Source organism: Vespula vulgaris, chromosome 8, assembly GCF_905475345.1.
Source record: "Vespula vulgaris chromosome 8, iyVesVulg1.1, whole genome shotgun sequence".
NCBI lineage: Eukaryota > Metazoa > Arthropoda > Insecta > Hymenoptera > Vespidae > Vespula > Vespula vulgaris.
Window position 1 is genome coordinate 7,368,663 of NC_066593.1, and position 72,089 is coordinate 7,440,751.

The window sequence follows — 72,089 nt, forward strand, 5'->3', positions numbered from 1 at the left end:
CTGTTTTTCTTCCATATATCATATTTCTTTTCGTTTTCGTTAGATTTTCATGAATAAACCGAGCAACAATAAATTCGTCTAAAGATGAATCGAAATAATCAAGTACTCGAACGGATTTGCATACAACACACGGCTCGACCGTGTCTCGCTGGATAGTTGAGTCCTTTGAAAGGACTCCTGATTGCGTGTACCCAACCTACAGTCCTCTCGAACAACGCGTTCGCTTTCGCGATCGTTAATAGACATTCGTATAGTATAGGATCACGAAGAACGAAAAGGCCATCGGAAAGGGATTCAGTCGGGAAGGTTACAAGACGAGGAAGTGGAAGTCGGTTAAAGAGTAACCTTCGTCATCGCCATTAAAGCTTTCAACGAATTTACTTCCACAGCGGATTACAAGTGGATTTGTTCCCTCTAATTCGATGATCGTATTGATCATCTCTTACGAGTTCGTACCGACGTCTAACTTACACAATTTCTACTCCATTTTTGCTCTATCCTCTTCAACCGATATTTCTCCTTTCTACTCCTTTCTACTTCTCCAGGCTTATATGTCGATCTTATTTACGAGCTTGATATATCTATAGATAATCATATGTAGGTACTTGTTTGCCCTGATAGTAATCACTAAAACTGGATTCTCCAAAGTCGATACTATCTATTTTAGTCTCTTTCTTATACCTATATTAATCTAAGTGCCCTACATACGATGATATGGAAGCTATAACCATCGATGTACGCGAATGTGTATGTGCTTACGTAGTTTGTTGATCTCGATTGAACTACTTTTTGTAAGACAATATATATCTGCTGCTCCATTCAGTAGACACTTTGAGAAAAAATTTATACGGGACTCGCGTTCGAGACACCTTGAAATCGTATTATTTTCCGTGAGAAAACGTGAGTAGATTTTTCTCCCGACACCAACCACTGTGTTTTCTTCGCGGCCATTCTTCTTATCTCTAAGATTTATTTTAATTCGTTCCTTGGTTCTTGCGCCTCATGAAGTCCGAGCACGCAGCTGTGGGATAATTGCGGATAGTGGACAAAGAGATTTTCGTGTGACTGTTCTAATCGTACCAACGCTTCTCATGATTTTTTCGTTCTCTTTCTTTTCGTTTATTGTACCAAAAATGTCACGTAAGAAAAAGACAAGAAAAATTCAACTACATATGCTGAAGGCTAAGCTCTTGTGTCCTAAAAAACCGAGCTAAAAATTTCACGTAATTACGTCTATTCTGCGAAAAAGAAGAAGCATTTCTTTCCCTATTTAATTTATAATATCGAGGAAGGATACGAGAGGAGACAATAGGAAAGGAGACGTCTGTTGATATCAAGGAGGAAGAAGCAAGAGAGAATATTGTCATTCCAATGGCGTCGTATTGCGCGTGTAATTGTCACGCAACTTCGAAAACGTATAGGATAGAAACGAGCGTGATATAAATCGAGCTGGAGAGATAGGCAGGAAAAATAAGAAGGAAGAGAGACGGAGAGAGAGAAAGAAAGAGAGAGAGGGAATGAATAAAATAAGGGAGGACTGGTGGAAGAAATCAAGAGACAGAAAAATAGACACCACCGACAGTGTGGAGTGGCGTGGATAGAGTGACTGAGGGAGAGAAGGCACTAAGATAGCGGAAAGGAAAGAGGCGGGGAGAAAAGAGGGCGAGGCTGGGACGAGAAGAAAGTATTTTCATTAAAGTACCGACGGTAACGGAAGGCGTATAAATAGCCCTTGACAAATATGCTTCGATGCTGGTAGTATGGAAGAAAGTTTCTCTCTCTCTCTCTCTTTCTCTCTTTCTCCTCTCCTCCTTCTTCTTCTTTCTATCCCTCTCCTCTACTTCCTCCAACCGGAAACTCGCGAAGTACCCGCTCGTAAATATTTGCCATTACATTAGCGCGAGAAAAGTGAATCCAGCATCGACTCCCGTAATTACATCCGTGTGGTACGATAGCTTAAGCGAGTTAAAAATTGATTTTTCCAAGTGTTACATTTTTATAGATTTTAATGTTGCTACGAATTAGAACGGAAACATCGAGGAATTGATGTACCATATCTATTATCGGAAAATGTAAATATATAAAACTACAAATAAGAAGTTTCTTGAACGTTTATGTGTATCTGTCTCGTATAAATCAATGCCGAGCATCGCATTGAAAAAACGACACAACAGAGAAAACAAACTTAGACTAAAGACATCGTTATACGTTTTAGATACATAGCCAATGTTTTGTGTCACGAAAGCCAATTAAGGCGAAGAATTAATGCCGTTTCCAAAATGCCAACAAACGCGGTCCTCTGGAAACTCTCCAGAGTTATGCAAGCTCTGCCAAATGCGTTAAACTTCATTGATCTATAAATTATAATGCGAACACATTTAATCTTTATGGCGCTGACAAAAAATTTGAGAAAATATATGGCCGCTAATAGGTTGCCATGCCGTGATCACTACTGTAACGAATTTTTGTTTATCGCTAAACATCCGTATATTTTATATGTTTTTCCATACTTTATTTCTCTTTTTATTAATACGAATAATGAATATTAATAACATAACGATCATAACTCGTTCGTGTCATAAATTTTTATTTAAAAAAGACTTTTCATTACGGCACGTAATCGCTATTTATCAACGATCAATTAAAATATAAATTTCGATGAAATCAGTATTTATCGTTTATCGAATCGTTTTCCTCGTTCCATTATAATTCTTTGTCATGCGATATAATCTGAACAATATTTTATTGTGCTTAATCATGGAACAAATTCTTTGGTAAACGTAATTTAATATCTCTGATTATTTTTATCCGGATTAGTCCGCACATTTTTACTATGTCTTCACACGTTTATCACGAAACATTGAAAAACGATTTGCGATATAAAATGAATGATTTATATAAAAACATGTACACACGGATAGAATTACATTACGTGTATATTAGGTGCTGTAAACAAAGTAAAAATGTTTAAAACAAGTAATCTTTTGAATATAAAATAACATGGTTAAAATAATGAATTTATTGTTCAATACCCCATAATAAAATGTCTTATTGCCCTTTCCTATTTTAAATATCACATTGAACAAATTCATTCTAAAAGGTATATTTAATCGTTACAAGAAAATGAATAACATATTTGTGAGAATTATAACCATCGTTAATCATAAATATCACAATAATAAATAACAAGATAATAATAGTACATTGTTGGAGTAAGCAACAGAATGAAGGGATAGTAAAGATAGAAAAAGGCACAAAGGAACGATTAATGGAATATCTCGTTTGAAATTACGTCGGTGTGACTATGCGAGTTTAAGCCACTGTAAAATCTTAATAGAGAAAGGGAGAGAAAGAAACAATGAAAGAGAAAAAGAGAGGAACGTTAATCGGACGTTTATAACGCACTGCCACAGCTGTCCGTATCGTGAGGTCTCATTTGAGACACCTGCATGAAGCTTGCAAGCTCACCGCACTTTGGACGTCTCGTGACACTCACATATATGTTTGAATATGTGTAAGAGAGAAAGAGATGTAACGGTTGCGCGACCATCACACTAGGCGATTACAGCACGCACAAGCGGGCACAAAGCCGAGGACGCGAGCTTTTCATCGTCGTTTCTGCTCCGCGGATTATGTTATCTCTCGAGCATGTGATATATCGCACACGGAAGCGTTCGGTGCAAACATAATAAACCGACGAACTGTACCGCTATTTATAGCAATGTAAAGCCGCGTGCAAGTAAACGTTTGGAGAAATCAAACTAAAATAGATATAATTCTTACATGAGTACAAAGTTAAAAATTATATTTACTATGTAATATACTATAAAGTCTTTCAATGATAATGAGAAAAGTTCTAATAAGAAAACTGTCTCCATTATATCGAACAAATTGTATTCTACTATGATAATTTTTTTTTCAACGCAGCAACGATCGTACTAATTTAATTTTCAGATGAGTTGACCGAGAATTTATTTATGAAACATTTATCAAAAGAAAAATCAAAAGAGAGTACTAAAGAAATTAACGTTCTTTCTCGTTTGTTTCTCTCTTTCCCATTATATTTTCCAAAAAGAAAAGCCGATGAATCTTCTCGTTATAGAAGATAACGATATAATTAAAAAACTTTAATAGAGATTTTACCAAGAGATAAAGAACAAACGTTTAAGAAACATTTTATTTTTTTTGTGACTTATTATTTACTTAGATCGATGTAATTGCTAAATGAAAAATTGGAATATTCTGTAAGATTCGATATCCGTAAAACGTGTTGGTTGAATATGAACAATCTAAAAACAATTTAAGTGTGACGTTGAACGCGTCTGTCACGTCTATACAATTCCGAGAATAGGAGCAAATTGATGTAATGGACTTTGCTGTTGCGGTTCGTACATCTCCAAACCCAATTTCAGTAGGCGAGGTGTTTTCGTATTTTTTTTCTTTCTCTATTTCTCTCTTCCATTTTATCTACTATTTCATCAGCTCTCGGCTCTTTTTCGTCCTTCGTGTTCCTGAATGTTTACACGAATAAATGTATGTATTTACTTTTTTTTTTTTGACATTATATAAACATCTCATCTTATTCGTTTGGAAAATTTTGTTTCCGTATAACATTAGGTATATATAAAATTATTAATACAAAAATATTACATAGATACATACATACACAGATATGCGAAATCATATTTATGCCAAATATATATCAAATCATTAATCTTATTTTCTATTTCGAGTTAAAATTACTAGTAAATATTAATAATAGTAATGATTATTTTTATTACATATATTTACATTGAAATGTTTAAATTCTAATACAAATTTGTATTATAAATACAATAAATAAAAACGAAGTAATAATAACGATTGCTTTCAAACGGTACTGATAAAAATCGTGTCATACGACGAAAAGAAGATCCTGAAAATAAAAAGTCGTTCTCTATATAAATAACGACAACCTTGATTACCTCAAAAAAATATATTCACTGATGCAACTTGAAAGCGAATGGTCGGAATATGGCAAAGAGCTTAACATATCTAGTAGAACGGTAAAAAGAAAATGAAAGAAAGGGAGAAAAGGAAACTGGAAAAATATGATAGTAAAAACGAGAGAAAGAGAAGAAAACGGGTAAGAAGCTGGAACGAACAGAAATGTGTCACTATGTAATAATTTCGACGAATTTCATGATTACACACGTCCATTCGTATGTACCTATTCGATGCGAGGGAGGAAATGGCGTCTCCGAAAGCGTTGTCGCCATATACGAGTAATCAGACGCGTATATCTTTCATGTCGTCCTTGGAATTATTCTCAAAAGAATTTTTCAAAGCGTCGCAAAAGAGAACGAATAACGAATAAAACTATAAGAAAAAGTTCGAAAGAAGATAAAAAGAAAGCAAACGTAGAAAACAAAGTAAAGAAGATAATTGAAAAAGCAAAAGGACTGATTTACGATTTTTAATTAAAGTAATCGAAATGCTACGAAAGAAAATCGTAAAATTACCGTTGCCATTATCAAAGAGAATTTAAATTTTCAGAATTGTTGTCGGGGCTAGTCGCTCGTAAAAGGGTTGAAATTATCTGCTGACAAGAAAATTACCTGCGCTTCAGTAGAGATTGGCCGGACGAACTTCAGCCATCTGCAGCTGGTATGCAACAATCGGGCTGACTGCGTAGAACAACGTGAAACGGCAACATTCGTAAGAATGTTCCAAGACTATTCGTATTCTCCGAATTCACGCTCTCTCTAACTTCTTCTTCTAAAACTTCTTGCGCCTCTTTTCTAAAACTGCCTTGTATTTACGTGCACGGCTTGGATCGTCCTTGTCGTCTTTCGGAAAGAAAAGAATGAGGAAAAAGGAATAAAAGATAGAGGAAGATAGTAGGAAAGAAGAAAGGAAATAATAGAACAGAAGAAAAAGATAGCTAAGAGAGGTAGGTAGGTAGAAAGAGAAAAAGAGATCCATGTAGGAAAACGGAAACAGTCTTCGAGCACGAACCATAAGACAGCGAAATCCAATTCCATCGCCGGTTAGTGCGTTGTCCGTTGCACCTGGAGACACGTCCGACGAATCAACGAGGTTTATATCTTCGACGAAGTACAGGAAGAGAAAGAAAGAAAAAGATGGAAAGAAAATCGTAAGAGTAAGGTAGAACATTTATTCTTTTTTCTCGAAGCACGCTTTCTTGTTTCTGGAAAAAGCAACATGTTACTCGGATAAACCAAAGATTTCAGCCGAACTTGTTATAAAATAAATAAATAAGTAAGTAAATATACCGTTTAAAATAATCGATTAGTTAATAAAATTGATAGAGCTCGGAAGAAAAGATATGTTTACGATTCTTGCTAATAAAAATTTTTCACTTGGAAGCTCCTTGAAATATAAAGAACGGAAAATGGCACGGTCTCGCAAAACGATGCACCGTCAGACGATATTTGAGAATTCTCTTTGCGCTCTATCTTGAGCGCTGCTCGTTGAGATACCGACCGAGAGTTAATTCGTTGATTTCATTACGCGGCTAATTTGACTGAAACTTGGACCGGTTTGAAGAGACCAAATTAAAGGTCCTCGACGTTCTTCAGTTTTAAGTGACGCTTAAAGTATGATTTTCATTAGTTATTTAACCTCAGTAAGTAATGTAATATTTGCTTTAAATGTTATCAAACTTTCATGAAGGTTCTTTAAAGATGTTATAAGTCAAGAACTATATAGATTTTTTTTATTTAAATAGATACGATGATATACGAGCAAATTCCATTCGAATGTTCGTTAATTGAAGTCCAGTTTTAAATAGAAGAATTTCTCTTCACCACTTCAATTCTATCTCGCAATTTCTCTACATGCATGATCACGAAATGTGGACCGAAAGAGAGAGGTATCCAGCTGATGGTAGATAAGGGCGGATGTCTCAACTCAAACTATTTCAATTCGGCAAACAATTCCCAATGTTAGACGGGAATTACTAGACGCGAACGCGTGTTCCTAGAAATGCACCGACGAACGCTTCGCACCGTGGGATTGGAATTATGCAGATTAAGCGCCTTAACAACGGCTTCTCAGATGCATCGTGATCCTTACTTCGTCCATTAAACTTCCATCGATGTATGTTTTTTTGTTTACAAGAGAAGTAATATTTGTAGATAAAAATTAATATCATATGTATTTGTAAGAAGATAAAATCTATTTTAGGAACGTCGGAATCGTAAGTAATAGGTTGAACTTTGTTAAAAATATAGTCAAAATATTAAATCGAATTGAAACGCTTACTAATTATATTAGATAAAACGGACGAGTCCTTTTGGTTTTCTACTTTTTGACGAGAGCTTTTGGTATTCTACTTTTTGACAAAGGCTAATATAATTTGGCTTTGAAGTTACTACATGTCTTTTAATATCTTTTCAATAGTTTTTAATAATATAAAGTAACAAAGATAAAAAGAGATCTCGCGAAAAGTCTCGTTTACGAAGAAGATATTTTTATCAACGCTTGACTATTCTATTGGTGAATATACTATATTTTAATTAAAGTAAAAATGTTAAGTTTCTGTAGATTTCTTAACAAGTTTAAATTATGAGCAAACAAAATTTAATAATCTTATTTCAAATAAAAGAATTGAGAATGTCTTTGTACGAGAGAACAAATTATTTCTACATTTACAATCATTTCTACATATAACATCGTAGATTTTCGAATCAATACTATACTATTCTTGTGTGTTTCAATAATTGATACGAATGAGATATCTATTTGTAGATAATTAATATAATGCGAGTAAAATATAAATCATGATAAAAAATGTACATTCTTATATAATACTTCAATTCTTATAAAAATTAAGTTTAGATATATCAAAGATACATAATCAACATCATAGCGAATACTTACTTCAAAATTCATAGACGATACAATATATCTCCTCGTAGTTACACACACGTTTCCTTCATAAGACTACCTGATGCAGGGGTTAGTAGGTATTAAATGCGTTTCCACTGTATGTCGAATCAAAATCAAATCGAGTTTGATACGTGGTCGGATGGCTGCACCAAAGCAGCTAAGGCAGCTAAGGCGACGAGAGAATCCTCCAACCGAAACGACATCGCACTCTCCTAACTCACCTCGAAGTTTCTCAACTGTAATTCCGACTCGATAGTTGCCACGGTATTACGGAACTGCGCGTAGCTCTTCTAACTCCATTAATCATTACAGTTTCAAGATCGGCAGAAGGTTATTTTGAAAAACATATAAGTAAGAGAGGAAAGATTGGTAGGATGTGGTTTGTAAACAAAGAGAGAGAGAGAGAGAACGAAAGAGAGAGACACACAGCAATCGTGAGTTGTTGATGACTCACTATTTACTATATCTATCTTTTCTCTGAAGATCTTATGAATTTTGAATACCTTTGTATGATCATACATCAACAAAAAATGTCATCCAAGTTATATGCCCAACGTTTTTATTTGACCTCGTGAAAATATACTCTTCAGCGTCTAGAATGAGACGTTGTCACACTGTTATATTGACCTAGATGATTTCTTAGAAATCTGTTGAAGGATAAAGGACTCGCCTCAACGTGGTGTTAATGAATTCCATATCGCAGCTTATCCTTTATCCTATCTGAATAGCGCTGACTCTTACATACATGAATTTTTAGTTCGAAGAGACGCCGTTGGTAGCTCGAATAAAGCACAAAAAAGATGTTTTACCGTCACGACGTTAAGTCTCCCGTATACGGGCATCTCTGTCCTATATAAATTCTCTGAACTGTTCTCGGCCACGGCAGCAGTTAGAAAATAGGTCAGTGCTGTCGTTTAAAGAAGATGGATCGATATCCTCTATCTTTTGAAGCGCGTATTTTGCAACGAACAGTTATAGACAGAGAACTACTTGTTGAATTTCATGCAACATTGAGTATCTTTGTATGTAAATCTAAAATAATATACGCCTTTTACTAAAATAATACTTAATGCTGTAGTAATGATTTCATACTTATTATAAACATGTCATATAACTGACAATTAAAAATCGCATTTAACGTATTTATCAAGCTTTAGTTCGTGTTTCGTAAAGAGAATTCTTTTCCTTTAGCTACAGATACGTCAGAAACAATCTCCGTATGTTACACGGTACGTTCGATTCACACCATTCTCATACTCTTGCTTCTATAAATCCAAAATAGTTGACGAAATAAAAAATGAAAAGAACCGATACATAGGTAAGTACGTAGATAGGTATACTCGCAGAATTTACCCCGACGTCATTAATTTGCGTTTAAACTGCGTCTGAAGGTGGCCAGGAAGCGTTAGCCTGCCTCCTGAGCGAGTACGCGCACACACATCGTACGAAGGGTAAGGGTATTGTAATAAATCGTTGGCTTTAATGGATTTTAGTTAAGACCAAAGTAAAGACGACGTACACACTAGAGCACAGCGCGTACAGAATTTATCTCTAGTTGCACCGATGATGCATGCGAGCAACCCCCCTCGAACAACCCTCTCGTAAACACGCCCGTAGAGCCCCACTATTGCGGGCACTTCGCATTACCCCGATGTATTTCGCTCACGGCACAACAATTCCACTTTATCTTCGAGCCAAGAGAGCGCCGAAATATCCTTTTGAATTTATTCACCATGGATACTGACGAAAAGTATAACTTTTAAACTTACGCGTTTCATTCATTCTAAACACCTATTACATATACTTTACGAGAACATCTCTCAATGAATTTTAATCTCCGTTGCTAGGTACGTTACGTTAAGAATTCATTCTGTAGAATAAATGTCATGATTTTGAGAAAGAATTGATAATGATGATAATTTAATAAAATAGAATAAGGGTAATAAAAGAGATATGTGGCTATTATTGTAAGTACTAAGTACTAAGACTGTATACATATTGAATTATGCAAAAACAAATTAATATTGATTAATATAATTAAATTACCCTTTACTTAGATCTATAAATACTTCAAATGAATAGAGCACGTTTTCAAATTAGTAGACGAGAATACAGGAAATATACATTTATCACGTCTTACCTAGCGAACAAGTTTATCTTTCGAAATATTACAAACAATATTACAAACAATAAATCAGTGAGACAGTAAATAAAGAAGCTTAGATTATTTTTTAAAAGAGATTATTTCTTTCTCTTGTTTATCTTCGAGAGAATTACTTGTAACAATTTCTATATGGCAAATGGTATGCTTTAAGAAAGTTGACACGATCGATATAAACTTCGATTTCCGTATGAGGTTCTTGTATATGTTGGAATACCATTTCATCATTCTTGACGTATCGACAATAAGGTATCGTGCAGATTTTAGTCCATCCAAAACCTTCTGCGATTCTAGCTGTATATCTATGTAAAAGGATGTATATACAAAATACAAATACAATGTTTCAAGTTCGAAATAATAATTTTAATTAAAGAATAGAAAAGGAACGAGCATTGAAATGAAAGGAACAAATCGATTTTGTTCTATTTTGGATGTATCGGTTTTTCAATACCAGAAAAAATTGACGATCCGAAGAGAAATCGCCATTCTTCAATTTCTTTCTTTAAATGTTTCTGAAATGATCGATATTACAGAGTCAGGCTCACCTGTTAGAACAGTCGATACGGAACAATCGATAACTACAATCTCGTGCAAGATACCAACTCTCTTCGATGAGCTTCTTAGCTATACCCATTCCACGATATTCTGGATCAACAGCCACATAGTTACACTCAAACACCTTGTGAACGCAATAACGATTCCAGACATCTGGTTTACGAGATTCGTAAGCGTAGAACTCTATCAGGTCGCGGACTAGACCTTCTTCCTCGCAACATCTCGCGTATTCCATAAGTTTTTTTGGTTCCCACGGACACGAACAAATATTTATAACAGCGCCGATTATGCAATGAAATGGATTCTCCGCGATTATCGTCATGCCGTTTCTAAGGTTTTCTCGAATGATCTTTACCATGGAAGGTGTCGGTGATACACTACAAAGCCCGATATTCACTATACTTGGCTCCTCTTTGAAGTATGTCTGACACATGAAATTTATTACGTTGTCATAATCAACAGGCATTGCCAAACGAGTAATATAAGTTGGCTGAAATAGAGATTATTGTTATCGAGGATTAGGATTATTAAAGTTAAATCGAGAGATAGAATAGCTCGTTTAAATTATTTTAACTTTATTCGTTTAAATATTACTCACAGGACAAATGCATGCTGTATCCTTTTCCGAAGCATTAAAACGAGATTGCAAATATCGAAGTTTTTCGATACTACGAAAAAGTTTGACGTCTTGGAAAGTTTTAGTATTGGCGATTAATCTTGAAAGCAACGATACCATGTTTCTCTATATTTCATCGTCGATCTGCCGTGAAAATCGTTCGCTTCGTGAAATAATGCGTAAATAAAAAATAGGGATTGCTTGTGCGCACGTCGCTAAATATATTTATCGACTAAAATGCCGATAGACAGCGTATATAAAACAAATACCGGAGCTATACGTGTGAACGTGGTTTACCGATCGTCGACTGTAGACATACTTCGATCTGCAGCCAAAATCGCATAGGTTAAACTTTTCACGAAGTAATCTGAAGTGTTTTAAAATTGATAAGATATGCCATCTCTTATAATTAAATTTTATACGTAATAAACATGTATAATATACGTAATATTCGTTGGAAATTAATGACATTTCAATACGAAAATACGATTATTAATAGAATAAAATGAATATTAATACAAACGATATCGCAAAACACTATGATACTTGCTATTTCTTTTTCGATTATTTCTACAATGGATATGTAGTTTATGTGGGTGTCCGTGAGATAATAAACTTTCGTATGAAAGTGATCGAATCCTCGACATCGCTCGTTCTCGTGAAATCGTACGAACACTTCTCGACCCTGTTATTCTCGGATAAAACGAATAAAAAGAAGAGAAAGATAGCGAAAAACGGCACATGGAATGCTCACCTCCTCCCTCTCGTTCTCCTCCTTCTCCTCCCCTTCACCACCCAGACTTGCTCGGAGAAAGATTAACGTAAGATAAATTGCGTTTCTTTCGGAAATCGAAGGATTCGTTTGAAACGACGTGATCGAAAGGATTCCAACGTGTTTCTAGTTTGTTCTTTTTCTACAACTGATACAGTCGTTTTGCGATAATTTCTTGCACCAGTATCGTACTTCTTACTTAATAATCTCAATAAAAATAAATAGTTCGAGAAAATGTCATTAAATATCAGAGAAAATGTTAAGGCGATCTATTCCGAGCTGAGACGAATTATTTTTATTGAAAATTACTCAATATATAACGTTTTCTAAAAAATTATTGAAGTTCACACGTTAAAGAATATCTTTTCTAAAAACGAATTTAGCAGAAACATTAGCCATGAAAGCAAAAGAACATTAGCAGGCTCATCTTTATCATATTTTTATTCAACGCTTGAAGATTAAGGTTTAAAGCCACACTTGCTTACCCGTTGTTGTCGTAGAACGTGCACGAGCGTCCTCTCAGTATCTGCAAAGGCGGACGATAATTCAGGTACGGCTCTATTCATTCATAGCCGTTGTGCCAAGTGATATGGCTGGCAGCAGTCTGCAGACTGGCGCACCTGATTTATGTATTCCAAACGCGTTCCACAACCTACGATGCACGCTCATCCATGCACACAAACAAACATACACGCGTATACATAAACACGTGGACCTACTCATAAGCGTGCATGCATACACATAGATTGAGAAAAGGAGGAGGAAAGGGAGGAGTGTGTTCGGGGTTGCTGCGGCTTATTGTTGATGAATGCACGGAACCCGAGCTCACTGAGCCACGAAGGGAATGGTACCTCAGCTATCCTCATCCTAGTCAAAATACAGGAGGATGCGCGTGTGTACGTGGCCGCGCTCGCGCGTGTTACCTGCCTGAAAAGCTGCCTCCTCCTCCTTCAACCCCTCCTTTCTCGTCCAAGCGAGCGACGCATCAATTATCACCTTTTATTCGCGTCCCAGCTAACCGCGACGAAAAATCACGATTTATTGCGGCAACAATGGCGAACATTATTAATATCCATTAATCAACGTAACCATCGTCGGCAAATCACGTTGTTCACCGTGGGAAACCTAGTCGGGGGTTGCTCCGTGGTCGTTATCAAGGAACAGGACAATGCGTCAAGATGAACCTGCAATCCGATCGAGGTATTGTCCCCTTGGGAATGTATCGATTATCGATACGATTCTACTGTGCTCTTGATTTTATTTTACACCTGCAACGTAACCCCTTAGAAATCGATACGTCAAAGCAAATTTGTCAAAAGGAAGAGACATGGTTACAATATCTTTCTAATCTTTGTACGTACAATATATGTATCCTCTATATACATTCTAATCGTTTACAATATAGGTAAATGCTATAAAATACATTTTTCGAAACTTTCGCTATTGAACGAGAAGAATTAGAACATATTTTTTAAAGATTTATCGTTTCATTAATCAAGATATAAATGTTGTCTAGCACTGTGCAATAAATAAATAGGAATCTCTTCGGTAATCAATAATACGTGAGCCTACGGTTTAATCATGCATAATCAACAATAATCGAATACACTTTATTAAAATGCATCCACGTCCATTAAAGAATACTTTTAACCCTCAACATGTCCTGCTTTTTTAACGAATTCGTCGAAATTATGGAAGAAGCCATCGTAGCCTTGCGCAGCAACATGACCTTGGGCTTCTTCATTGACCCGAGACTTCTTCGATTCTCCTTCTTTTTTGGCTTCCGCCAAGTCGAAGGCTGAATCATGACTTAAGCCCTTCTTATAGGAACGTTCGAGAGAACCATGTTTCTCCCCGTATCTTCCATGTTTCTTGAAGTGTCCACCTTGATGACCGTTGTCGTAAAAGTCAGCATCTTTTTTGTATTCGTCTTTATGATAAACATTGTGAAAGCCAGCAGCGTTGTGACCTTTATTGCGATTACCTTCAATCTCATAGCTTCCACCTTTTTCGTCAAATGACTGATCCTTTCGCCCACTAAAATTGTTTTTGATCACGGTATGTGCTTTTTTCTTGCCAGCCGCTTCAGCATAATCTTTCTTCTGTTTCTCTTTCTCTTCCTTACCCTTCAAGCTCTTTTCAAATTCAACCGTTTTCTTACGACCCTTCTCGTTCTTTACTCCTTGAGACGCTTGATTCGAAAACACGTATCTAGTAGCCTCCGAACCGGTAGCCATTACCTGCGGTTCACCAAGAACAAGTTCCATGTGATCCACGCCAGGTGGTATAACACCTTTGTAATTAGGTGGTAACATTTCTGCGTCCGGTTCCAAAATTAAAGGTTCCTTTGTATCTTTTTTATCCATTGGCTCAACATCGAAATCTTCCAGACCTCTGTCCGCATCAACAAACTTAGGTGGTGACAAATCTTTGATGATATAATCGGTAGAAAAAGCTTCGAGATCGGATCGTGTTTGGTCACTTTTGTTCACCGGATATGTTGAAACGCGAACAATGGCGACGCAGAGAACGTACCACCACAACCCCCGCACGTTTTTCATTCTCCTTTCTCTATGTCTACACCTGACGTGTCTAGTTTATCGCGTTTGAGATAAAACAGAAGGTTCTACTTTTTTCTTTCTCTTTCTCGAGCGGTCGCGATTAGGGAAAACGCAACGTCAACGTGACTAGGTGTTTTTTTCTTTCTCCCTCCCTCTCTCTCTCTTTCCCTTTCTCTCTTTCTCTATCTCTCTTTATCTTTCTCCCTCTCTTCTCTCTGTCTCCCTCTCTGTCTCTATCTCTATCTGTGTCGTTCTGTTTCTCCCTTTTCTTATATCGCGTTAAGTGTACTCGCGGCGTTTCGTTTCTCGCGTTGAAATAAACTGTAATCACTGTGCCATGTGGCGAGCTCTTTTATATCTCCTGACCGATCGCCGGAACGCCCGCGCTCGATTGGCTCTTGCCCAGAACTGGTCGAATACATCTGGAAGGACGGTACTTCTCGAGACTAGTGATGCTGTGGACGAACTTCGTTTTCACTGATTTTGCGCGACCTCACCGAGATGTCTCTCTGTTGCCGGCACACTCTTCTCAAGGTCGCCCCACTTTGCTCGATCCGTTGAAAGTCGGACAGTTTCGTTCTACTATTCTCCAATACCACCCCTACTCTCGAAAAAGAGAAGCTCACAATCCCACACGGGCTTCGTTGTATCCATTTGAGCTTTTAATCCAATTCAGTCTTGATATGTTATATTTATTATTTTATTTTCCAGTTCGAAAAAAAACTTATGACACATTTTTTATAAACGTATATCGATCTATAAGTATCATCAACAATACATAAATAATATCAGAATGCTGGGTTATAAAAATTCTCGAAGAAATATCGTTGAATGCAAGCTCAAAATATCTCACAGAATCGTTCATCCATAGAAAATGGTCCTCGATCAATACAAAAACGTGAAAGAATATTATTGTCTCGCCGCGTTGAATCCAGTGTGACTAAAAAAGTATAACTATTTCATCTCGTACGTAATAATTTAAATATTCTAATAACAATAGTATGCCATATTCTGACGCAGCCGAAATTTTAATATCTTGCCAAACTATGTTGCGCAAATCTAACCAATTCACAGTAACGGTTACGGCAGGATAATTATATTATCAATAAAGCTTTGTATTTGAATTTGATTTGCTGACCATGAGATATTTACATAGAAAGGAACGAGAACGTCTATCTTGATTGAACGACCTTTGTTACCAACGCGCATATAAAAGCTAGACCAGTTACTAACATGGGTGTCAGAGTAAGCAAGTCCACCTTCGACTACACCTGTCAATTCTCGATTTTGTTCTGTATTCATTATGATTGCGATCGCAACGACTCTTGTATTGATCTTGATCGGATTCAATTATGGATCACCAACGAAAATGGAAAGGATGACAATCTCGAAAACGAGTATGGCCGACCTTGAGTCTTCTGCTACGGGTTACACGTACAAGCAAGAACAAGACTATCCCGTGACCTACGTACATTACACCAATTATGGGAACGGACGTTACTACGATACACCATCGCATTATGTCGTCCATGGTAGTAGTGTGGGTACTGTTGCACCTGTTGCTGTATCGGTTCCTCGAACGGCGGGTCTCTACGAAAAGCCTGTAATCGCTTATGCGAACGCAGGGCAGAAGCCGAGTTTCTACGTGCAACAGCAATTGCCTTACGTAAAGACGAGTACCGATCACGTGGCAGGGCACGGTGTCCACATTGTTTCACGAAAACCTTTGGCACCTTATTACGTGTCTGTGAGTAATGAAAAGGTACAAGTAGAAGATGGTAATCAAGATCATACCGACGAGAAGAGTAAGAAAGAAAGTGACGATGAAAAGCAGGAGTATAACGATGAACACGAAGACGATGATGATGATGATGAGGACGATGATGATGCCGGCAGTGGATATAACGATGCTCATGAAACTCATTATTCCTCGTTTCCATCGAAAGGATTAAAGTATGTTCATCTGGGACATCCTCAAAAAAATATTGTAGAATTATGTGATAAAGATCAAGATGATTTTATTAATTTCAAAGCTGACGATGGATCTTTCCTTAAAACTAAATCAGGCAAACAATATTCCGACGAAGAGCATTCGTCTTACGAGGAAAAGGGTGATAATGATCACAACAGCTATGACGAATTTGACAAAGGGCAGAAAAAAGTTTATGATTCGGCTGAAAAAACTGGTTTGTATTTTGTTTCCAAAGAACAGAACAATATCCTTATACAGAGTTATAAATAAAACTTCTATTTTGCAATAGATGGTTTACTTATATGCATTTTGTTTTTCTAGGTGACTACAATCTAGAGAGTGGTCACAAAAAAGAACACATCGATACATCCAATGCCTATGGTCAACACGATGACTTGGAAAAGGGTGAAGAAGGTGCTAAGCATGAACACAGTTCGTATCATAAAAAAGGAGGAAAGACTAATGGTTTTCACAAAGTCTATCATAAAGACGAATATAAAAAGAACACGGACTTTTACGATGAAAACCACAAAGACGGGCAGTTCAGTAAACACTTTGCCTTCGATCAGCATCATAATGCAAAAGAGGGCGATTTTAAAAAGGGTTCTCATCACGATTCTGGCTTCGATCATTGGGATAAGATGAAGAAAGATGATTTCCATAAGGGTCACGACATTAGTTACAATCAAGGACACCACTCCAAAAAGAGTGAAGATTCTTATCATAAAGATTACTCTGATTATTTGAAAAAAGGTGGAAAACAAGCAGAAAAGAAACATGGACATTCTAAAGTTCATGACGATCATTGATAGATAATATAAATATTTATATAATGTACTTATTTTGCTGTTAATATTGTGAGACATATATTTGAAATAATAAATAAATTTTTATGTAACGTTTGATATCGTAAAATTTTTCACTTCATACTGTTTAATTTTGTAATTACACCACAAAAATATATCCATGGTGTTTATATGTCCCACATATTCAAAAATAAATATAATCTGAACGTGATAAAATGTATTCGAATGTACAATGTATTATACATGACTAACAAATACATCAGTCATAGCTCACATTTTTGTAATGCTTTGTCGATACTTATAACGTGAATTTCGTAGTATTGCCAGACTAACCCTCTTTTAAGGTATTCATCGATCAATTAGCGTAGCACCGAAGTGAGTAACTGTCAAGTAAGACAGTGATGTAATACCGGCTGTTGTGCATTCCCGCGGTATTCTACTTTCTAAATTAGAATAGTTCGTGCTCCGGATTAAAAACAAAACAGTGAAGCGTATACCGATCGAAACTAATTCTTTGAGATAATGTTGCGTTACGGTCAATAAATCGAGCTCTACCATCGAAATAACGGATATACGATTTATTTTCGAAATTTAAAAGGAAATATGGTCTTATAAAACAATCTGCATAATTTTACGTGTCGTCTTTGTTACTAATCATTACAAATGATGTATCCTATAAAAGAGTCGTCAGATCAAATATATATAATCAGATATACGTGATTCGAACTCCCGAAGTTCTATCTTAAAGCATTTAAAATAACATAAAATCACATTAACGATTATGAAACTAAACGTTTATTATATCGTGAGTGTAATATGTTTGTTGATATGCGAAGGAATCGAGGTGAAGGAACCCGAAAAAATAAAAAATAATTCGAAAAAATCAATAGTGAAAGATATGGAAACGTCAAGCAGCGAATACGCGTTTAATAGAAGAGGAAATGAGTTTAAACGATACGACACAATTGGTCACCATGGAACAGATGAATTTGCACCTTTTATTAAAGGCGATGGATTTGGAAATTCCAATTTAAATGTGGCTAACTCGATTTACGGATTCAATTATCCAACCGCGTATAAAATTAGAAATATTGGTAAAGGTATTGGTTAGAATCTCTTTTTAATAAATATCTTGTAATCGTTGGAGTTATTTAACAACTATAATAAAATTGGATGGTATCATTTTAATCATAGTAATCACTATGGATTATACGTATATCTGCATCAGGTACCCGCGGTATGGAATCGAGTTTACGACGTTTAGGTGGACAGGATAGTAGCCTTGGCAACATCGAAGGATTCGATTACGATGGAAGCGATGGATTTCACATTAAAGGAAGCCTCACTCGCTCTCAATATTATGGTTTACCAAGACATGCAGAAAATTATAAACTTTCGAGAAACAAACTGGGTCTTGGTGATACGAATATCAGACTGCATTCTAATTTAGGTACTGACAATTTAAGGAAATCGATAGGAATACAAAATGTTCCATACGGTAATATTTTGGAAAATGATCTTCTCACCGATGACATCGTTATACCCTATAAATTGAATTTAGATGATGGATTTAAGAACGGAATTATTGATGACAAATATAATTTCGCTATTGGTGATATTTCGAGATATCAGGACGAAGAAAAGACTGAGGCAGTCGAAAAGCTCGGCAACACATATGAAGTAACCGAAGATTTTGATAAAGACGAAAAGGAAGCTATCGGAAAATCTCATCTCTTTGGATATCAAGAAGACTTTGCAGAAACTAAAAAAGACGAGGAGGAAGAAGATTTGAAATACGGTAAAAATGAATCTGCTGCAAAGGAACTGTCGAGCGAAAGTCATGGAAAAAACGAGAGTCATAAAAAAGGTCACAAAACGTCGGGGTTTCATAACGTTTACCACAAGGACGAATACAAAAAGGACACGTCCTTTTATGACAACGAGCATGTCGACGAACACGAAGAAAGTTATGGCTCGGAGAACAGCGAACACGAAGAAGCAGAAGGTGAACAAAAGAACATCAAAAAGTTGGATGCAGGTTACCAAGAGAACGAACACGCACAAAAGGAAATATTTCTCAATGGTCATCAATACGGTACTGCTCAAGGACACGACAGGGAAGCTAGCGGAAAAGAGCATTACGTTAAGAATGCTGCATTTTTAAAGAAAGATGAACAAAGTGCAAGGAAAGTGAAAGGTGATTCATTGTACTTAAAAAAGCATTATTGAATTATTGCCAAGGAGCTTCTTTCTACTTGAATTTATTTATCGATTATTTCATCTAAAATCTATTCTTGTAGAATCTATCACTAATCTGCAGAATTACTAAATTTTTTAATAACTTGGGATTCAATATGTAGAACAAGATATTTTTAAATACAATAAAATTAAGTCGATTTTAAATAGTTTTATTTTCTTGTTTCAATGATCGTTGATCAACTTCTTCTTCGAACATATATAAAAACTAAAACAAATAGTGTGAAAGTAACGATATTTATCAATTTAATGATTACATCAAAATCGTACGTACTTGTACGGCTATATTACTTAATACTCAAGGAAGGGATAAATGACTATATAAAATTATTTTTATTTCGAAATGAAAGCTTGATGAGTGACCTCCTTTTTTTCTGTTCATAACTTCAAAATAGAAAGCGTGACTGCCATGACCAAATATTCGAAAATGCTGCTGGTGCAGCGGAAAAAAAATAACCAGGGAATTTGATAAAGAACGTTCATTGAAATTTCTGTACGCTGTATATTTCGATTGTTACTCGTGGATTCGATTTTGACGTTCTATGTATATACGTAGGAAAATATTTATTTTGTAATTTATAATTATAAAAATAACGTACGAGTAAAAACAAACGTAATGCAACAAGAAACGATAATTGTGATTGTTTCAATTCAATGTCCATCTTTAAATCCCCATTTCTTGTGATCCTCGTGATCACCTTTTTTACCATGCTTAGAATGATGTTGATAATGTTCGTCATGTCCACCTTCACCCTTGTGACCCTTTTCATCGTGATGATGATGTCCCTTCTCATAGTGACCTTTTTTCCCATATTTATCCTCGTGATGACCGGAATCATGATGACCTTTCTTGAAGTGACCGCCCTTTTTATGTTCATGCTCGTGATGATGACCACCGTGATCCTCGTGATGGCCAGACTCATGATGCTCGTCGAAGAATTCTTTATCTTTTTTAAATTCATCTAATTTATGAACTCCGTGATGCCCCTTGGTACTATGTCCCTTGCCGTAATGGCCTTTCTCATGAAATTTATGGCCCTTCTCTCCCTTTTCACCTTTATGATGCTCGGCGTAGTAACCATCGTCATGATGATGATGCTTCTTGTGTCCTTCATCCTCGTGATAGTGTCCCGAGTGTCCCTCTTTGTCGTGGTGTCCTTTATCACCCTTTTCGTGATGATGTTCACCCTTATAGCCCTTGTCGCCCTTTTCACCGTGCTTGCTATAATGATCGGAAAAATGCTCTTCGCCACCACCCTTTTCTTCGTGATGACCAGATGCAGCTACTTCCAAGTCCGACAGATCTGTCGTAACTCTTCGACTTTCAACCAGAATTGAGTGAGCGATTGAAATCGCTACGAGACAAATCACCAAAGCGAAACACCTCATCGTATCAACTAAATATACTCGTCAACACCCACCGTGACCCTTTCGCTTCAACGCTGCGCTCGGTGTGATAAAGCCACGCGCTACTCTCTTATTATATACAGGACGGAGAATAATCGGCGATATTAGGGAAGCAATACCTCCTTTTCTTGGCTGATTAGTTCGTTGCGAAAGTTATGTCTTTTTAACCTGCTTAAATCGTAATATCGACTTCAAGCGGTTCGTTGATCGTGAACGTTACGTAATCTTGATCGAAATCGTCGCCACGCTTGCACAAATGTGCTTCAGACGTCTTTTAATCCAAGATTTTCTCTTCTTGTTCGATCTCGAACTTCCACCACTACTTTCTTCCTCTTCCGAAGTGACTTAGCATATTTCGTGTGAATATTAAAATGTATTAATATTGTAATTCAATCTGCCTGATTGCCAATCGTTAATCTTATCTAATTACAAAGTTATGGAATAAATAATACTTTAATTGCTAAAAAAAATAAGATCTTTTATGGTAAAAAGGTGATAAAATTCTAAGATAAAATAAAATAAAAAGTTTCTCAAAAAATCATTGCAAAATCGAAGTATTACAGATAAAAACAACTTAATTATCTCAAGTACATTTTATTCACAAACGTACAAAAAAAAGACAATACTGAATTTACCGTATTGAAAAGCTATACTTTCCTTCGGAAATGTATTTTTTCTATCTTATTTTTCAAAATACTTACCATTAAACCATGAAGTACAAACCTTTGATGTACTTACGTGATAAAGGACAGTGCAACAATATCATAAGAAATAAAAGTTACAAGTTAAAGCTTATATCTTATTCCTTTAGTAACTTCAATGGTTCCTTGTATTCATATCTCAAACTTGGTTTTGATCAAACAAAATAAAGAAGTATTCTACGAGAAGCTTCAAAAGTACTTACGTTAGAAAGCAAGTTCGCTGATAGCGCTGGATAGTAAAAGAGAAGATTTACGAAACGCGAAACCCGCTTTGTGGACAAGTCGATGAGAAAGAACGAAAGTGATTACGTACGAATCCAGGAGCGGAGCAACAAGTATATAAGCTTAGATGTGGTGAAGCTTGGTCAGTCGATCGTACTCGTTGGTCCGTCAAAGTACCAACAATGGCTTACTACGTGTCTCGGATATGTCTGACTTTCTTTCTCCTCTATGCGATTGTCGATTTCTCATCGGCAAAGAAGGTGAGAGACGAACGAGATCTAGAAGTAGCTGCTAGCCATCATCACGGAGGTGGTGGTGGTGGCGGTGGTGGCGGTGGCGGTGGTGGTGGAGGTCATCATCACGAGTCTGGTGGAGGCCATGAGCACCATGGACATCATCACGAAGAACATGGAGAGAAAGGGGACAAAGGTTACAAGGGTTCTCACCATCACGAGAAAGGCGATCATGGCCATTATGGTAAAGAACATCACGAGGGACATCATGGCGAACACGGTGGACATAAGAAGGGACATCACGAAGAGGACGAACATCACGGTCATCATCACGAGCACGAACATGGCCACAAGGGATCTAAATTCGGTCATTCGAAAGGTCACAAGAAGGGAGAAAAAACTCATGGGTATCATCACAAAGCCCACAAAGATGAATATCATAAAGAGCATAAGTTCTACGACGATTATCACAAAGGCGGACACCATGAGAAACATGGATCCCATCATGGACATCACGGAAGCAAAGAGGGACATCATAAGAAGGGTGGACATCACCACTCCGGTCATCACGAGGATCATCATGGAAAGAAGGGCCACCACGACAAAGGACACTTTGATGAGGATCACAAGGGACATCATGGAAAGCATGGCCATGAGGAACACTATCATCATCACGAAGATTATGGGAAGAAGGGCGAACATCACGGAGGGAAATCTCACGGATTCTCGAGCGGTGGTGGTCACGGAGGTGGCGGCGGTGGCGGCGGCGGCGGTGGTGGTCACGGCGGCTACCATCGCTAATTATTATCGCAACAAGTTCATTCTATTGTAATTCGAACGTTGTTGAATCGTTAATATTTGTTTTCTCGTTGATTATTTTTAAACTCTCTTTAATCCCTAATCGATCTAAATTGTTAATTTTAATAATTAAAATATATAAGAATTACAAATCGTATCGCATATCTTTTTCTTGATAAATTTCCGACCCAATTTTATATACACTCCTATGATCCTTAATTTCAGTATAAATTTTATAAATGATAATTATTATTCTATTTAAATAAAAGAACTGATTGATTAAATTATGAGCTTTATATTTTCCAAACTATATTTATTTTTACGTCAAAAATCACAGAAGTTTCATTTACTATCTTTTTGCTTCCAATCAAAGTATTGTTACGAACATTCTCTGTGTATTAAATTAAATATTATATCAAATATTAATGTCCTATTTTCTTTATCATATAAGTTTATTTCCAAATTCGAAGAACAATATGTTAATGTTACGTCAACCGTAGAAAACAATTAAAATGATTAACGTAATCAAATTTTTTTTAATGATACCTTTCAATTACACGGTATAATGAGTTATTACAATATTGTTCTCCATTATGGATAAATAATCCCCTATAACCATTATAATTATGACAATATAAAATATTTATTTTTAATACGAGTAATGAGGATAATCGTCATTAGCACAGTGTCACGATATACATATCGAATGGCGAATCCAGTTTAATATTCTCCAGCACGTATGATAATAAATCAGCTAATACCAAAAACTAATTATGCGAAAGCACGCACAACAAATTATGTTACGATAACGGTATGTGAAATGGTTTAACGTAGTAATTTTGAAGAATCAATATAAATTTGTTTGATCTATTTCCATGATATCACTTTAATATTAAAACAGGAATCGGACTAATCGGCAAAATATTTGTAATTATTTCAGTAACTATAAATTTTACTCGTATAAATATTGATTATAGTGAGTAATAACGATAGCAGAAATATTATTTAAACTGAATTCTCTTATTTAAAGGATTGATATTAATAATTGTTATAAAAAAAGTCATAAAATAGTGACTGTATAATTTTTTTAAAAAGTTGACCAACTGGTTACGTATAAGTTTCTTTAACAAAACTCGGCGAGACCGCTTCGTTTCTCGATCATGAGAGCAGAAAACAACGTTACAAATGTATCAAACCAAAAAAAGGACGATCTCTATATAGCACAACGAAGAGAGAAACCGAAGCTATTCGCTCCCACCACAGGAACCTAGCTGAAAACGCCACCACCGCTGTTGTGGTTTGCCCACCTCCATCTGCCAATACATAGCGCTGGACTGGGTACGAAACGTATAAATTAATCGGCCTAGTATCGAGATCCCATCCCGTCACCTGCATCAGCTGGGTGCATTTGAACTGGCAGTGGGTTACCTTACCAAATATCAACCATACTGCTAAACAAGCAATATGATCGGTTTACGGGGTGCTCTGATAACAGTGGCCCTTTTTGTCACATTGGCCCTGGCTAGAGATATTAGTGACTTGAAGGATTTAGAAACAGCTGCAAGCCATCATCATTTCGAAAAAGGTGGTGGAGACGAGCATCACTCCGGTCATCATAGCGAACATGGTGAAAAAGGAGATAAAGGTTACAAAGGTTATCATCATCATGATAAAGGAGAAAAAGGACATCACGACAAAGAGGGACATTCGGGACATTATCACGAAGATGAAGGACACAAGAAGCATCATCATCACGATGATGGATATTACGGAGAACATCACAAAGGAGAAAAAGGCGAGAAGGGCCACAGTTTTCATGAGAAAGGACATTACGGTAAAGGACACAGTACCAAAGGTCATCACGAGGTGAAGAAGTTCGACGAATTTAAGAAGGATAAGGAATTCCACGATGAACATCACGACTCCGGTCATCACGAAGATCACGGTGGTCATCATCACGAGCATGGTCACAAAAAAGGTGGTCACTTTAAGAAGGGACATCATGATCATGGCCATCATGAAGATCATTACGGTAAAAAGGGCCATCACGAGAAGGGACACCATCATCACGATCACAAAGGTCACAAAGACAGCGGTGGACACGATGAACATTATCATCACGATTCTCATTATGGTAAAAAGGGTGGTCACGAAGATCACAAAAAATGGGGATACAAACACGGCCATTAAGAAACTCATCCAATTAAGAGATACCACCAGCTGTTCTTTCACTCGATTTGCTGTTTCCCTGAACGTTTCGATCACAATTTTCCTAACTCTTGTATGATTTCAAAACGGAATTCAAATGATATGTTATATTTATAAATTGTTGATTGTTAATTTTGTTAATTGATAAGTTGGAATTGTTCGTTAAAAATAAATTGTTTTTGTTAGAAATAAAATGACCATCCCTAAAGTGTCGTTCATCGATTTTCTACTTGTTTTAATAACAAAGAAAGAGATTAAAATATCAGTTACAGTCAGTTAGTGACATGAAATTCCTGTCGGACTGTCTCTGTTATATAAGATAGTAAAAAGATTATTCTAGAGGAATGAGCTTTTTCTTCGCGTTTAAAGATAAACACTTTCACTGTATTCATTCGCGTAGAAAAGTCTTTGATCTCCATTGAAATAAAAACCATTCGCAGATCCTGCATTCTAGAATTTCTTTTCATATCTCATTTTATACCACATATTATCACACTTTTACCACATTTTATTCGAGAAAAACATAAAATTTTCATAAATGTTTGAACATATATCAATAATCACAAGAACGCATGAACACGCTTAAATATTACACGTAAATCGGAATCATTAGAATTGTATCATTATCAAAGAGCCGCGTAAAAATGAAAGAACTTTCACTGTCATTAAAGAAATTCCAATAGTTCGATCATTTCTTAAATTGCAATATTGAAATTAGTATTGAATTAAATTCAACCGTGATGTTGGAAAATTTTTTCTTAAGTTGCTGAACAATAGGATCTTCTATAAAAAAATAGAAAAGCAAAATCAAAATCAATATAATGATCGTTTAATTACGGAGTCGAACATTGTTCATATGATTTGAAAATGTACGGATGATTTTAGAAATTGTCATAAGATTAAAGAATATGATATACTAGTATACGTATTGTTTGTGTACTATGAGAGCTTCCGATCTTGCCAGAGGCATTGTTTGTAGGAGGTAGCATTCATGCGATCTACTTGATGTTCCAGCTATTCGTTTTAACGATGACGAAAGAGCAGGTACCCGCCATTGTTTCGATCTGCGTCGCACGTACGCGTTGCGGGATTAATTAATGTAATTGGAGTGGTCCTAGTACAAAGGAAAAGAAGCAAAAGAAGGAAGAAAAGCAGTACACTAAATGCGTACGTGATACGTGATATGAGAGAAATGTAACCGTGCATCTACCACTATCTATACACACGTACAACATACACACACACACACATAGATATACTACGTATACCAGATCAGTTTTATCTTCAGCTTATGTACACTAAATACAGTAGAATAGATGAACATAATTTATTAGGAGTAAGCTTGATTACTTATCTATATCTTTTTATAAAGACATCCTTTGTTTTAATAATATAAAAATAAAAAGTATCTACTCTACAATTTCTCAGTTATCGTACTTTTAAATATCGTATATAAAAAAAATTTAGTTTGAAATGTGCTTTGTTATCTCTCACAACAGATTAAATCGACTTTTTCCAATTAATTTTGTTGCGAATAGTTCAATAAAAATAAACTGCAATATTTAAACTATGTATTGTTGACGTATAAGATAGTTGATCGAACGAAACGACGAACACGTTTCAACAAAAATCGTTAAATTCCTTTCAATGCTACGATTTTCGAATGAAATTTCTCTGAAAGAGAATAATGGCTATTAATTAACAATGCAAATAGCAGTAAGTTACTAGTCAGAAACACTAAAGCCAGCAAGTATCCCCTTCGTTCTTGCTTAGCACTCTGGTGGTGGATGTCCTGCCACTTCCCACCAACTTTGACCTACTATTTGACTCGTTTCGAGTCAGTTACGTTCTCTCGCTTTCACATCTCTAACTGATCGCCTTTCCTGAACATTGGAACAAATTGGATTCGCTCGAAGAATCATGATTAGAAATTCACAAAAAATGTAGACAATAATCTCTGTTATTTTATCGAAATCATACGAATTATTGACACATTTATGTACTTATATTATCGATTAGAAAAAACCAGATTAATTCAGTGTTATATTTTGTGGCGTAATTTAAAATAGTCAATTTTTTATCAGACCTTAAAGCCTCTATCAGAGATTAATCCTAAAGAATGTAAATTCGATAATGGGCGACGAGAATAGAGATATAAACCGATAGAATAGGTAACTAAATTGATAAACGAACGAAGTAAAGGAGGGAGGATTAAAAATAATGATTTCAAGTCGCTTATCTTCTGTATGAGAAGTATAACGATAGTATAACGAAGTAACAGAAGTATGAATTTTCAGTAAGAAATATAAGAGTTCAGTAAGAAGTATAAGAGGATACAAAGCATTCAACTTATTGCAGGTTTATTAATTTCTGGATGCAGTCTTATAAATTTATTATTGTTTTCACAAAATGCGGAATACAGACTTATTTATTAATTATTAATTAATTAGCGGTTTCATAGAGAACAGAATACAGAATTATTAATTAATTACTGGTTTCACAGAATGCACAATACAAACTTATTAATTAATTACCTGTTTCATAGAATGGAAGATATAAATTTAAGAGGTAATCACAAAATTATTAAGTAATTAGTGGCTACATAATGACGGAAACCAAATTTTTCTAATTATTTCTTTCCGGCTTTCACTTCCTCAGAGGGAAATTCATCACACAAGGAACTTGCAAGATAAAAGATCTGCTTCTCCTTTTTCTATTACATAAAAATGTTAACGCCTATGATTCTAATTGATTTAATATTTAATAAGAAATTTATTATATTACGAAAAAAGGTTTAACTAACGTAAGACTAGAAGAATTTAATGGAACGCATTTTTATAAATAGAAGTATTGGAAATTTTAACTTTTTATGTCTCTAAAAGTGTTATGTGCATGATAGGATAGCGATCTTTTGAGAAATACTAAAAAAGCATCGGTTTATTTTCTGTTCTAAGCGGATCCTTCGATTACGCAATACTAATCTCTACGAGGAAAATATTAAATGTAAAAAAAGGAAAAAAGTAATCATACGTAGAACCTAATAGTATCATTCTTAGCAATATCGATTAATATATACACATGTTGATTATATCTTCTTACCAAAAATTCATATCAAAATATATTTGAAGAAAAAAAACGAGAGAGAGAGAGAGAGACAGAGAGAGGAAGGGAGACAGAGTGAGAGAAAGGGAGGGAGGAATAATAAGACGATATAACTTACTTATATTCTTGAAGTTCATCATTGTTGACCTCTTGCCACTAAAGAAGAAATCGGCTAGACGAGGTAGTTGATTCCAGACAATAGCAACATACCGAGACCACCACCCTAAGCTCGTCTTATATAAGCAGAAGAACCTTTGATAAAATTTTCACGAGACGGCAGCAACCTTACGAATAATAAACGCGTCGGCATACTAGAGCCATCTAATGAAAATTGCATCGTGAAACCGCATAAGGCAAGCTCTTTTGATGGTCGTAAGCTCACGGATTAAATACTATGGCCAAGCTTAACTTGTTTATACGCTGCCCTTTCTCGACTATCTTAAGATAGCCAATCTAACGATATATCTTTAATATTCCATAGTTTAGATAATAAAAGTTTTTCTTCTTGATTCTTATTTCTTTTCAATGTGAAGTCGATAAGGAATAATCTGACCGTACTAATTCCTAATACATAAATGATATATATCCTTTATTTTACATTTGGAATAAAGTTTTGTTATACCTAATAAATATTTTTACTTCTACGTTAAAGAATAATATAATCTTTGCACGCAAATTGAATAGATATTTTACTTTAATTTTCTGATATAGAAATATGAGATTATCAATTGATAAAGTATCAGCGAATGATGTGTAAAATGTTCGTTCATCAAAGTTATGAGGAAGAGAAGCTATGTAATGTCACGTTTCGCTTTAGTTGCTACGCCTAGTTAATAGGTCGAACCTCTCTCTCTCTCTCTCTCTCTCTCTCTTCCTCTCTTTCTTTCGCGTTATTAGCGCCAACATTTCCGATGCAGAAGGCGCCAGAGATTCGAATTAACGCGAACACGTGTTTTCGACGGGTTACACCGGCTGCCTGTTCACATATCGACATAATGTGTGTGCATGTTCAAATGCGAATAACGAATAAAGCATTCACGAATATGAAAATATAAGAGACAAGAGGGAGACAAAATATATCAGAATCATGCAAACATTTATATCGTAGCAGACGTGTCAATTTAGCAAAAAGCGAGCATACGAGTATCCTGCTATGTATGTGGGTCGAAAAAGAGATAGAAAAAAATATAAAGGGAATGGGGAATACGTGAGAAAGCTTTTGGTTAGTCATTTCCTGCAGCAAAATTCAAAATTTTAATCCGGCAAACCAAACGCAAAAAATATCGTCCTATAACGATAGGTATGGTATGTAGGTTATCGAGGTACGGTATATTGATATAGTCACCTGAAAATGTTTAATTAAAAAATCTTAATATCTTCCGTTGTTAATATAATAGCACTCTTTTGGATTATTATTTTTGTGTCTCATGTTCGATGATCTATAACAACTTCCAGTTCGTTTTCAATAAAGTAGAAAGTTCTCTTCGTTGTTGGAATGAATTCCTACAAAAAGATTATTAATTATCCTAGGTATATCTTATTTCTTTGATACAAATGGTTGCAAAGTAGAACAAAAAAAATTAATTGACTGGTTCGATACTTTAAACTGAACGATATATATATATATATATATATATATATATATATATATTCATAATCAAAATTAATATATTGATCATCGTATATATTATATATCGTATTTTGAAAATGTACGGATTTTTTATAAGTACTTGTGAAATTTCATTTTAAAAAGAAAGAAAATAAATAGAAAGAAAACCTCGACTGTGCAGTTTTCATTCAATACAATCCTTTTATTGCGATATGAGTCCTTAAAAAAAGTGGTAAGAAAACTCCTGAAGGAAAACGTTCGCAATAAATCACGACAAACCTATAAGGCACAATATCGCGTTGCCGTCTGAACAGTAATGCAGCTACTCACTATCGTGCAAATATAAGCTTATTTGTTCCATTATCAAAGAAAAAATCTCGGAGAGATAATAAGTTATATTCTTTATGCATTTTATATTTACTTATACCATCTTTCTTTTTTATATTTCGTCTTAAATTCTATTCTATTATAAAAGTATTCCTTGATAATGTTATTATTCTATTATCACGAAACGAAGCGTATAAAAGTATATTATGTTAGTCAGATTATTTCTGTTATCGTTGCAATAAGATCATTGTAAATTATTACGATCACTATTATCGTTAGTTTCACGTTATCAGAAGAGATGCAATAAAAACAAATGCTAAAATCCACGCTTAACAATATTAAATGTAACCAAGGTTATAATACCACTCCTATGATAGGACAAGTCCATGAATATTTGCATTTCCATGTTACATTTGCATGTGGAAGATAGTAGCGTTAAATATATCCTATATCCGATTATTACTTTTAACTTTCACGCTCTTATCATTTTCGACCAGCAAATTAAAAAAAGTTTTATAACGTTTTACAATCGACGTACCTGTCGATGTACGAAGGAAAATTTAGCATCATACGTTTTGATCAGTAATCACGGATAAATTGTTTATTACATAATAATAATCTTTGCTTAAGTAAAGAAATTATTCCTTTCATACTAAATACATAGTTCTTAAAATTTTCATTAAGAAAGATCGATACGACCAACTACAAAAAGAACACATCTTTTTCAAGTTTTTCGCTCTTAAAATTAAGAGTCTCTTTAAATGTCTTTCGTTGTAAAAATTAACCTTTATGTTCCTTGTTAAAACCATATTTCTTTCCAGAATGATGATCACCTTTCTTGCCATATGAATCATGATAAGCGTGATGTTGCTCGTGCCCGTGCTTGCCATGATGTCCTTTATGTTCCTCGTCGTTGTGACCCTTGTCTTGATGACCCTTTTTACCGTGATGATCTTCCTTATATCCCGAATGTTTGTGTGCGCCCTTTTTATGATGACCTTCCTTCTTCTCATGATGTCCATGGAAATCACCGTGCTTCTCGTGATGACCACCCTTATGGTAATCATCGTAGAACTTGTGCTCTTTGTGATATTCATCCTTATGGAATTTATTGTGATAACCCTTCGTCTTGTGTCCCTTCTTGTGACCCTTCTTCTCCCCGAACTTGCCACCCTTGTGACCCTTCTCTCCTTCGTGATGCTCTCCATACTTTTCATCTAAATCGTGATGACCTTTCTTGTGACCACCGTGTTCCTCGTGATGTCCAGCGTGATGTTCGTTATCGTGTTTACCATGATCACCTTTATCATGATGATGATGACTTTTATAACCTTTATCACCCTTTTCACCGTGCTCTTCGTGATGCTCGGCATGATGTTCCTTACCACCACCAGCCTTATGATGATGTCCTTGCTGCTTATGATTTGTTGCAGCACTTTCTAGATCATCGTCTATATTTATGTGACTCTCAACATCCCTTACTGGAAGAGCATGTTTCTTTAGAAGCTTGGCCTGCAAATCTTTCGCGTGACATGTCCTCTGGACTAAAAATGAACAACAGAGAAGGAAAATAATCGGCAGGAAAGTTATGACGCGTGTCATTTTGACATCCATTCACATCCGGCTTCAACTACTGACGAGCTCGAGCTCGATGGTTCTCACTTAAATATCGCTCGATCGTTACTTCCGTCACGGATCGAGCGTTTCCGACGATTTTACTTTCCTTCGTACGACCACTCAGACTATTCGGTTTCTCCATTTGACGTTCTCCGATTCTCTGAGAATCGACGAACGTGCCTTCATGAACTCGACTTCCTTTCACACTTTCTCCCATTGACGACTACGACTACTATTATACTCATACTCGCCATTCATATACTATTTTTAAATATTTAGAAATGGTATACTTTGGCTCAAACATACCTATTGTTCTTTTTGATCATATTGAAAAACTCTTAGTATATGTTTCTACATATTTTTTATTATCAATATTATACACTATTATAAGAATAAAAAACAATGATTAATGAATATATTATTACGGCAACTAAATACATAATAATTATGATCGCGGAAACTTGACACGTACCATAGAACATCAAATTATCACATTTCCTTTCATGCTTCTTTATATATACACATACACCATTTCAAAACTTCAGTTTTGCAAAAAAATCATCTCTTCGACAACCACGAAAATGGTGCGTTCAAGCATTACGTCGTCGAAACGGAGTATCTAGAATGATGAAAACGACTTTCTATCGTCACTTTTTCTTCGGCCTTTTTTCAACGCTGGCACAATACCACAGAAACTTGTGAACCGCGTCGAATCTGTCTTCTTGCAATAAGAAATCTCACGTTTTTATTATAAACGATCTTATCCAATATAATAAATGGCGATAGTTCAATAAGAAAATATGCAATACAGCCTGTTGACGCGAACAAATTGTCACCGTTGCACGTGCCGCGACGTAATCATGTTGAAATATCAACGATTTTGTTAAACGTATCTAAATAATTAGCCACAAAACCGGCTATCGATAACACCCGGAACGTTCATTGAAACCGAAAACCGATCAAAATGCGGAACAGCGCACTGATAAAAGTCAATCGGAAGAGTGATCGAATTTCCGATTAAATGGCACCGCAGATAACCAAGCGTAATGAATTTAATTTAATTAGCACGGTTGACAGTAGGATCTAGATTTTAGAATACACCGTAAATTGAATCCAAAAAGAAACATTTAATTGACATTTCTTGCTTTTTTATTACATTCGTACTTTCTATATTCGCAATCTTCTTAGAATCATTCTTTTAATTTCTCCTTTTTTCTTCTATTAACAGATAAGAGATCGTTAATAACGTCATAAACTAAAATCAATTTATCGAACGTATATCACAAAACGAGTTTTTCAGTTATTTTGATTGTTAAAGTTCGTTCTTCTTATTTGCATTAATGATTTTTGTCAAATACTTGTATAAAAAAGTATTTCAAATAAAATGTAAATGACGTGCTTTATTTCGCGTCTCCTTTCTCAATTATTTTTCTCTCCGTCATATCGATTTATCTCAAATTTAGATTTTCCTGGAATATCCATACTTTTTATTACACTATAACGATATTCTCATGACACGATCACCTATAGTTGGTACAACGAAATGATAATGTCTAGCAAGACTAGGAAGGAAAGATATTAACGTTATCGTTCGACCGGGGAAAGAGAAAAATTGATTCTCAAAGGCTTCGTAAAGGCCGATAAGGGAAGGTATATCGAAGCCATTAACTCGCTGCAGCGATCGCATTTTCTTTCGCGTATCGCGTCCAAAGGCGGACGTCGAACCTGCTCTCCATTGCAAATCGTACGAGCTGGTCGAATTCATAGAGAGATAGAGAGATAGGTAGATGGATAGATAGAGAATGGAAGAGTGGGAGAAAGGGAAAGGGACGGGCTCTAAAACAGTGTGATCGATAGCTTCCTCGGTTCCTTACGACCTTATTTGGCAACGCCTTAGACTGGAGATTGGCCCGGATCGGTGGCGTTGGCGCTGCATAATCAAGATAAAGATTGGTTACTGCACGAGCACCCTATCTCGATCCCTTCGAGGGTGATGGGAGAACCGAATATAGAAGGAGAATCGAAAAATAGAAGAGGAAGAAGAAGAAGAAGAAGAAAAAGAAAAAGAATAGGAAGAGAAACCGGGAGGCCAAGGCTTCTGCCAAGTTCGATTTGAACTCGGCATCTCTCGTCGTAACGGAGATTAGATTAGATGGTGTTCGCTTTGGACCATCCGGATAGAGAGAGACTGCTTTGTAAGCGGATCCAAAGACGAGTGGTGGAACGTCGTCGAGACAATTCGCTCCTGTTCGCGTTCTTACCCACCCCAACTCCACTTCCTTTCGTCATCCACCCTTGATGCTACCCAACGATCGTTGCCTTTCTCGAAACGGAAACCTCAAAGCCTTTATGAAATCAACGATAGTGTACTGTACTCGAAGAAATCATCGTTCCGTGATGCAACGAGTGATAAAGAATCTTGCTAAAGGAATACAAATCGATGTAGTTTCTTGTATATCTGTAGTTAATCTATTTCTTAGAAATTCTTTAAAAAGGCAACATATTTCAGGTAATAAATTATATAATTTAAAGAAACAGTCTTTAAATTGGTTTAATCGTCGCATCAGCTATGAATAAGCGATGTCAAATTACAACGCGTAATTAAATCCGAATATCTCTTTTAGAGATTTGCTTAATTACGTGCACCCTTTCCTTTCCTTCTCCGTCCACGTAGCAATGCCACCAACAGTAACCCCTCCGGCAGCGTCTCGCGGGGTGTGCAATCAGTTGATGGCCCGGTAGAGAGAACCCCAACCCTTCTCAACCTCTCGTCCAAACTACCACCCTTGCATTCAAGTCCAACCGACGGTTCTCTCTCTTTCTCTTTCTTTCTTTCTCTCTCTCTCTCTTCCTCTCTCGCTCTCTCTTTCTCTCTCTCTCTCTTTCTCTCCCACGCTCACCAACTTAACCATCCTTTACCGCATTTTCGCTAGATGAATAAAACGAGCGGACTGTGCGTCGGTGAACAAAGGAACTCGCGCTACCTTCTGAGCTGCTAATGAAATTGTTTCCTAATTTAAATCCTGGGAGAACCACGACGTGGGTTCTATTCTACGGTCAAGAGCTCCCATTCAGCCTACAACCTTTTCTCGAGAGGGTTACGGTGCAGAGGAATGATGTTGATCATGAGTAATTCCGCACTTCTCTCTCTCTCTTTCTCTCTCTCTCTCTCTCTTTCTCTTTCTCTCCTTTCTTTCCTTTTGAACAAATATAAGTCAACACAATTATTCCAAAGATATCCTTTAATCTTCTTTTTTTACTATCACATAGATCTTGATATTCATTCGATTAGAATCACTCTGATAAAAAAATTTTACGATGTTGATTGAAACGAAGACCATAGAAGACATCGTTGGTCTTAAAAATTAAGGATTTTGAAACGATAGGAAAATTGGGCTAACGACCGAGTGTTGGTCGAAGGGAAATCTAGCACCGCCATTCATCGCGATAAGAGAAGTCGACGATCTTCGTAGTAGCATTTCGAGTAAACCCATTTATTTGTTTGCGCGCAGGAAATAGCATTTACCGCAAATGTCTTGGAAGAAATTGGTGTGTCATTAAAGTTATAATGGAATTATTTGTAATTGAATAACGTCCTCATAATTCAAAAATGAAAAAATAATTTAAATGTTATTTCAATAATGTTATTTTTTCATTTTTGAAACATATTCTAATTGTGAGAAGAAGAAAAAAATAAATGTGATTATTATGAATTTGAGGAATAAGTAGTTGAGAAGAAAAAAAAAACGAAAATAAAAATTATATCGCTTGCCAACTATAAAAAAGAAAAAAAGAAGTATAATTATCCGGTGCAAGCAGTCTCTACCTCGAATATCTGCGACGTCTACGAAGTTTTGCTCGTTATAAATAATTGCTAAACGTAGAAACTGGTAGGTTGGTACCAGCAACACCTATCACCATGCGATATGTGTAGAAGCTCTCACACCATGATCGTCGCGTGACCGAAACTACTTTTTAACACTCGCTTGCGAATTCTTCATCCGTCAGGTTGAATCGTGCAGCAAGGCGATATGTGTCTTCCTAAACCATCCGACTCGTGAATATCAACGTAAATCTAAAACGATTTCTGCGAATTGTCTTCAAAACCTCAAAACGAGAGCTGGATGAATAAGATTGTAAAACAATAAGACGATCAATTAAACTTCCATCGTACTTCACGACAAATATTCTTTTTCCTCGTAAATTCTCAAGAACGTTCAATGAATTCTTATTGTCTCGCATAATCACACCATTGCGTGTTACCACAAGCAATCTAGGATGGATTAGTTGTTAATGATCGATCGCATAAACGTCTAGGCATCGTTGACGTATCGAGTTTCGTCAAACGATGCTCTCGAACGAGTTACGTGATTTTCGATCAATCATCTCCGTCATACTTTCTAGCAAAGTTACGTTATAACAATACGTCAAATTAATATTGGCTGACAAAAACCGCGAACGAATTGTTTCATTAGCTTGCATCACAGTCGATCGAACCCATTCAAAATTTTGGATAGAAACGCAATATTTCGAGGTCAATAAATCTTTAGAACATAATCGAACGTGATTATTATATTTTCAAAATCGAACGATCATGCTATCATGCGTGTTCTCCGCGTTGGTTGTTTATTCGATCTATAAAATAATATATACATAGGTAAAACAAGTATTATGAAATATCACTAATAATGTTCCCCGTAATCGCCTCCAGAATCACTATCGGAAGAATAAGAGCTGTGGCTCTCGTAAGAACCTTCACTACCAGCAGAGTAATTCTTGCTGTGGCCATCGCCAGTGTCGCTGTAACTCTCAGAGTCTGGTTCTGCGGCCATATAGTGGCTTCCATAATCACCGGTATGTTCACCGCCGTGATCTCCTTCGTTATCCATGTAATGACTGTCGACGATCGTACCTATGAAAAATCGTTTATTTATGTCGTTAAAAATATAATCTCGCAAATATATTTTCATCCTTTCTACCATATTATATCCTTACCTGCACCTTCGTGATCTTCTTGTTTTCCTATTTTCGAACTTTGTTCGGCATGTTTATCAGACTCGTCGGTAAGACGAGCTTTGCCGTAAGCGAAGTGTTTCTCAAATCCGTACTTGTCTCCATCCTGCTTGTGGAAAGTGTCAAGCGTCTTGTATCCGTGGTCACCCTTGCTATAGGTTTCCTTCAAGTAGCCCTTCTCGCCCTCTGCGTCACTACCGTACGTCTTGTAGTAGCCACCCTCGTCCGATTTGCCTAAAACCACAATGTTAACGGTCCTTGTTAGTCAACACGGCCGTTCGACCAAGCATCCGTGAAACTCGATGATTAATTGGATCTACAGACGTGCCTTCCTCAAACGATTCCGTATTACTCGAGAACACGTGTATCGAGTTCGATCGAGCTACGTGGCTAGCGACGTGAATTCGATCTGTCTTGACGTTTCGACGAATGCCTTCGACGAGTTCGATCCGTTTTGACGCGTGAACAAACAGACTCGTCCCCCGAACTTCAGAAAGCTCTAATTTCTCCTGACTCCATGATAAACCTTAAATCGACGGTCCGCGTAATTTCATACGAATTTCCAATTCGAAGTGATCTTAACAGCGGTAAGCTTTTACAAGCTACCAACCAACGTCAATGTCGTCGCGAATCTTATTCGTCTCCAAGGAGACATCGACGAGGGCGTGGCTCATTTCCCTCGATCGAAGTATCAAATTCGAACGAGTTTCCTCGATGTCGACTAAATTGGTCTCTGGTTCGGAAAGGAAACTGGTCTTAATGGGGATGCTTGCTCTGGCAGATTGAGCTAATGCTACTCATGCTCGACGTTTCATTTGGGATGCGACAATCGTTTTAAGAGAGATAGACAGAAAGAGAGACAGAGAGAGAGAGAGAGAGAGAGAGAGAGAGAGAGAGAGGAAGAGAAAGAGAGAGACAAGCAGAGAGAAAGATAGAAAGAGAAAGAGAGAGAGTTCTCGTTATTCTTGTAATAATGAACTGTATCTACTACACGAAATTACTCCTGAGCTAGATAGAAATTGATAACTTCCATCTACGAAAAAAAATACTTTGCGATATCTATAATTATCTTCGAAATGACTAAATAACCAAGATAATAATCGACGATAAGTTTCTTCTAATATCTCAAGAGATCCATCATTAACGAGCACGGAAATATCGTTAAACCTACCGGACGCATTCTTCACGATTTTTTTGGAATCCTTCTTCGGCGTATTTCCAGCTTTTGCGAGATCCTCGACTTCCGAGTGGAACTTCAAAGGTACAGACTGGCGTAGTTCTCTTTTGAAGGACCCGACGAGTGCCATGTCTTTATCGAGAATCGGATATTCTTCGTAATCCATGGGCATACCCAAAGAATGGCCGAGAATAAGAAATGAAACGAACAACTCATACGTTTTTCGATGCATCCTTTCCCGTTACTTTGACTCTACTTCGATCTATGGATCGACGGCTAGACGATCTTCGTGATCGACAAAGACGTTAAGCCTTCGAGACTGTCCATGACTTTTATATCTTCTCCCACTTTAAAGACTCGCTGAATTTTTCCTTCGACAGGAGGGACACAAAGAGTCGACGCGACGGATATCAAATCGATTTCGCAAGATCGATTCCCGTTTCTTCGCTGTGAAAGGAGATATCGTCGATTGATCGCTTCTTACTTTTCAACGTTTCATGAACGTCTTCGATTTATCCGATCCGAACAAATTTAAACTCGAATCAAAAGTGAACAAATGGAAGATTCATAGCCATAGATTATAAACCATCGAACGTTTCATATTAAAATTTTATAAATTATTTCCTTTTAATATCATCTGCAGGATTATCGATCGACCGAGCAACCAATCGCATCTGTACGGAACGTATCATACGATCGATTTCGCACTTTCCATATTCGATGACGACAATAGCATCGCAACGGTCATTGACCGTTCCCTTATCATCTGCGCAAACTGGTCGTGCATTTGTATATCGATTAGTATTCTTGTGAATAAGAAATTAATATACGTACGGGTATATGTTATATTTCATTGTGATGATTAGACAGATTTACATTTAAAAATAGTTTAAATTTACATTTAACAATACTAATTTAAAAATTATTATACATGTAAACGGAATAAAGAAAACACGATAGACTTTATTTCATTTAATTCCTATTCACTTTCATAATTATTTATAGTTGTTAGTTAATCTGTTCCTAAAAAGAACAAATACTAAGAAATATTTGCACATAATTTTTGTTTTGCAGACATTTAATATATTAGAAAGATTACTTTTAGACGATCGACTTTTATATTCGATATTGTACGATCGAAAGAACCGTTAAAAAGAAAGACTACCTTTCTTATTAGTTATAATGCTAGTTAGTTATTCGTTCCAAAGAAATATCTCTTCACGCACGAATGCATGTATCTACGTAAGCGACTCTCGGTTTCAATCTAATTTTTTCATGCAAAATTACCTCAGACTTTTCGAGAAGGTAATTTTGCTCTCCATCAACATTAATCCATTGCGTTACCGAATTAAATAAAACATTATGTTATATTTAAATAAAATCTCAAATTAATATAAAATAACATTTATCATTCGAGCTTTATCATAACACAATTCACGATTATTTCAAAAGGAGATATTTAAAATTTTATTTTATTAATTCGTTCTTTTACATTCTTATAAAAATATTCATCCGATTTCTGCATATTCCTATTTAATGGAAGCTACTTATCCAAGAATTTAGCATGCAAATCATTTTTATATCTCATCTTATAAATGTTGTATAATCTCCTATGAAAATAAAAAAAAGAATCCTAGATGCACGAACAATTTTATAAAGCGTAATCGTTTATTCGAGAAATCTCATAGAAATCACGTTCACTGCAATTTCGAAAATCTCTCTCTCTCTCTCTCTCTCTCTCTCTCTCTCTCTCTCTCTCTCCCTCTTTCCTCATTTTGCAATCCTCTTCCCTCGGTATCCTTGCCGATACTGCGGTGCGAGACATGTCAGCGTACCGTTGCCGTTCGTCAGTGTCACCGCAAGCCGGTAGTAAATCGCAAAGCGACCCTCCTTCCTCGTCTAAGTCGAGCTACGCAGAGAATAGGAGGAAGCCGAGATGATTACGCTTAACACCGTGTGAACCACTTGATGCAGCCGGTGTCGGGGACGTTAAGCGCCTTATATAGCTGTAGCGCCAGCTAGTTTCAACTGAGATAATCCACTAATTTGAAAATCTTGGATGGAATGTTGCATTATGCCGTGCTACAACCACCTAACCACCCACGCGTTACTGTCCTTCCCTTCTCTCGATGTTCGTTACTCTACATCTCATCAAAATTACAGAAATTTATTTTACGATCGTATTTTGCATTGATCACTACTTGTTCGAAAATAGTAAAGAAATATTTTTAAACAATAACGATTTACATTTCGATATAAATATGTTTATTCTAAATTTTATTATGTAAACTGTAATAAATTTGATATGTCGTCTTTAAACAACGGACAAATAAAGTGTATTATTACAGAATTATGACGTTGGTGAGTTTAATCTTATGATAACATCGCTGAACTGGCAGCGAACTTTTCAAATGATTACAGTCTTCAATCCTGTTCTCTAAGTCACGTACAAATATTCAAATTTCCTTCAAATTGCCGAACGAAAAGAATTTTGTGACTCGATCGATCAAATATTCCGTTTCCTTAAATCGCTGAATATTACCAGTTTTGAGATCAAAAGTCAGCACGTGTAACAGCACCTACCTTAAGATACGATCAACGACTTGGCTTCAGCTTGGAGTTAAAGCTCCCAGAGTTGAAGGGGTAGCCAACCCATGATTCGCATACTGATTAGCTTGAGAGAGCAGGCAAAGGTAATCTCATTGGCATAGATTAGTCGGATATTGAGACGGATGAATGCACAGTCATTTGTGTAGTCGTCATATAATTAGAAATTTAATGTTTCAAAAATTGCGTTCTCTTGTATTATCTATTGTGAAATGCACGAAGGATAGAATCTAGAAATTAAGTATTTTTTAATACAATTTTACACTGCTATAATTGATATGTATTAAATATATTTTTATATATTGAGTTTTAAAATCTTTAATCTTATATGTTATTAAAAAACAATTTTAAAAATAATCATACATACAAATAAAACATACAATAGAAACGTTATATTATATTTTTTTAAACAATAATAAAAAATTGTTAAATTTCCGAATCGTTTGATAAGTCTATCCGATAATAGGTATGTTTATCTACAGAAAAGTAAAGAAGAATGCTAATGGTTGATAATCAAAATTTATGCGATCAAATAATACCTATAATAAATAAAATAGTAATCTGTATTGTGTACTACTTTTGTGTTAGATTAAATAATATCAATGATTACCAACAGTAGGTTTTAACGATAATATCAGTAGATGTTAACACGCATAATAAAAATCAATATTCGTCTTACATGGTATCGACTAACTTCCATACCGACATAAAAGGATATGTGATATTTATTATAGAATCTGTCAATAAAGTTTTAACAAATAAAATTGTATTTTAATTTTGTATATATATATATATATATATATATATATAAATGCATATATGTATACTTCAACACAAATATATCATAGATTATAGAAATATCTCAATGGATAACTACATTATTGAGTTAGTACTATCGATATTACTCCATCGGTAACATTCAAATAAAGACCATTTGATGGTAAGACTTGAGTTGAATTATCTACAATCGATATCATTGCTGATTATATTGCATATACCGAAAATTAAAATTAGTATCAGAATACACAGATGTTAGCACCATAAAGAATTTTGCTAAAAATTTCAATTTACGAAAATAATTCAACTAATACTTGCTATGAAGTAACTTCAATAGAATTTCTTGTAATTTATCTCATTGTATGTTTATAAAATAAAAGTTATTAACAAATTATACATATATATACAAATATATACATATATAAATTGTAAATGAAATAAATAAATATATAAATATTTTATTTAAGAAAAATAGATCCCATTACTAACTTATCCAATAAGTAAAACAAGATAAAAAAGAAGAATTGTTTGAGATAAACTATCGAGTAATATCATTCCACTCTTATCCCCAGCAATTAATTCGTACTAATTCATACACGTTACTAAAACGATTGGTCCCTCCCTTTCGACGTCTAAGCAATCTTGTAAGGACGATAGCCCCTCGGATAATAGCGTTCGTACGTCAGGACGAAGGGATGTAGGTGGCTGACAAAGACAGGCGAGCAATCCAGAGAGAGAGAAGGAGAGAGAGAGAGAGAGAGAACCAAGCAATTAAGAGAGAACATAAATCCCTTGGTTTAGCGCACTTCCTAGGAGTGAATCAATCGGCGTAATGGCCGATCGGTTTAATTTTCATTTGGCTTCTAATCACGAGAAATAGTTTGCGACATTTGTGAATGTATAATACATTGGTCCTTCTAAATCCCGCATACACCACATTATATGTAGATACAATAGAGATACCAATCACAATATGGGTTTACTTTATATGTTAAATTAAGCAAGTATGAAATTTCATGAACCTCGAATTTCATCGCCTATAAATAATAAATCCACGATTTGCAAGAAATTAATCAATTTATGAATAATCAGAAATAATTGTGAAACATCCTCAATGTATTTATAAAAATAATAATTATTTAATTTTGATAACACATCTTTAAAATTTAGTTGAAATAACTGAATGATAGAAAAGGAGAAAGAATACTTCTGACAATTCAAACGATCGAAGCAGAAATAAATCGCCAACCCGTACTATTCGGTTAAGTCGAACATTATGTAACAGCTCTGTACTGTAACAAAGATAAGCTTTGAAAAGCTACGTTTTATATCCTTGCGGTGATACCAAAGACTGATCCTCCGTTTCATTTCCTTCGTGCTCCATGAAACATATCGAGAGTAGTATCATTTCTAACGTTTTCACTGGTGACACTTCTACATCAAAAGTTATATAATAGTCTATCTCGAAAAATAAATCTAATCTCTCCATTTTTGATATTGACAAATATCTTCTGGACATCTATAGAAAATAGCTAAAGAAAATAAATTGATCGAAAAGATCTCCAAACCAAAGTAAGTCATTCGTTCTGTAAATGTAATTGCTTGTTGAAAATTACAATTGTTTTACGAATTATTTACATTATTTAAAATGAAAATCAGAAGATCTTATATCGAACATCTTCCATTTCTCTCTCTCTCTCTCTCTCTCTCTCTGTCTCTCTGTCTCCCTCTCTCTCTCTCTCTCTCTCTCTCTCTCTCTCTCTCTCTCTCTCTCTCTCTCTCTCTCTCTCTCTCTCTCTCTCTCTCTCTCTCTCTCTTGTATTAGACATCTTGTTCGGCTTTTCACAAGCAACCCGTGGACAAATTATCGCTCTAGCGTAGTAATCAATCTGGCAAAGCCATCGACGGCAACGACTGGTGTACGTGCGAAACTGCACGTGTGCTGACACGTACGTACGTAGATCGACGATTACCTATACCTTCTCTTTGGTGGCACGTCTCCTCGTTGCTTAACTCTCTCCCCATCTTCACCTGACATCGACATCGCATTGCTCGTAGACGTGCCAAGGATTAACTGCGATCCATACTCAACGTAATATTCAATTTGAGAACAATCAGATCTTCTAATCTTGCAATTAAAATCTATTATCTTATTTTCATGAAAATAGATTTTAACTTTGAATTAACATTCATATATTTCTTTAATTTCGATATAAGAGATATCAAAGAATATTGTTATTTAATTTTCAGAAAAATATATTTTAAACGTATGAACATTCGTACACTTTTTTAATTTCAATATCAAAGATATATATATATTAAAAAAGTGCTGATCTATCTTACGACGTTGAACATATTATAGATTTCACTACGTGGATGCTGACAAGACGAAGGAAAAATAAGAGGGGCCGAGTTAGCTTCGTTGAAACAAGTAACTCTCTTCCCGGTTCACGAATTTCTCTTACTTTCCCCTTTCCTCGCACAACGTCACGAGCCACGAAAAGCGAGGTCAAGCCGGTAGCTTGGCCGGCTCTCTGTATACGTCCCGCGGAACCCACGATACATCATTTTCGGCTGGGATGATCTTACGGTAGATTTACCATTTGCACAGTTTATGGGCGTCGGTCTGGGCCATAAACTTGGGTTGGCAATGACGGCGACCCGTGGCTGCCGTCGACTGAGTTAGGTAATCTCGAGGGCAACGTAAACGATAGAAAGAGAGAAAGCTAGATTACGATTCTCTTCATTCGCTTTATCCTTGTATCTAAAGAGAAGTCTTTCTTCTAGTTTTGTTTTCTTAAGTCATTCTGATTACAAATTGTTAAAATTTGTTTCACAAAATTAAACTATAAATTTATATAGTACCACTACCATATTTCATGTGTGCATTAAAATATTCTATGTCATCTTAAAAGAAAAAAAGAAAAATAAATTATTATTATAAAAATAAATATGAAATCGCTATTATTAGCTCGATAAAATTTACATTAGATCCAAACGGGGGCGTAGACATAAACGAAAGAATTCGATCGATCTCGTTTCTTTGGTCTGAACCTTAACGGTTCAAGAAATTTATTAACACGCCTACCTCGATGCCTTCCGGCCAACAAAAGAGATCGATTATACACGCTCGAACCGTCCCCTTCTTACTTGGCTACCGGATTTAACTTCGCGATATCCACACCTGTACTTACCTGCACCTCGAGCGAGATGAACCGTACATAATGGGACAACCCTTACTAAATCTACCATTGTAAGAAATCGCTCGGAGTTAATAATGAAATTCGGCTTTTACCATTGTGGTTTGCGGCCTATATTGTGATGCAGGAGATCACGAAAGCATAGAGTTCATCACTCTCTCTCTCTCTCCTTCTCTCTCTTTTTCTGTCTCTCTCTTTATCATATTTTCAAGAGATGGTATAGACACGAAGGACATTCTTTTATTATTTCTTTTTTAATCTATACCTCCGAATTATATGAACAAGCAGATGGCACTCATAACACATTAAAAAATCGATAAGTATATCACCTATACGTATAAGAATACGTGCATACAATTCTAATATAAATGAATCTAAAAAAAAATTATCCAATCCAGCTGGATCAAAAATGATATAAAAATAAAAGCTTGAAATCGTTGAAAATTTGATAAGAAGTAGAAAGGAGCCGAAAGGAGAGGTAAGGCAGTCTTAAATCTCGAAGAAAGTTCGTAAGAGGAGTGGTGCAGATCGAAATCAGCTTTTAGCCAAAGTATATCAAGAAATAGAATATGAAGGTTCTTTTCACCTGCGGCATACGCGCGCTTTTCGTCAATGAAGAGGCAAAAGAGCCGAGAGAAGTATCGGCACGAGATAGAAGTAAAAGGGGCGAGCGGGAAGGCTAGCAGCATCTGGTGTTGCCTTGCTCTACCTTCCATCCTCTCTCCCTCAGTCTTTCCCTCTTTTTCTCTCTCTCTCTCACTCTCTCTTTCTCTTTCTCTCTGTCTCTGTCTCTCTATCTCTCTCTCTTTCCATCCTCCGTCCTCATTCCCGTTCAGGCCGCTGCCGTTGTCCCGACGTTACTTCCATGACGGTGAGCTTGAATGCGCGCCGATAGTCGCGGCGGGAAACCAACGAGCCTACCCAAAGTCGTCCATGGTTTCCACGCATCCAACCCAGCACAAGCTCGGCCTAGCTCAACCTGGTCCAGAGAGACGAACACGTCGACAACGGCTGTTGCCGGTAGGTATACTACACGTACGTGCACACGCACGAACAAACACCAGGATCTACGTCATCGTCGGTGGAGGCAACACCGGCACCATCGGCAGCGGGGCCGCTCGCTCCTCTGAAATAATAACAGAAGAATGAAAATGAAAGAAAAGGAAAAAGTAATAATCTCGGGGGATCTTTTAAAAGCCATCGAAGCAAACGAAGCCGCCGGATTGTCGTGCGTTATAAGGGTTTCTCTCTCTCTCTCTCTTTTTCTTTCTCTTTCTCTCTTTCTCTCTTTCTTTCTTCCTTTCTTTCTCATTCTCTTTTTTTCGAATCCTCGCCTTCCTCTTCCTCAACCCCTGTGATTCTTCTTCCACATCTTCTCCTCTTTTTCCGAATGCATCGAGCGCGAATCTTCTGTAAAAGAAATGGCTACATTGGTATACGTTCCCGTGTATGTACTTCAATGTATGAACGTATATAGCTACGGTTACGTGCGTGCATCAACAACGTTGACGATGAGAAGGACGTATTATTGGAAAAAGATAAATGTTGTGCCCAGAACTACGTACGAAACGATTTATCCGTTTTTCTTTCTACTCGATAACAATAACGTTGTAAATTGTCATAAGTCGATTTCCTTTCGATTCGTGATTATCTAATCCTGAAGATACTTTAAGAAACCCGTGTAATTCTTCTTCGAGATAAAACGAATAACTTGGATCGTTTATACTTTGACTTCGAATGCTCGATTAGGATTCATTTTGATGTTAATATTGACACAACGTTGATAATAGAACGGCTTAAAATCTTTGATTCCTCAAAGAAAAAAAAATCGAATTGGTAGAAGATACGCGTTTGATGGATTAACATGATATATATGTGTATGTATGTCTATATATATATATAGGAACGCGAGAAAGAACAGAAAGTGCTATAAGAAAGTAAGAGAGCGCAAGAGGTATAGATCAAGAGATAAAACGGCGAAGAAAGAAGAAGAAGAAGAAGAAGAAGAAGATGAAGAAGAAAAAGAAAAAGAAAATGAAGGAGAAAAAGAACGAAAAGAAGGAGATCGTGAATGGTAGAGAATAAGAGACAACAGATGAGATAAAGTGAGACAAGGATAGACAGGAAGAGAATGAGAGAGGTAGGAAGAGAGAGAGAGAGAGAGAGAGACAGAGAGAGAGAGAGAGAGAGAGAGAGAGAGAGAGATGCGAAGTTGGTTTCATTCGGGGAGAGCCGGGGGAGGCACAGGATTTCACGGGAGGCTGATCACGAATGGACGCGTCTCCCGCAGCTCTGCCGCTGACAGCCAGGAATTGGAATTGCATCGGCGTCGCTCGATAGCCAACCATCCCGCCAGTCAGCCAGTCAGGCAGCCAAACGGCCTAATACAGCCTACCTTGCCTGCCTATCTATCTACATAGATTCTAGCTAGCTAGCTATCTACCTACCTACCTACCTACCTACCTACCAACCTACCTACGTACCTAACAACCTGACTACCTGCATGTTGGTCTCCCTGTTAGAAGCATCGACTCCATGTCTGCCTATGTACCGACCAAATCTACTGGCGTTTTCTCGTTCAATCTCGAACGAGCTCTTCCGATCGATCCGACGAACTACTATATATAGTCACTCGAGAAATCCAAAGATCCAACGGAGACGGATGGATAAATCGGTTCTGGAATCGTCGCTCTAGCAATCGTCTGAATGACAGCTTGAGATATATCGACTTCGATTCGGAACACCTTCAACGATGAAATCTTGATTTCTTCGTTTATATATATAATATATATTATAATATATAACATCTATTATATACGTTGTAATATATACAATATATATTATATTACATAATAATATAATTATATATTATAAATTATATATATAATATTTAGAATGCTATGTATTTATATGATCTATATATATTAATATATAACATTAGTAAAATAAATATCGGTATTGTGTAAAGTGGCAATCTTTCAATTCTTTATATAATATTGTTAGCATAGATATTAACAATATTTAGCTTAAAATCGATTAATCGAAGACATTTTATTGCTTTAATTAAAAAGTGAGCGTTCTTTTTTATAAGACCCTAATTGGGTCTTACCTTGTTTAACGAACAAAATAACGAATTACAACATTGACAGGTAGAACATATCGATGTCACATTCAATATTCACCGCGAACTCGTTATTCGAGGTATCGAATAAATGCGCATCGATGAACGCTGGATACGTCACAACTAGGTATAACATAAATTGATATCATTGCTCACTAGTTTCATAGGAAATACCTGAATTTATAAAGCCATCGTTTTCTACTATTTTTACTTTCGAATAACTAACATTTTTTAAATATAAAGTATTACAATCGAAGGATAACGTATTGCTTTAATTATCCTAAAATATGACATTAATTATGAAACGGACGACAAAAAAAAAAGAGCGTAATTTATAAAGCAAAAAATGTTTTCATCTCAAATATTATTGTCTGATCGAAATAGACTTTTTCGCGTTAAATCTGCCATTGTACACATTCGAAATATATTTTTAATTATGAATATAATAGAAAATAATTTTCGCTCTTTTCTATACAAAAAAACAAAAAATACACCAATTTTAACTGGAAACATAAAAATGATTTATTTTTAATAAACAATCTTCGCTTGTAAATAGATCGCGTGGGAAAAGAATGAAAATGTGTACGTCGTTGTCATAGGATATCATTGAAAGGTCGAGATGACCGCAAAACCACCGTGGTAAGAATAGAAGGAACAGAAGGGGTTGTAGTTGGGGACGAGGAACGATAAACGTAAACGACGAGAAAATGGAGTAACCGCGGAGAAAGCGAGAGAGCGAAAAAGGCGGTAACGCGGTAACGAGCGCGATGTTACGATCTTGCCGTCGAAAAGGACGAGGAGAAAGAGAAGGAGAGAGGAAGAGAGAGAAAGAGAGAATAAGCGAGAAAAAGATAGAGAGGAAGATAGAGAAGAGAGAGGAAGAGAAAAAGGGAAAGAGAACCCTAGGGAACGCGATTGCGTGTCGTCGTTCCTCGCCCTAACAAGGACCCCCGTAGCGTGGAAGCGGCTTCCACGCTTCGCCCGCGCCAAACTAAAATCTCCCTTTTCGTTCTATCGAAACAACCCCTTGATATCGGCGGCGGGACGGTGTCCCATCACCAACCCCTAGCACGATGCCAGTACAGACCGTCTATATGTATATCGGTGGACCCAGAAAACGCTTTCTCCTTCATGCTAATAACGCGGTGATAGGACTACTCGCACGCGGCAGCTCCCACACGAATATTTTTATACACCTATACTAACACCTATTATACCTATTACGTAAGAGTAGACCAAATAAAATGTTACAATCTGTTTTGGGCGAATCTAATAGACGTAGATTTCGAATTTAATTGTTTTTCCTCTTCTTTTTCTTTTTCTTTTTTCTTCTTTTTTCTTAAATTATGTAATACATTATGGTTGATTATTTTACTGGAAATTCTTTTAAATGTAACATAAATTAACACTTTCTTTTAAAATAGTACAGTTGTCGATAAATCTGGAAAAAGTAAGATAATTTTTGGTAAACCTCGAAACACTTTTAAATATGTTTTAGTCATAAAATAGTCAACTTTCATATCCTTTTTAGAAATATTAATCGTTGATACTAGCGATTTCCAAGGAAACAGCTTATAATGTTCTATTTGGTCCATTCTATACGTGTATATATGTTATATATATTATAGTTAGATACGGACAGGAATATTTCTTCGGCCTCGAACGTAAACTACGATTCTATACTTCTTCACCCTATGCTCCTAGATACGTCTCTCCTTTTCGATTGCCTTTTACGACCCTTTTTTTTAGTCTCTCTCTTTCTCTCTCTCTAAAATGTGACTTACGTCCAAGTGGAGAAACGCGTTAAAACGCTCGTCCCTTTGGCGCGTTACGGTCATAGAACGATTTACGACGATCTAAGGGATAGAGGGGTTGGTCGGTCCGAAAGAAACTCGCTTTCATGAGCTCGACATGGATGTGACCCTTTTCCGTGAACGATGTTCTGCTAGGGAAACACTGATCATTATGAAATAATAAAGTCCGATAATAATCGTTAGGCGAAGAAAAGAGAGAGTATGATGAACAATGAATTTGAAGAAGGACTTAAACGTTTTTGAACGTCTTATTCGTGCTTGCCGATGGATAATAATGATAAGTTGTTCATCAATTTTCAAATTGAAAGATCACGGATGATATTGAGATAAGTCCGTGTCATAAATCAATTCTGAAATCACATAATTATCTGTGTAATCGAATGAATATTATTCATGATCAGAACGATACAATAGAGAGTTTATTTTAACCTGCTCGTACTCCATTCTCTATCGACGTATTCAAATTTTACGGTATCTTTCGATTTTCGAAGAAAATACCTGTCTCCTTTTCTCTATCCATTCCACGATAAAGAAATCCTCGGGGATGGTAATTTACTTTGAGCCAATAAAAGAAAAGAAAACAGTGCCGTCGAAGGAAAGATAAAAGGATGAAGAATACGAAGAAAAGGAAAAGAGAGCTAATCCAGGAAAGCGAAGCACGAGGATTCGTGCGGAAACGGCGCGAGTCAAGGGCTCATAAATGGCGTAACATGCGTCCTGCTCGGATATTTGCAGTTACATATATAAAGACGTTGTGGCTTGTGGCATGAGGACGCGCACATGTAAGTTAGAGAGAAAGAGAAAGAAAGAAAAAGAGAGAGAGAGAGAGAGAGAGAGAGAAAGAGAGAGAAAGAGAGACAGACAGATAAAGAAAAGGAAAGAAAGACGCACACATACTGGATGGCGCGTAGGAAGTTGACTGCCGTGAAAGAGAAAGAAAAGATGGGTGAATAGAGGGTACGAAAGACGGAGATTAAGGGCCGCCGAGGAGATGAGTTTGTTAAAAAGGCAGAAGCGGGCCAGCAGCACGCATCAGGGACATCAAAGCGACAAGACGAAATGAAATCCAACCGCTGGCGCTGCTTCTGCTGCCGCCGTTGCTGTCGGTCTCTCAGACGGAGAGTGCCAGGGAGAGAAAAATAGAGAGAGAAAGAAAACGCGAAAGAGAGAAAGAGAAAAAGAGAGAAAGAGAGAGATTCTTTTCTCTTCCATTCGTTTCTCCGTTGTCCTTTTCCTTTATCCGCTTCTACTTTTCTTAGCGTTTTCAACCTCCATCTCTTTCTCCCTTTTCTTTCTGACCCTTTCGCTCCCTCATCGCGCCATCTTTTTTTCCCCCTTTACTCATCCCTATCACCCAGCGTCGGTACTCCATATCCGCTTGAACCCTCGTAAAGCGCGAGTCGGAGGTGGAGAAGTTCAGAGTTGATGGAGGAAGGAGTGGAGGAGGAGGAAGAGAAGGAGGAAGGTCGACCCTCTTCTTTCAGAGAAAGACGATGGTCGGTGTGCAGTGTTTCTGCTCGCCCATTTTCAACAAAGTTCTTCCTCTCGGTATCTCTTTCTCTCTCTCTCTCTCTCCCTCTCTCTTTCTTTTTCTCTCATTCTAACCAGCCGTCGCCGTCTCATATTTTTCACGAACGCATACAGGCCAGACTAAGGACGGGGTAATTACCTCTCACGTAGGTAGGTACACGCCACGCCCTGGAATCGTCTCGTTGCAGCCTCTCGAGAGAAACGCGTTACCTCTTTCCATTCTTGCTTGACGTGTCGAGGAGCTAGCTGCTGAAAGTGAAGGAGCTTGGAGAGAGGAACCAAGAGCGAAGGAGGAAAAGAGAAAACTCTTCGAAGGTTAGAATTTTCTATCCACCGAGCCCAATTGCGATGAGATGTGCCAGAGTAAAGCGTCAAAAGGGACCAGCGTTATTTTTTTTTCTTTCCCCCAGCTCTTTTTCTCCTCTTTTTCCTTCTTTTTATTTTTTCTAATTTGTTACATTGAGTAAAAGTGGAGACACGGCTGAAAGAAGGAGCACCTTTACTGCTGTCCCTTTGATCGTTCTAGAATCTTCTTTCGTTTCCTCCTCTATCCTTCCCCCCATCCCACCATTCCTTCGTCCACCTACAATCTATCTCTCTACATGCCTGTCTCTCTTTATTTCCTACCTTTTTACTTTCTTTTCTGTCCTTCCACGTGTCTCTTCTTTTTTCTTACATTGCGACCAACTTGCTAGTGAATTACCCACGTTATTTTCCCGAGTAACGCGAAGAGTTTTGTGCCTTTTGGCACGGAAAGCTATAAATAAATGGCATCGTCCAGGATTAGGGAGGAAAAATAGTCGGTAAAATTAACGATTACATTTCCCGACCGTTGACATTTTTTTTCACGATGCTTTTGATTATCTCCTTTAACGTAACGCGAAAACGCATACACTTTAAATACTATATTACAAATACTAACATTACAAACAAATTTATCGATCGATAAGAGAAATCACTTGAATATTATGTTATACGAATAATACGTAAAAAAAGATTCTTCGATTATCTGCCGAATGGATATTGAACTTTCAGTTTTTCTTTTTTTTTCTTTTTGATTTTTCTTCAAACATTACATTATGAAATATCTACGGTCTCACAATGACTCGATAATATCTATAAAAAAAAGGAAAAAAAAATTCCGATAATGTCCGCATTGGATTCATGCGACCCGAAGAATAATCCGTTTAAAGAAGAAATATTTCAAAGCGGCGTGAAACTTCTTTGCAGTTCGTCGTCGCTCGAACGAAACTCGTTCGGCACATTCCTCGATCAGTAAGAAAGAAAGAAAAATAGAGACAGAAAATGAACGAAGAAGAAAAGGGGGTAGACTTGAAAGCGAGCACTCTCAGTTCGCTGATTCGATTCAAATTTCTCGCACGAGGACGATCAAATCATAAATATGTATCCACCTTGGCAAACGCTAAATTCATGGAAATTCTTTAATTGAGTTATTTTGCTTTATCACAAAAATGACTACCACAGATACGAAGACGAGGAGACGGTTTTGATAAGAAAATCCTTGTGGGAAGCGTGACAGCTTCGAAAATCTCCTTAGACGTTGCCAACTTTTAGAATTTCCTAACCAACGCGTTCACCACAAAAACCTCGTTATTGTTTTATTGCTAAATACTTGAATGGCATACTTCGATCAAGAAGGATATCTAGCATTCTTAATAGAAAATATAATATTAAAACTCATACTCTTCGTAAAATAGGTCCAATTATGAATTTATACAGAAGATCATTAAAATAATTTAGTAATCCCACATCTCAAAGTTTGAAATTCAGAGAAAAGTTCATTTTCATTAAAATTCTTTTCCAACGAAACGAGAAAAGAAAAAAATGGCTTTAGCGCGATATTCGAAGCATTTACGTCATCTTTATGTTCACAGAGAAAGAAGCTACCCCGTAAATCGAGTATAACAGACACGTCGGGGGATGGCTTAGTGGAAGTATTCCCGGCATTTTAATATCGCTCGTTTGAAGAGGGTTAGCACGTATGAGCAACGCCAACGAAGTATCTAAGGTGAGTAAAATAAGGGAGAAGGGATAAAGAGGAGTACGGGAATGAAACACGATGAGAGAATAAGGAAAAGCCGAGGGGAAGAAAATAGGGTTGGAAAGGAGCAAGGAAGGAGCAAGAATGGTCTCTGAAGCTATATAATGATTCGTTACGGATGTAACCGCCATAACGAGGCCACCCACGAGTGTCGATGGCATACCTACTTATCGACACTCCCGATACGAGTAGACCGAAGGTGAGTAGAGGGATGATTCCTGTGCTCCCACTACTTGTCGCTAACGCTGTCAATTTCACACGATTATGCGCGTTCCTGAACTTCCTTTGAAGTTTCAACGAACGATGTCGAGTTGATAGCAATAAGAAAATAGAAAACGAAATAAAAGATATAATTGATATTATCGTTTTAATGAAGATTCATGACTTTTCATAATTATAACAAAAGAAAAAAAGATTAAAAATTCTCCTCGACGCGTTTGGAACATTCTGATTTCTAGATGCAATATAATTGAAAAAGTTCCTGAAATATTAACGTTCATTAAATTCTAATATTGAGAAGTCTTAATCGTCGATTCATAAAACTTGTTTGGATATCTTCAAAGATGCCGCTCAGTAAATGCTTCAAGAACGATCGATTCTCATCTCTATCTGGCAGAGGTGAGAAGAGAAGCGGACAGAGAGTTTCCGAGGTTGCCTACCTACGCTCCTACATATCCGCCACTTTGCAGCCCTTTCCTCCCCTTTCCCTGCCCTCTACTATCTCCGTATACGAGTCCCTCTCTTCTTGCTCTCTCACTCTCTCTCTCTCTCTCTCTCTCTCTCTCTCTCTCTCTCTCTCTCTCTCTCCGCCATTATGTTCCCTTTTGCTAGGCGTCTCTATAGCAACCCGCCGCCACTAACGCTGGCAGACAAGAGAACGGTTACCTACGCACACACCCACGTGGTTAGGAGCATGCGTGCACACCCTCTTCCTCCTCTTCCTCCTCCTGCTTCTCTTCCTATTCCTTTTCCAACCCCATACGTTGGGCATATCGTACACGGGCCTGACCCATTTCAAAAAGTCCTTCAACAGAGCAAAGGTGAGAGGACGTGACTCGAAAGCTCTAACCTCGCTGACTTTCATTACACTTATCAAAGATTCACGTGTCCCCAATTTTATAATTGGATTAAGCTACTCATGCTCGTGCCATCATGAATAGCAATTATAATCTTGCATAGAAACTCCTCAAGATCATATGTCGATTCACAAGATTATCTATCTACGATACAAAGAAAGAATTAGGAACAATTTATTTTCTCTATATTTTTATATATCTTACTTTCGCTTAATAGAAATACCAGGATCGAATTTGAGTGGTTTTCATTTTCGTTGAGAAGCTTTCTTCCACCTTCCGCTATTTACTAGTTTAGCGACGTGTAAATAACGCATCGCCGATGGCGATACCATACAAGGAATAATAGGTAAGTTAGGCAAAATGCCTCGTACTTGTAACACCCGTAAATGGCATCGTAGTTGAGAGGATCCGAGGCAACTGAGCGCCTAGGGGTCGGAACGCTTTCGGGCCCCTTGATGAATTGTCCGCACGTGTCTGCCCGCGTACCACCGCCTAATTACATGCTGATCACAGCGAGTACCTATATTGTTCCCTCCTTCCTCCTACGTTAGGCCACCCTCGCATAACCGTACGCTATCCTACCCTCTCTTGCTCCACCCTCTTCCTTCCTTCTCTCGCTAAACGCGAAATTGCCTATTGTGCTCGGTTTCGCGGTCGAAACGGCCAACAACCTATCATCAAAATCCACCGGCTGATACTTTTGTAATTTGCGTTTATCCGCACGTTGAACGGTTATGGAATTTTAATAAATTTCTCGCGACGCTTCTACGAGACTTACGTCTGCGAATTTACTATATTTTTATAAGGTTTTAAATTCTTAACTTTCTTAAATCAAGTCGAATTCTATGTTATCTAAATGTAATTTAAGTCTCAATTTTAAAAAAAGATCGATTACTTTCTTCTCAATCTTCGGTTTAATCGATTTTCTACTTTATATTAGTTTTGTAGAATTTTAAGGAAACAGATAATTTTCTGCAAGAACAATTTTCAAAAAACATCTTTGACATTGTTTTTTCGTGGAATATCGTATACCTTCTCGGATGAACCGATAGTTGTAACGAATCATTCGAGCCAAATAAACGATCATGGATTCCAAGCTTCCCAGGGAGCGTACCATCGATCCGATTTGCCAATCGACATTTATTTTTTTCCCACCCTTAAAATTGTCCATCGTGGCGTGAGTCGTGGATTGATGTGTTTGCCGGAGTCGCTGATAGATGGAGGCGCTCGTGTTGTCGGCGCCCTTCCTACCCCCTTAACATAGACAAATGCTTCCTATCCACCCCTAACAAATATCTCTCAGATTTATTATGCGAAACCGTCTTCGCTACACAACGACAACGTTCCTGAAAAGTTCGAGGCTGCAAAAAATTGCTTTCCTTTTCGGCTCAATCGCGCGTAACATGACATAAGACAGGAGAAATTCGTTCGATACATCAAATCGATAATAAATTTACTATAAAAATGTTCGAAAATTTACTTAGTCCTTAAGTCGATCTTTAATTTTTATATTTCTCTCTCCCCTTTTTCAGAATACACAAGTTTTACTTTCATAATAATATTCACATAATTTATTATCAATCAATAATAAGTAAAAAACAAAATTAAAATCGTTTTTTATTGTAAAAACATCGATAACGTATCTTATTGTATTTAGAAGGAAGTTAGATACCATTTTTTGAGGTAATCTCGACGAACGTTATTTTCCTTTCATGTTGGATTTGTCGGCATCAAAAGAAAAAAAAAGAAAAGAAGGAAAAGAAAAAGGAAAAGTAAAAAAGAAAAAATAGAAAGAAGGAAAGATAAATGACCCATAGCCAGTGGGCCGCGGTTCATTATCATTACTCGTGGTTCGCGTGATACGTCGCCGTGTGCGTTCGACTGTGCGCGTGGTGGATGACGTCGGGGCACCCTCGCAAATTATTGTGGATATAAAAGTGCTGCGAAGTGATACTACTGAATGAACATACGAACGAACGAACGAACGTTGGAACGATGAAACGATGGAACGATGGAACGATGGAACGAACACCGCGAATATCGGCGAACAAAACGCGTCGGCCGATCTCGTCGCATATTTGTGGCTCCGCTATCCGGTCGTAAATAAAGTCCCTCTAAAAACAAAAACACGACGAAATAACGAACAAATGTACCTATCACTTCTGGTACATAAAGTTCCGCGATATTTTCTATGTGTATAAGTGTAAGCATGTGTGAGTGAGATGGTGTACGAGTGCATGCTAGCTCCTCCAGCTCGCGACAATCCTGATGGCAACGACAGTGTTCGTGTTGCCGCTGATATTTCGGTATAAGCAACGAAACAAGAGTGTGAGAAAAAGAAAGAAAAGAAATAATACATGTATCTGAGCAATGAAAAACCAAAACTATCGTCGTATACTGTCAAATGTTCAACCAGTCTAGGGTTAATAGTCGAACAAACGAGGAAAGTAATGCAAACTACCATGCTTGCGCTTTTTTACCAAACATAAAATAATAAAACGTCATACGTTGGTAAACTACAAAATATTCGCTTCGATGTTCTTGCTATTCGTTCCATACAAGGTCGATATTTCTTTTTCCTTAACGGAAAAAAAGTATCTTTTCGGTAAAAACTCTTGCATATTACAAATGGAAAGCTGCTGCAACTTATGGAGCGACTATTTTATTACTACTACTCACTCGATGTATCTTTTTCTATCCAACTTAAAGTCTGCCTTCTCATTGACCTCGATCACTTCTTTCCGCTATACCTTCAAATAGACGAGCATCTAATCGTTCAAATATTATTTTTTTCATTCTCTCGTATCTCTGTAAAACTTATTTTTGGTCCTCTTTTTCGTTCGCCAATAAAACAAAGAATTCTTACGGATTGATGTTGAGGAAAGTAGGAGAATGGGAAAAAAAAATAAATAAATTGCGATATTCTTGGGTAGTACGAACGCAATATCGGTGTATATTTACGAGCCTTCAGGGGGTTGCCGTAGAGGCTCACGTCGGTGTTTCGCAAAGGAAAAGAGGCTAAGAGAGAAAGAGAGAAAGAGAGAGAGAGAGAGAGAGAGGGTGGAATGGTGGAAGAAAGGCAATGCGGCTGTAGAGAGGATGGGAGTGGGTCGAGGAGGGTGAGTTTGTCGGGAGCGAAGGTCGGTGGCGTTTCTTGCAAGAAGAAGCTCCCCGGGCTGTACCGCTCAAAAAACATTCAAATTAATTCCAGCCGGCTTGTTCCAATGATGGCGGCCAATGTTGTGCAACATAAGACGAGAGAGAAAGAGAGAGAGAGAGAGAGAGAGAGAGAGAGAGAAAGAGAGAGAGAGAGAGAGAGAGAGAGAGAGAGAGAGAGCTCGGTCTCGTACGTGATCTCCCGTACACGAATAACGCATGCGAGTGAGTATGTGAGCACCATGACCGTATGTATATATACAGGTATGTACATTTCGCGTACGCTTATGTACATAGATACGAGAACATGCATAGCGCGAATCCATATAGGTATCTATGTCCACATACGTACGTACGTACGGGGTGCTTTTTCAAAGAAAAGCTGTTCTGCTCTGTCGTTTTTCTTTTTTTGATATCGACGTTAAAAAATATAAAAATTGTCATTTCCATCGAAAGGAATCGTGGTGAAATCGAGAATTATTTCCATGACTTTAGTATAGGATCAATTTTTCATCAGTTTCGAATGTATTTACAAAAGAGTCATCACACCTGTAGAATATAACTTTGTAAAAAGAAAAAGAAAAAAAGAAGGAAAAAGAAAAATATCGTAAATATATAAAAGACGCTACATCTGTGTGGTCTGAATAAATACAAAGGATGTTTCCAACTACATCGTTCGAGTGAAAAGGGTTCCTTTCTCATGGCTTCGATATTAAAATAGAAAGAATGTGCTCCGATAAAGAGAGAAAGAGAAACGCGACCATTTTCATCGAGACACCCCGTATTGTTACGCGTATACGGAGGATCTCAGTGTCTTTTCTGGCCCAGCTATCTGAGTGTCTTTTCTTCATCGCCATTTTTCTCCTTTTTTCTCTCTTATGCCTCCACCATCCAGATGTATCCTTCTTCCTATCTCTCTATCTCGTGTACTATAAGAAGACCGAGGCGTGTTAGTAACAACATACAGGAAAGGAAGAAGCTTCGAAAAAGGGGAGAATTCCACGACATTTTCTCACTCCCTACTCTCTTTCCACCAGTCTTTGGTCTCTCCTCTTTTTCTCCTCTCGTCCTACTTTGCATGCCTTTATAGAAGAGAGAAGAACCGTCAGGATGCGGGAAGGAGAGACGCGAAAGAGGAAAAGAAAGACGGACCTGGAGGGTGGAATGAAGACAGGGAGAAACAGAAAGAGAGAGAGAGAGAGAGAGAGAGAGAGAGAAAGAGAGAGAGAAATGATAATCCATTCCGCGGTCATAACGCAGTGTGCTACCGTAAAGCTCACTAGACAAGAAATACGGCCAACCAACCACCCTGTCTCACCTCCCTTTCTCTCTTTGCTTCTTTCTCCCTCTTTTCCTCGCTCTCTTTCTCTCTCTCCTTTCCCCTCTCTCACTCTCTATTTCTCTCTTTCTCTCTCTCTCTATCTATCTATCTATCTTTCTCTCTCGCTCCTTTCTTCCCTACCGTATGTCCTCCTCTTCTCGTCTTTCTCTTCTTCCTCTGGCTCGGTCGCACGCTCTCTTTCTCTCCCGTATATCCCGCGGCGAACTTATCCTCCTGGTTATATGCAAACCACCATCGTTCCCCCAGGCCAGTCATAAACTTACTGAATTATATTACGTGGACTTGCTGCTACCTCTCTGTCCACTTCGCTCGGCTCTTCTTTTCCTTCTTCGTTCTTCCATAATCTCTTTTCCCTCTCCTTTTTCTTCTCTTTTCTCCCTAGTGACCTTCGTTCGCGGACATTTCTTCGAATCAAAAAGCATGAGTTTCTACGTGGAAGGTACGAGCAACGTAACCAAGATAGATAATTAAGTGCAAACTTTATTGGATTATTAAGTTTCGATAGTTGACTTTTGTACTACTGACTGTAAACATTACTGCAATACAACACGTAAATATCTATTTTATAAATGTTATATTAAAAAGGAGAAATAGAAACGAGAAAACATTTAGATCATTTCTCACATCATTCTTCTCCTTATTTCTCATTCAAACAAAATAACAAGTAACTAAATATAGAATGGTGATAGAGCGTGATTCGGCATTCGGAGCAATCGATCGGCCGTATACATGCGAGATACTCGCGAGTCGGTACAGAATGTGCCGAGGAGGAAGACGAACATCATTACTAAATGCAAATCGTGAGCGTGGCATGCCCGTTCGTCGATCGATCCAGTTTGCACACGATTGTCCCACGCGCCAAGCGACGGCCGATGCGAGACAAGCGAGCCGAGCGAGCCAAGCAGCGTGCGTAATGTCGTTTAAACGTTTAGGGTTGGCGCGCGTTAACGGGGTGAGAATCGGCCGTCACCACCACCACCACCATCGCCATCACTATCACCACGCCAGCGTCGTACAGTTCGACACGCGCCTCGTTGGACAGCCAATCAGTTTTTTTTTCTCCTCGTCGCATTTTAATAACCTTGCTTTCCTGCTACCCTTCTTTCTCATTTTTTTCTTCTTATTTCGTTATGTGGGCGTTTCCGAGAGAAAAAGAATGAATGAGAAAGAGGGACAGAGAAGGAGAGAGAGTAACAATAAGATACTTTATTTAAGCTCCGTCAACATCGACGATGTTATTACTTGAAATCAGACGAAGCATGTTTTCTTTAACTTTGTTCCAGTGGTTTCGATAACAAGGCCGAAGTTGATAACAACGATTACGAAATATATTAAAATACTTCTTTTCAACAGAAAATTCAACAAAATATTCTTTTTGTTAAATGATGTTTTACAAAATTAGATATGAACAATTATTAATTATACGATTTATATTATTATTTCCAATAATGATTTTTTTCTCCATTTTGAAAAGCGTTTCTTTATATTCCAAATAGTCGATCCATATCGAAGCAAAGTCAAGCTTCCACCCTAAAACGCATTCTTGTTCTCTCATTCGACGTTCAAGCAAGACTCCCATAACAATCGCTGTGTAATTCGATTCGATATCGAGAATTAGAGTTATGATTCCGTAGGAATAATATACGAGCAGGTCTTACTGTGATCGCACAACGTCCCGGCACGTGCAGATCGCCCGTAAGCGCCGCTCGTCCAATTATAATGCGCGATTTGATACACGCTGCCTCTTTCGTAGATCGATGATGACGACTCAATCTACCGAGATTTTCTCGTTCACCCTCGTTTTATCCAAAGTCATTGTATATCTGATTTTCTCTCTTTCCCTCTTCATATCAATATATAACTTTCTTACAAAATTACAAGTTATAATATGTTAATTTACGATCGTAAGAATTATCCAAATGATGTTCTTCTTCAAAGAAACATCAATTTATATTTAAATTAATAATTTAAAATAGAATAAAAAAGTAACATCTCAAGTATATATAAATCTTTGATTTATCGAACAAATTTTTCGACAAAGTTATCTTGTTGATCTTGAAATTGACCGAAATTTCATATCGTAATCTGATTCGAGGCAGAAAAATTGTACCGGTAGGTAATGACCAATGATGTTACAAAGCCAAGCGATAATTCATTTCTCGCTGGCAGATCGTCCGTCAATTTCTTTGGATCTTTTCTTTCTCAAAGCGAATGGTCGGACGTACGTTCACGTACGTACGTATAAGCCCATTCTTTTTCTATAGGTTAGCCCTCCTACAGCGGCACGAGCAGTCACGTGTCGATGGCACCCCCACCCCTTTTCGACCACCGCCCACCCGCACCGTTCACAGGAGCCCTCGCTAACCCCTTTGTCACCAAGCTGCCCACTTTAGACACCCCTGAAAGAACCACCCTGTTACGACCTACCCTCGTCACCTCTGCAACGAGTTCTCTCTTCTCTCTTTCTCTCTCTCTCTCTCTCATTTTTTCTCATTCTTACTCGTTCTTTGTTTCCTCCCGATATGCCGCACGCTTGCGTGTTGAAGGCTTTAATAAAAACCTACTTACTTTAAGAGAAAAGGAGGTACTCTCTTTCTCTCTGTCTCTCTGTCTTCCTCTTTCTCTTTTCTTTACATTCATTCTCAATTCTTACTACTATTTTTATAATATTGAAATAAATGTTATCTATCTACATATATCTCATGATAATAACATAAATCTGGTAAATATAATATTCTAAAGAGAAGAAAGGATTTAGATCGAACGTACATAAATATGTAAAGAATTGTATAAATTAAAGATAGAATTTAGAATATTTTAATTACGATTATTACGAACTTTCTTATCTCCCTAAAGTCCTGTCTCCTAACGAGCTGATGTTCGTCCATTTGCATTTTACTTGCGACCCGAAAACTCGTTGTAAAATCCGACCGAACAAAGAAACGATGAGTAGAGGGGTGCGCGTTGTTATCATCCATCCGTCGCAGCATCCCGAAGATGAAGAAAAGGAAGAAGAGCAAAAGGAAGAGGTTGGGGAGAAGAAATAAAAGAGAAAACATGAGGATGAGAGAATGGAAGAAATAACACAATAAGAAGAAGAAAACGAAGAGATGCGAAAGAGTCCAGGATTCGTTCGCAAACGACAGTTTGTCTCGTGCTGGTTTACTCTTTGGGGGTGAAAACGGTTCTGGCGATAATTTTCTCGCTCGCAGTTATACAAAACGATAAGCTATGTCGCGGACAGAAGAGATCGTTCAGATGGCGGAAAAGTGGAGGACCAGAGTGAGAGAGATGAAAGCAATGAAGAAAGGTGGAGGAAGAAGAGGAGGAGGAAGAGGAGAAGGAGAAACGGTCGGACGGTCACCATCGCAGTTGGGAAAATATGTACAGCAATTCGGACGAACGAAAAGAGTGCGAGAGACAGAGAGAGAGAGAGAGAGAGAGAGAGAGAGAGAGACAGAGAGAGAGAGAGAGAGAGAGAGAGAGGATTGAGAGAGAGAGAAAGAAAGAGAGAGAGAAAGAGAGAAAGAGAGCACCGGTGAACTTTAATATTACAAAAAGTTGTAATCTGACGGGCGGTGATACCTGAAGCGTAAACCTCGGGCCATCCAATTTATAAAAATAACGATGAAATTACTGTTGCGTGAAGTGTAGCATCACGCAGGACACCGATGTAGCCAGCAGCTAGCAGCATTTGCAGCAACGATGGTAGCGTTGCATCGTGCAAAAGGATGACGTTCGTTCCACGGCCGGGTGTTGGTGAGAGGTAGCTGCTGAAAACGCGGACGCACAAATATGCGAGAGAAAGAGAAAGAGAGAGGAAGAGAGAGGGAGAGAGAGGGAGAGAGAGAGAGCCAGAGAGAGAGAGAGAGAGAGAGAGAGATGTGCGCGTTTTGTCCATCATCGACACGGTGAATCGTTCAGAGGGATGAGGAGGATGAAGGGGCGGAAGGGAAGAGGAGGGAAGGGTACATAGGGACTGGCGGGAATGAAATTGATGTTTTAGTCTTCTCTACTACGCGTTTTACGTTCGAAAAAATATGCGCACTGGTACGTAAGCTAATCGGTGGCAATAACGAAATCTCGAATCCGATTAATTAAAACGGCCGGATACGCGAGCAGGCTCGAGAAAACGAGCTTTTCAAGTTCTTTCGAACGTTGCTATCGGTGAAGTATCGTCTACGTCGTCTCTTTTCCTTTCTTTTCTCTTTTTCTCTTTTTTCCTCTATCTATCTTCTATCTTCTCTTTCTCTTTTTTTCTTTTTTTCTTTCTCTTTCTCTTTCTCTTTCTCTTTCTCTTTCTCTTCCTTTTTCTCTACTTCTCATTTCGCCGTCAGTACTACTCGCACATCAGGACTGTATTTAAACGTACGCCTTCTGTCGCTCTTCCAAGAACCACTTTTCGGAATAAACGTCGGCGAAACGAAATTAACTTTTTCTCACTACGTTCCAATGCGATCGACTTCACCGACAACGAGAAAGACTTATTGCTCACCGTTGGGTTTAAGTTTGAAAGAAAAATCGATATTAAATCGTTGACGATAATTAACAAATTAAAACTCGCGCTTTTTCTTTTTAGTTAGAATACGTTAGAAATTCTAAACGTTTCTAATCGAATAAATACTTTCGAGAATGTTATTAAAAATAATATATTCTTAATCTTTAAGAATGAAAATTATTTTATCTCTTTAAAAAATTTATAGTTGAGAGAACACCACCAAGAGCAAGAAATAAAAAACTTCGAACCTTAATGGAAAACGTTTGACATGACCGACCACGTTGGGAAGAGCAATCGAGATTCGAGATCCTTGTCACTTTATTAGATCACGATGAATCAGAGGACGTCGCGATTTTCGCTCAACATCGACCATTCTCAGAAAAGGGTCGGTCCTACCCAACATCGTCCTCCACTACCCTTACCTATGCAATCCTCATCGGTCTGATGCTAACAATGTTTGCAGATATATTGTATCTCACGCATCACTTGGTCCGCAAATTGTTTTATAAACAGATTATAGCTACAGCCGGGTCGCTACTACCGTAACGCCGGTAATATACTCCGGCTATCCTCTCAACCCCTCTTTCTCATCCCTTTCTCCCTCCTTCTGTCTCTCTTTTCCTCTCGTTCTCTCTCCCGGCATACGCGAGGATTTCCTCTCGTTTCAACCTCGACGTTGGCAGCAGCCTTCATCAAATTCTTGATGCAATAAAGGAGAGAAATTCGCGTGACCTCAGAGACTCTCATATATCGTCACGACGAATCGCGGAAATAGCGCAACGAGTGACCCGGAAGAAGCCACGTTTCCGAATTTCTAGGCTATGAATGCGAACGCGGTTTAGTTTCCGCTAGCCCAGAAATTGGGATAGATTCTCGATCGATCGTATATCTGTTCGGAAAATCGATTCGAAGTAAAAATAACTCGTTGCTTCTCCGTAGGAGCATTGTTCTACAACAGAACCTGATCCCTTTCATATTTTCTATCGAACACAGCTTTTTATATTCTATAAGCGTAAGCATTTCTTTTGTTCTTTTTAATATCCTTAAAGTAATTAGATCTTTGAGAAATACATTATCTTTTTCCTTTTTTCTTTCTTCTTTCTTTTTCCGTTAAACCTCTTGCAAATTGTAATTCTTTCTAAACGAAAAAAGATCTCCGAATAAAAAAGTCATAAAAGTCACATTAAAAAATCGTAGCAGTACCCTACATGAAGGATCGAATGTTTAGGGGTGGCTCGAATTTCTACATTCGAGAAATGGGAAAATCCCAGTGAATCAGTGATCCTGGCTCATTGGCTCGATAATAGCGGTTAGCCGCTACCCGAAGCGGAACACCGGCCCTTATTGTGGTGAACCTGAGGCTTAATGGCCTGTGACCCGGACCAATGCTATTGCAACGTGCATCCGGACACATAAGTGTAGGAGAAGAGACCATCGCTATCGCCATCGTTTTCGTTGTCGTTTTCGTCGTTGTCGTCGTCGTTGTCGTCGTCGTTGTCGTCGTCGTCGTAGTCATCGTAGTCCTCGTAGTCGACGGGAGGAGAATCGCGAAGCGAAAACTTAGTTATTCCTGCTGCGACGGAAGACCTAACGTTCTCGGCGCCGCGACGCGCCTGCCAGGCGTCTCCGGTCGCGTGGCTTTATGGTCCCGCATAACCTCCCCCTTAAATTTGAAACGTTTCGAACCCCCGTTGCGTCTTTTCTTCGGCTGGCTCCTCTCCCAACATCTTTTGCGAATTTTCACGAGGTTTCCTCCGTCGAGGACTCTTCCATCTTGATCTCTTAGTTTATATCGCTTTCAGGTATGATGGTTTTGTAATTGAGAAATATAAAGAGAAATATTTTTCTTATCTTTCGTTTGTCATTTAAAGAATGTCAAATAGATCGATTTAAAAGTTTCGAATATCGATGTAAATTCGGACGAACCGTTTATCTATTCAAGAATAAAGAAATTGACGATACATCGATATTTGTCATGTATAATCCAATATCTTAAAAAAGCAAACCGATCGATAAGCTTTTACGCGAGAACTAGGTAGATACCACGCGAGAGAAATACGATTAAAAGAGGAAGACACACGTCGTATGACTCTACAACCAACGAGAGATGCCCCACACGATTACCTACCCAATTTCGAATATAATTTTCTTGTTAACTGTAAAATCCAATAATCTTTGACGATGCCTAGCCCCGGTCGTAGTCGTTCTTCTCTCTTCTTCTTTTACAAACTCTTATCTTCCTTTCTCTCTTTCTCTTTCGTTTGCTCTTTTCAATGAAAATGAAGAACATGGTAAAAGAGAAATGAACAGCAAAGACGGTAAAAAAAGAAAAAGTAGAGATAGAGGTGAAAAGGGCGAAAGGTCACCAGAAAGCATAAAAAGTAGGAACTAACTTAACCAACTCTCAGTTCTTTCTCACTTATTTTGCGAGCTCGACGTAACACGATTCCTGTAGCCTTTCTATCTTTCTCTTTCACTCTCTTTCTCTCTCTTCAAAACTTTTTCAAAAAGATATCGTATACGGTAGTCGTGCGTTCTGTTTCTCTATCTTTCGTTTCCTTTTTTCGTTCATTAAAGCCTTCCTCCGCATTTCTCCCTGGTAAAGAGAGAAAGATCTGGCCATAAACTGGCCTGCCCTTTGTTTTTTGCACGGTCCTTCCAATTATACCCAAATAAAAGGGTGCAGGGTACTCTCTTTTCCTCGACCTCCTATCGATGTTCCTCTCCCTTTCCCTCGTTCACCCCTTATTCTTGCATTGCCATCGAAAGGCTCTCACAATCAGCGCTGATTCTTGAGTGGGAAGTCTCATAGGCGGAGTCTCAGAAACTACGTTGAACCAGTAGACATGGTTATGGCGTTGTTAGCAAATGAGTTTCGCTCGAGAAGAGATGCCCATCTACCTGATAGGTTCTCCTTGCAAGATCTTGTATGAACTTACAAAGGAAGATTTTTAACTTGAGTATTCTAATTTTAGAATTTATATGGATACGTAAAGCACATCAAGAATCATATAAGAAACAATTCTTTTTTCAGCTTAAATCCTAAATTGGATTCCATTCTTGACGTTTTCTTAATTGCTCATTTCTCGAAACTAACTTTTTCGAAAATCTATTTATATTATAAAACAGTAGAAGATTATTACACGGAGAATCGAGTCATTTTTATATCAAATTTTTCCTTCGATACCCTAACAACTCATTTTCGTCGATCTCAGTTTCCCTCTATTCCCTCAACGACATGATGATATTTTAGTCCAATTATAAAACGGCAATCTTCGATTGAAGCGATTCAATCTTCAAGAACCGACATTTATTCCAAATCATTATCGTGATGGCAACGTTACCACTACACTCCTCAAATTCCGCATTAAGTGGATCCTATTCACTAGGAGCAGCCTCCTTCTACTTGTTTTCCTCCTACTCCTTATTCTCCTTCTTCTTCTTTCTTATTCTTCTTCATCGGCAATTATTATTATACTTTCCATCCAAGTCGATACGCGGCGACGCATCGGGCTACTGCGGAAGAGAATAATGGGGGCATCCTGGTGCAGGAGGTTAAAAGGAAGGAGGGTGGTAGTAGGAGAGGGAGTGAGGAAGCAAAAGAGGAGAAGGGTAGGTCGTTCTACCTTGGTCCAGGATCTAGTGGTGAGGGGGCCAGTGCCCTCCTCTTCTATGCGCCTCGCTGACTACAGACCACGGAGTTGAATCAATTAAAGTTTAATCCGGAACTGGGATCGAAGGAAACGCTAGGCTCCTCTCACCCTTCCTCCTCGCACCCCCGTTTCTTCCGTTACCCTCGTCGTACCGACCTTCTCTTTCTCTCTCTTTCTCTCTTTCTCCCTTCTCTCTCTCTCTCTCTCTCTCTCTCTCTCTCTCTCTCTCTCTCTCTCTCTCACTTATTCTTTCTCTTACTTATTTTTTCTGTTCTCTCTATTTCTCTCTTCTTCTCCTTCGACGATACCCACCACCCCCTTAAGAAAGCCGTAGGGATATTGTGCGAGCTTGAAAATGACGGAAACAGAGAGACAAGGATAGCTTGAAGAAAAGAATATATATATATACATATATATACATATACATATATATACATATACATATATATACATATATATATAGATAGACAGATAAGAGAGAAAGAGAAAGTGAAAGAGAAGTTAGAAAAGAAGGCAAAGTATGGTCTAGTAGGGTGCCGTTTCTACGGGACGAAAAATGGGGAGACAGAATGGGGATAGAAAGGGCCCTCCAAAACTGTATCGTTTACGTGAGGGTCTTCGATCACAATAGGGGATTCGCAATGAGCGGAAAGAATAGTTATCCGTAATATGGGGCGACGCGTGCTGATGAGTCGAGCCGGAAGTTTCGATCGCTCGTCCCGTCGAGAATATCGAAGACATCTACCCTCGTTAAAAACGATCTACGATCGTTCACAATCCCGTTGCTCCTGTCATTCTAGTCACATGACTTTTTTTTATTATTCAACCGATCGAACGTTCGTTATATTAACGAAATATTTTTTTAACGAAGAGATTACTTCAAATTAAAAACAAACTATACAATACTTATATAAAGAGAACGAATTTATCATTTAATTTAGAAAAACATTAACGATCTACGATCTTGAAAAGATTCGATTGATCTTTTAGTCGCTTGGATTAATTAATACCTAACGTGAACGATCCTATAAACAAAAAACGCTGAATTAATCCCGCAGAACGTTACGGCAAGCGGTCATCCATAGAGCGAACGTGAGATCCTTTTTAATCGGATAACCCCGCGGCACGCACTCCGAACGATCGAAAGTGCACCCACTCGACATCCACTTTCTCGGTCGTTGACTTTTTGTTCTTCCCTGTATTTCTCTCCTCTCTCTCTCTCTCTCTCTCTCTCTCTCTCTCCCTCTCTCTCTCTCTTTTCCTCTTCTTCTTCCTCTTGCTTCTCTACTCTTCGAACAATGGACGTCAAGCTTGGAGAATGCGTCCGTGTCCGCCCCGTTTACCTGCAAATGCTTCGAGCACGGTGTACTCGCTGACCCGCACAGTAATCTCTCATTTTTGCTCGGGACAAAAGCACACTAAATCTTATTGTTCTTTCGCCGGTAATTAAGGGGTGGGAGGGAGTATAGGTAAGAGAAGGAGATGAAGATGCGGAAGAAGAAAGAGAAAGAGAGAGAGAGAAGAATAAAATGACGAAGATGCGACGAGTAGAGTGAAACGGTTTTCTGAATTAGTTCACAATTGTTCTTCATTTCGCTATACTTTTCCTCTTTTGCATCTTTCGATTTTACCTTGCTCTCATCTTAGCCTTCCTACATATAATAAATAAGATTCTCAACAAGATTTCCTTCCTTATTTCATGATTATGTTTACACTCAACCGCCCGCGTAGTATTAATGAAAGAAAAATTATACGACGAACGTTGAGACGTGTGAAAACAAAAAGGGAAATACTGAAAGAAAAAGAAAATTATTCTTACAACGATTGACATTTTAATTACGTTCAATCGATTTCTTTTTATTCTATAATAATACTCGTAAGATAAGAATCAGTCGTGATAATTATGAGCAGTCGTATACATATTTATATATGTGAGCACCTCGTATCATCGATAGAGTCTCTTATCTCGTGAACATCGTTTCCTTAATAACATTCTCAGTCAAAACCTATAATACTCTAATTAAAAGAGGAATTCTCATTTCATCGTTCATATCTCGTAAAGTAATCTCTCAATAATGTTACAATCAATATCGTACGATTGATATTATATTTATACTTTTGTTTTATTATCGATACTTTAAATAAATAATAATCATTTGATTGAAAGATTATTAAACAAGAATTATTAAAAATTTCAACTATTTCTACATAATAAATACGTTGATCGTTCGGACATATTTATCTTCTAATTTATTATTAATAGAAATTGACATATTAAATATTTTCAGCTTAATTCTGAATAAAACGTCGATTTCTTTGCCTCAAAAACCGCAATGCTTTGTACTTTTTAAGATAAGGTCGACGTTCGGATCTCGTTTCGTGGATGGAGTGTAGAAAAGTTGCGATTGCAAAAACTTGTCTGGTTTTCGAGACAAAAGAAACAACTTCGATGTATTTGGAAGTAGCTAGAGATTCTGACTTCTTCTCCTTTTCTCTTTTTCTTTCTCCCTCCCTCCCTCTCCCTCTCTCTCTCTCTCTCTCTCTCTCTCTCTCTCTCTCTCTCTCTCCTTCTCTCTTTCCATTCCCGTTCCGATTTTATTCGCAGCTTCCACCTATTTTCCCACCCTTCTGAGAAACTTTCGAACGATGAATCGTGACTGTATCTCGTACTTAGAAACTACGTGCTCTTCACTCCGCGCATCATCGCCATAAACTTTGTTCAAGTTAATCGAGATATCGTGGGAGCTTAAAAGCAAAAAATAAATCCTTGAACAAGCATCCATTGAATGATTCCTTTATCCCATAACGCGGAGAAAGAAGTTCCTTGAATAAGAACGAGATTATTAAACTCGGTTAAAAATTATAATATAAAAAACTATGGATTAAATATTAAAAATGAATTTCTCAGTACATACTTACACGAGGATTTTAATAATTTGTAGTAAATAATCTACTTACTTTCATAGACTAGTAAAGTCATATATAATAAATGAATTGTAATCACTGAAAGCCATATATAATGGAATAATAAAATAATGGAAAAAGTGAAGATTGATAACTTCACGTACGAATATTTTTCAAGGATAATTTTTCAAATTGAATTTACATTCCTGCGATCGTTTCTGTAATCTCGTTGCTGACAAATCATTCTCCTTTTCTTCCATCTAACGAAAATCTGCTACGACTGACGATTCATGTGATCGAAAAAAGTTAATTTGCATATTCGGAACCTTCCGTCGAACGGAAATTCTTTGGACAGAGCCGTTCATCGAGCATGACGAAGCATCGCTACGATTTCTAACCGTTCGAAAGATTCGTTTCGTTCTCTGCGTTGGAATCTAAATAAAATAGATATATGAAAAATCTTTCATGTCACGATTTTCCAAACGTTAAAATCATTTAACAAAAATTCTATCGTTTAATCCTAAAAGTAGTCTTCTCGAAATTGTGTGAAAAATTGTAAGAAATTATAAAAAAGATATCGTTCAAAGGATACCAATTGAAAGCAACGAAAAAGTATCCGATGCTACTCGCATAATCGAAGGATATGTTTGGAAAGGGTGGACAGATTTATCTTTCACGTGTTCGTTCTAAAAATCTCTGTGTCCTCCCTACTCATAGACTACCATCGTCCGTTTATCAAATAGCTTCAGTTAATCCAGTTACAAGCAATCCGGGAATGGTGGAAGACGAGCAACTACTGTGCAAAGAGACAGAGAGATAGAGACACAGAGAGACACAGACACAGAGAGACAGAGACACAGAGAAACAGAGAGACAGAGAGAAAGAGAAGGATAGAGGGGAAGAGAGTAAGAGAGAGAAAGGACAGTGGCGACTGATTGCAATGTGTAATGATGGGACGAGGGGTGAGCAGTAGCCTGGAAGTAAGTAAAAATTTTAAATTTAGTTACAGCTCGCGTGCTCGCGCCCCGCTCTCATCCCCATGTTGTATCCTCATCGGCTCAGAAAATGTCTCTTGATGCGGGACAAGATGAGTCAGCGACAAAGATTGGCCAATAGCACGAATTGTTCCGATATACTATATACTATGTTACTGATATCCTACCTGATTCATATCATTGGATCTTTTATCCTATATTCGATAATTTTTTAAATATTTATCAATAGATATGCATAAAAAGAGACCGATCATATATTCTTCATAATGTCAAATTGATATTCATCTATCGTTCCTTATTGAACTTAACTTTAATTAAAGCTTTTTTTTTCAATTGAAATATGAACGGAAATTGTGAATAAAATTGTAAAGAGTATTATTTGATAGTTGTCTAAGGTACATAAATTTTAATAAATATTGCCTATTGATTTCGCACATCGTTGATCCAAAAACAAAAAGGTTATTTCCAAGAGTGAAAAAAGTAAAAAGAAAAGGAAGAGAAAAGATCTCGTGGAAAACATGGGAGGTATCGGAAAAGGTAGAAAGGGAAAAAGAATGAAGGGACGAAGAAATGGAAGGGAGGCGTGCGGCTGATCGGCTCGAATAAAGTTTGGGTTGCTTCCTATCCAAGGGTTCGCGATACTTTCTCTTTCTTTTTCTTCTTCTTATACTCACATATACACTAATACATGAGTCGAGCTATTCATACACGACTAAAGCTAAGCGATCAACAACCAGATTATTAGAGTATTAGAACTTGTCTCATAACTCACGAACCTAATGGCCTTTGACCCGGCTGCGATGGCGAATCGGCGCTCGCGTGTTCCGTATTGCATTTGACACGACGGAGAATCTATGAGAATCGTTCGAATTACACTCCCACCCTCTCTCTTGATCTCTCTCCCTTTTCTTCGAAATCATTCTTGTTTCCGCAAGAAATTGTTGTCCCGATGATATCGGTCAGATTTTTTTTTCTACTCCCCTCGAACTTTCGGCAATTGTTATTTCGATCTTGTAGATTCCATGAGTTTGAGTTATGGCCGATGAATTATTACCGAGCAAACGATGAAATTTATGAAGTTAGATATTTCTAATATTGCATCCAAATAATAATATATTCCATTTACTGATATTGAGTCTTCATCTCTTATTAAGTGATTAGACAAAACTTTTTTATTTTTGGAAAAGAGAAGTAAAAAAATCTTCGTACCTATAGCGTGACATATCGATTGAAAAACCCGTCGATAGAAGTTTTCATTCGTACGATAAGAACAGATTTTCTCTTCCTACTATTTCTCGATTTCCCGAAATACGACGAAATCCAAAGAGTTTTTGAACATCGTCGAGAG

The 72,089-nt window shown here is 37.4% G+C and overlaps 6 protein-coding genes across 7 annotated transcripts; 2 read left to right on the forward strand and 4 right to left on the reverse strand.

Moving 5' to 3' along the window:
• Nucleotides 1-8,402: 8,402 nt before the first annotated feature.
• Nucleotides 8,403-13,184, reverse strand: LOC127065695 (arylalkylamine N-acetyltransferase 1-like). The gene is made up of 3 exons (XM_050998432.1): nt 11,208-13,184; nt 10,600-11,099; nt 8,403-10,356 (listed from the first exon to the last, which is right to left on the reverse strand). The coding sequence occupies exons 1-3, from the start codon at nt 11,343-11,345 to the stop codon at nt 10,167-10,169; spliced, it is 828 nt and encodes a 275-aa protein (XP_050854389.1). The 5' UTR covers nt 11,346-13,184; the 3' UTR covers nt 8,403-10,166.
• Nucleotides 13,185-13,323: 139 nt separating this feature from the next.
• LOC127065694 (uncharacterized) lies at nt 13,324-15,122 on the reverse strand. Its single transcript, XM_050998429.1, has one exon. It carries the CDS (start codon nt 14,556-14,558, stop codon nt 13,644-13,646), a length of 915 nt encoding a protein of 304 aa, XP_050854386.1. The 5' UTR covers nt 14,559-15,122; the 3' UTR covers nt 13,324-13,643.
• A 607-nt stretch (nt 15,123-15,729) lies between these two features.
• Nucleotides 15,730-22,956, forward strand: LOC127065806 (hornerin-like). The gene is made up of 5 exons (XM_050998662.1): nt 15,730-16,744; nt 16,852-17,321; nt 18,187-18,436; nt 18,565-19,533; nt 22,022-22,956. The coding sequence occupies exons 1-5, from the start codon at nt 15,862-15,864 to the stop codon at nt 22,954-22,956; spliced, it is 3,507 nt and encodes a 1,168-aa protein (XP_050854619.1). The 5' UTR covers nt 15,730-15,861.
• Nucleotides 22,957-24,417: 1,461 nt separating this feature from the next.
• Nucleotides 24,418-25,143, forward strand: LOC127065807 (histidine-rich glycoprotein-like). Its single transcript, XM_050998663.1, has one exon. It carries the CDS (start codon nt 24,418-24,420, stop codon nt 25,141-25,143), a length of 726 nt encoding a protein of 241 aa, XP_050854620.1.
• Nucleotides 25,144-30,979: 5,836 nt separating this feature from the next.
• LOC127065809 (histidine-rich glycoprotein-like) lies at nt 30,980-32,033 on the reverse strand. The gene is made up of 2 exons (XM_050998664.1): nt 31,919-32,033; nt 30,980-31,743 (listed from the first exon to the last, which is right to left on the reverse strand). Exons 1-2 carry the CDS (start codon nt 32,031-32,033, stop codon nt 30,980-30,982), a joined length of 879 nt encoding a protein of 292 aa, XP_050854621.1.
• A 4,399-nt stretch (nt 32,034-36,432) lies between these two features.
• Nucleotides 36,433-46,040, reverse strand: LOC127065696 (uncharacterized). 2 transcript variants are annotated; one of them, XM_050998434.1, is made up of 3 exons: nt 45,177-46,040; nt 36,812-37,063; nt 36,433-36,728 (listed from the first exon to the last, which is right to left on the reverse strand). In XM_050998434.1, exons 1-3 carry the CDS (start codon nt 45,304-45,306, stop codon nt 36,499-36,501), a joined length of 612 nt encoding a protein of 203 aa, XP_050854391.1. In that variant the 5' UTR covers nt 45,307-46,040; the 3' UTR covers nt 36,433-36,498. The 2 variants fall into 2 exon arrangements, with proteins under 2 accessions (XP_050854391.1, XP_050854390.1); XM_050998433.1 differs by lacking the exon at nt 45,177-46,040 and adding an exon at nt 38,001-38,292.
• Between the last annotated feature and the right edge of the window lie 26,049 nt (nt 46,041-72,089).

Excerpts from the sequence above, each read along its gene's own strand:
- LOC127065695 (XM_050998432.1), bottom strand. The coding sequence starts at position 11,345 with ATGGTATCGTTGCTTTCAAGATTAATCGCCAATACTAAAACTTTCCAA. Across the intron at positions 11,100-11,207 it reads ATACAGCATGCATTTGTCCT|CCAACTTATATTACTCGTTT; the intron begins GTGAGTAATATT and ends TCTCTATTTCAG. Across the intron at positions 10,357-10,599 it reads CGTATCGACTGTTCTAACAG|ATATACAGCTAGAATCGCAG; the intron begins GTGAGCCTGACT and ends CCTTTTACATAG.
- LOC127065694 (XM_050998429.1), bottom strand. The coding sequence starts at position 14,558 with ATGAAAAACGTGCGGGGGTTGTGGTGGTACGTTCTCTGCGTCGCCATT.
- LOC127065806 (XM_050998662.1), top strand. The coding sequence starts at position 15,862 with ATGATTGCGATCGCAACGACTCTTGTATTGATCTTGATCGGATTCAAT. Across the intron at positions 16,745-16,851 it reads TGATTCGGCTGAAAAAACTG|GTGACTACAATCTAGAGAGT; the intron begins GTTTGTATTTTG and ends TTGTTTTTCTAG. Across the intron at positions 17,322-18,186 it reads AGAAACATGGACATTCTAAA|GAACCCGAAAAAATAAAAAA; the intron begins GTTCATGACGAT and ends ATCGAGGTGAAG.
- LOC127065807 (XM_050998663.1), top strand. The coding sequence starts at position 24,418 with ATGATCGGTTTACGGGGTGCTCTGATAACAGTGGCCCTTTTTGTCACA.
- LOC127065809 (XM_050998664.1), bottom strand. The coding sequence starts at position 32,033 with ATGGGAGAAAGTGTGAAAGGAAGTCGAGTTCATGAAGGCACGTTCGTC. Across the intron at positions 31,744-31,918 it reads GAGTGGTCGTACGAAGGAAA|TCCAGAGGACATGTCACGCG; the intron begins GTAAAATCGTCG and ends GTTCATTTTTAG.
- LOC127065696 (XM_050998433.1), bottom strand. The coding sequence starts at position 38,238 with ATGCATCGAAAAACGTATGAGTTGTTCGTTTCATTTCTTATTCTCGGC. Across the intron at positions 37,064-38,000 it reads AATCGTGAAGAATGCGTCCG|GCAAATCGGACGAGGGTGGC; the intron begins GTAGGTTTAACG and ends TTGTGGTTTTAG. Across the intron at positions 36,729-36,811 it reads AGAAGATCACGAAGGTGCAG|GTACGATCGTCGACAGTCAT; the intron begins GTAAGGATATAA and ends GATTTTTCATAG.